Source organism: Centroberyx affinis, unplaced genomic scaffold (genome assembly GCF_046629955.1).
Source record: "Centroberyx affinis isolate AG114_WGS23_722 - 3 ecotype Tasmania unplaced genomic scaffold, CSIRO-AGI_Caff_v1 ptg001072l_1, whole genome shotgun sequence".
NCBI classification, from domain to species: Eukaryota; Metazoa; Chordata; class Actinopteri; order Beryciformes; family Berycidae; genus Centroberyx; species Centroberyx affinis.
In genome coordinates this window covers 1-60,000 of record NW_027279620.1, presented here as the reverse complement: position 1 = coordinate 60,000, position 60,000 = coordinate 1, and the positions used below count along the sequence as shown (strand labels likewise).

Sequence of the window (60,000 nt, the reverse complement as noted above, 5' to 3'; positions counted from 1 at the left end):
GCAATAGTGCTTATGTGTTTATGTGCTTATGTGCTCTTGTATGTTTTCTTTTAATGTTCTTTATATACCATCAACCTGCCAGGGACTGCTGTCATAATCTGGAGTAGGGGTTATGTCATTGTCTTGCTATTTGTCTGTGCTTATGTGCTTTTGTCTGTGCTTATGTGTTTATGTGCCTATGTGTTCCTGTATGTTTTCTCTTAATGTTTTTTATATGCCATCAACCTGCCAGGGACTGCAGATGAAAACTAGCCTATACGGCTAAATCTGGCACTTTACATGATGGACCTAAGTGTTCACGTTAATTAATGTGTATTGTCCCTTCTTAAATAAATAAACTCACTCAAACTCACTCAATGAATGAATGAAACATGCAATATATACATTTCTACAGAAAAGGCATCAGTTGTTTATGTGTCAGTTTTCAACATGGAGGACAGGAACATCTATGAGCGATGGCAAAAAATCTGCTACAGGAAAGACTCTTTAAACTCATTTGAATGGTTGCAAAAGTTGTGTGACCGGTACAGAGAGAAAGAGAGAGAGAGAGAGAGAGAGAGAGAGAGAGAGAGAGAGAGAGAGAGAAAGCAAGAGTGTAAATGTTTGCTTAAACTAAACAGTAATGTTTGTGCAGTTCTGTTGAAATATTCTAAAGAGCTGCTGCTGATGTATCCACCCAGATAAATCATCTTTTTGAAAGTTTTATAGCTTCAGCAATTTAAGGTGCTCACCACCTGTAAGCTTTTGCTCATAATGGACTGCTAAAAAGTTTATGATGAGGCACGATAAAAAGTCATGATAAAAAACTATTACTGACTGAATAAGAGAATGGCATCAGCTTTTATCAATTGCCCAATAAGAAGCATATTGGTCAGACTGTTCCTCCCAACATGTGGCAGGCTAGCAAGTGCCATGCCAATCAAGTGACAATTAGTTGGACTTTCAGTTGTCAGTCAGTAACTAATCTCACATCGTCTGCCTTTACATTTCTCCTGTGGCTTCTTATGACACATTCAACACACAACCTGAGCAAAAGGCAAGTGAGTGTTGCTGCCTGCAGCTGTTTGCTCATGCAGACGACTCTGCAGAGCCAAGAAGCGGGTGCTGCTGCAGCACCGTGAGGAGCTGCATGCAGCGTTTGACCAGTAAACCTCCAGGCTAACATGTAATCTGACACCTCCCTAAACTGAACAAAGTTAATCAGATGACACACCTATACTCTTCATCTACTGGCCAAGTATCTTCTTTTGGCCTTGGGCTTTTAACCACTGCCGCTGTTTTTTCCCCCCTCCATTACACATGCTGATAAATTGGTGTTCTTATGCTCCTATTTAGCCAAAGGCAGTACATTTACCTTTATTTAAAAAGGGATTTAAAGGGGAATCATGTTTTTCATACCATTTTTTTTTTACTTTTCATACATTTATATTTCTTTGCTGACCAAGTACAAGGATTTAATTTTGTGTGCTCGCTGATACCAAGAACAAATGTACTTTTATTGATTTTGACCATTTTGGCCTTCATTCTAATTCACCAATACACAGGATCTGACGTAATTATCCCTGGTGCTACTTTGAGTGGGCATCTATGTATAAACCTGAGGAAAGAGGGGATGGGTAATAGTATGTCATTGGGTTCATCAAGTGCATACCCATCAAAGTATTCTATAAAAAAATCTTTAATTAGTTTTATTGTAGTTCTATTCTGAAGATTTTGTGTTAATCAAAAAGGGAGTATTAAATCCAATTTTTAAAGTATCTGATTATTATTTTAACATCAAATCAAATTGCACTGTACCAGGACTCGGTTCTTGGTATATATGGACTTGACTTACACCATGTTTTAGTAGCCTGATATATTGTACTGATATCAGCGCATATGGATCACTATCAGCCACTTCTATGATACACTGATTTTCATATTCCATTATGCTTAAACAACTAATCAAACCTCTTTTTAGGGCATTCAAAAATTACTGCAAAGAACATTTGTCAGCAATGCTAGTGCAAGTCAATGACTATGAATCGATTTCAGTTCAAAGTCACATACACAACACTGCATTTACTTCCATAGGTGTAGAAATAAGACATTTGTGTTATTTTGTGTGTAATATCATACCCCATTGAAATGCACTAGCATTGCTGTCAAATAACATAACTGCTGCCAATTTCTCAGATTAAAAAATACCAGCATGAAAACCTTTTAATGTGTTCAGGTGAGGCTACAGGATGAACTAGTAACTGGCTATGTGAATACAATGTCAGGTTCATCAGTCAGAATACATGTTGAAGTAATATGAAAAGCTGATATTAGGAGAAAGTTTAAATCTGTGTAAGATCATGACATGACAAACATGGTAGAAAACACAAGCCATTTGTTTTCAGTGATAATTTAATCATACAAACGTTCATCAAACATACAGAAAAAAAGCTTTCATCTGTTTGCTCTTCCTTACTCATAAATGTGCTGTTGTATGAGTTTAGTGCCAACTGATTCATTCTGCAGTCTGACCTATGGAAACATCAGAGACATTACACAAACATACAAAAAAAAGAAAGAAAAAGAAGCACACTTCACTCGATATAAGACATCATGGACATTGTATACCTTTCATTGCAGGGAGAAACTTTTATCATTGACATTTGGGACAGAAAACGCACAACTGTTCTGTGACACGGCAAGAAGCCCGGAGATCCTAAGCATCTGTTGATCACGAAGAGTTGTAGTATTGGCTGGTGGTGTAATGTTGTCAAAGCTCAGTATCCCAGGGGCCAACTGTTGGTGCCCCACTGAAATGAGGGTTCACCTGACAAGATGGTCGAAGTCAAGCGGTTGTGAATAACAGATAAAATCACAGTCTATAAAGCCTTAAGGACTTAAGTGTACTGGAACTACAAATGAACGTAATGAGGAGGAGAAACTACTGAACAGGCGTATTTGGCATGGAGGCCGCATTACTCAGTGCATAGATCAGCCAGTTAGTGCAAGTTGAGCATTCAGTAACAATTCTTAAGGAAAAATCAACTGTAAATGTCATTTGATCCTTATACTACTGGTTTGTTTGGTTAAGTTTGCATCTTGAATGAGCAAATGAGATTACAATTTAAGATCTGTTTAATTTGAGATGCTCATTGATGATCAACATAAACACTCTGATAGTCAGATGTGGAATGCCCTTAGCATAATTTTAACAAGGGACAGGAAAATCCAGACAAAATTAAACGGTGTCAGTTCAAGGCAAATACACAATGTAGAATCTTTGGGTAAATGAAAACGCTTTCCAAAAATGTTATGCCTATTATTCTACATTCATCAAATACATTCAACTCAAGATGATAAAAGCAAGAGGCTTCACAAGACTGCTTTAAAATGACAATTCACCAAGTTATACAATGCCACAGAACACATTTATGTCTGAAAAAATGATTTAAATTCTTCAATGCCATGCATTTGACTTGAATTCAATAGAATTTGTGTTACTGTAGTCATGTACCCCAAAAGGTACGTCTTACAAAAATGAAAAAACACCCTAAATCAGATGTTCCATACATTAATCCTATTATCAGGGGCAGTTTAATTTGCAAACATGCAAAACTCTACTAAAGCTTAGATCCAGAGAATGACTGGTAACACTTTACTAACTGGGTAGACTTGATTATTGATAGGTTATGACGTTTTATAATAGTATGTGGCCAATTAGGAACCCTTACAGGCTGATAACATGTCTCTTCATGAAACAAACTATGGCTGTAATTTAATTTGGTTATAGGACACTTACAGCTCTTATTGTGTGCAACCTTCATTGGCTCTGTTTTGAGTTTTTATACCAAGTAAGTTTCAATTTCCCAATGTTTGATTCCTACCACTGAAGTAGCTACACAAAGATCTGCTTTACAAAAAAACACATGATATACTGGCTCTAATTCCTAGCTTTAGAACATAATTATCCATGCACACTAATCTAGGCAAAACTGTCCAAAATCATAGGAGCCATATATGTGTATTCTGTTTTGTAGTGGGGATTTTATCTTCAACTGAAAATGTTAATGAATGACTCTCTCTAGTGGAGGAATATTATACTGCATCTCAACTTGTAGGTACTATGATAGCATAGAAATTATTGACCAGGATGCATGGGTCATGTTGAGAAAAACGAGTAAAACTTGATTGGCCTTTAAATGAACATTCCTTAGAAATTACCCATATTACACACAACATTAGATATATTCCTGGAGGTTGTCTCTATTCTCCATGTCTTAAAAAAGTGTACATTAAAAAATTAAGATAAAAAGTAAACAGTGAAGTCCTATGGTTGGTTTCAGAAACACCCATGTTATTAGATGGAGATAGGCCGAATCAGTCAAGAAAACCAACCAATTTAAAGTCAGAGCAGAAACCGGAGAATCAGTTGGCAAAATAAATGGCTTTTCCTCCCAAGTCTCTCTTTCAGGTTGCACAATGCACCACACACACGTACACAAATTCACACATACACACTCCTGTCATCATTGTTTCATCTGCACTCTGACAACTAAAAAAAAAAACCCCAAATAAAAGTTCAGAAAAAAGTTATCTCTCAAAAAAGACTCATAGCACTCATTTTTTTTAACTTAGCATTCACACATGCATACAGTGGATATGGGATGTTGGTTGAGCTGTATGTCAAGAGCATTGGCCTCTGGTTGCTTAAAGTGTAGCTGAAGTGGAGACGGGCTTTGCATAAAGTGTTTGTATGAATCTCCAGACTCTCCACCAGCTACCGGTAAAGCCTCTTCTTTCTCGTATCGGTGTGACGGATTCCAGAGGTGCAGCGCTGCTTGACAATCCCCATGTTTTAAGAGTGCCCGAATGGATAGGGCCCGTGTATACCCTGCAGGGGAGGGAAATTATTAAACACAAAAAAAGTAATGCAGGAAATGCAATATAGCAATATTGACCTCAGGGTTGAAATGGATTTACTTTCAATTCACGCAGTTTCAAATGTAAATCCAAACTGCACTTTCCATAAGAATGACAGACCCGTCATTCTCAACAATTTCTTTACAGATTAGATGCAAATAGCAAAAGATTTCCAGTTTTGGAAATTATTCTTGTGATTATTATGGAAGGAATGAGGAATTCACCCCAACCCTGGTTCACTTGGTAGTGTGTCATGCTAGCAGTGATGTGGGGAATCTCCTTGCCCTTACCTGGTTATAAGTCACTACTGATAGATTGCTTTGTAGACTGTTTGCTGCTATATTCACTGAATTGTGTGAAAGTCCATTCTGATCTTGTTGCAGCTGGTTAGGGGCGCCCTGCCAATGTTCCTCAGCGTCCTTATGACTGCTGTCATCGTGGAGACTGTTGTCGTTGGGGTGTTTACTCTTCTGCGGCGAGGCAAAGGGGTTGTAGTCTCCCTCCAGGCTGCGGTGAGGCTGGGTGTTGAACTCGGCCTGGAAAGAAGAAAGCTGCTGCGTGACGCCAAGCAGGCCTCCGACCTCCACGCTCAGGATCACCCAGATCACATCTGACGAGAGAAACAAACAGCACTTCACCATGTAGAAAGCAACTAACACTGCAAGAAAATAAGGTACAGAGTTGTACCTTATGTCACTGGGGCAAAAGGTTCAACTCTGTACCATATTTTCTGAGATCAGCATCTTGAACAAGCCACACAACACATCTAGACGCTATGGGTTTTTAAACCAATACAGATATTTCTGGATTAAAGCATGACCATTTTCATGCCAAAACTCCCCCAAAATTAAGCTAAACATTAAAAATTCCAACAAGTATTCAGGGTTTTCCTTGGCAAGGTGGAAAAACCTCTGAAACTACATTTAGAACTCTGCATTGAAACCCAGGATATTAATAATGATATTCAATAATGAATAATGAATATACTAAATAAACAAATATAATCAATAATGGATAATGATAATAATAACATATTGATGCACATGTGTGGAATCCCAGCAAAATGTCACAGAAACCATTCAGGTTAAGGGTTTCCCATAGACAACCAGGGTAGTATTGATCAGTTATATAATAAATCAAATGAAATATGTATAAATATATAAAACACAATTAAATATACTTTTTTTGATACCTTTCCTCCACAAATCCTCATTCTCTATGCCTGGCTTTAAGCAAAATCTAAGATGAATTTGAAGTGCCCCATGACAGCAGTTTTTCATTATTGCTCTCAGATTAGTGATCTTACTTTTCCAAAATTCAAGGCATCTGACAGTGTAAGGTGAGGATTCATCACTGTGAAAGCCTAAATTAAATATTCAGGCCTAGCATTCATTTTAATTGGGTATCCTTAAATTGATTAATATAGGCTTAAGTGGGCAAGTCTTGGAGGATTTCCTGTCAGCATCCATCATACACTTTGAAATTGCAAGACGACATAAATCAATGAGATGAACGACTCTTACTTTAAGTAGGTTGTGCTAATTTAATTCGCAACTGATGGCCCATCCAATCTTTTAATAGTTTTTTCAGCACTGAATGCATGCAGGAATCATCTGACAGTTAACTTTCTGTCCTGCCTGTTGTCTACCGCTGCTAATTGCATCACATCCTCCATGTCAGTAGCCCAGTTCATTGGCAATAGTAGACATGTACTTCTCGAAACTGTCATCCAATGGGATGGCTTTAGTCGTGTAGATAATTAGTCTATTTGAAAATGGCAGTACATTATTTCAGGTTCAGTGCAGAGCAAATCTTTACAATTATGACATGCAAGCAAGATAGAGAAAATAAATCCAGTATTTCATTGAAAGGATGGCAGCTTCATAGGTGGGATGACAACTTCGGTTGGGGCTACCCAATGGTACTGAACACATCAGGGGCAAAGCAGCAATTCAAATTTCTTTGTGGTGTGAAGTTTGCTGTCCTCACCTCCATAGAAGAGTCCAGTAGCTGTGCACATCCTCCACTGGCCCTGGTACATTCCAGGAGACACGGGGCTCTGCATCTGCACACTAACATCAGCCATTTCCTGTGGGTCTAGAGACCGCACCATCACCATGTTTACATGACCAAACTGATCCCCTCCAACGTACTTCAGAGAAACCCCAGGAGGCCACGACTCTGCACCTGTAAGACAAACAGATAGTTGTACTGAACTCAGCATGACAAATCATGACAACTCATGACTTAGTACTAGTCCAGGAAGTGGCTTTATCTTTAGGTTTCATTTACTATAGGTCCGGTGTTAGCTCTATACTGTAACAAATTTAAACATAGCCATTTTTCCAGAAATAGGCACTGTGTCCGTTCCAGCAGACCTACCTGTGTTCTGTACTCTCCAGGTCTTTGTGAAAGGTGTATCAGGTGGAACTGACTCGCCCTCCCCAATCGTCACATCCTCCACAAAGGACATGCATGGTGCATTGATGTTGGGGCTCTCAAAGTCATAGTAGGCTCCAATGGCTGCTTGTAAATTCCTAGGGCAGAAGGAGTAAGAAATCTAAGTGATGTGTACAGACACAGGGAGGATTTGTGAAGAGGAAATCCTTAATGATGTTTGCACAGCCATGAAGACTACATAGGGGATCTGTGGGATATTGCCTATCATTTTCAGCATTTCCTTAACATTCATGCAACATCAACTGCAGTGAATTAAATCTTTCATAGCATCGCATTCAAGTGTCATTTCCAATGACACATCTAAAAGTGAAAAGAAATGTAAACAACATCTCAGTCTAATTCAAATCCATAAATTGTGGCCACCAACTGAGATGTCTGCAAACCAAGTGAGTTTCAGAATGGCTGCTCCCTGAGACATGCTTGTCATACATAAACCAGCAGTTTTATTTTTAGAAGGCCCGTTCCAGGGAAGCTATTACACGACATCACGTGACAGCTCCTCACACTACAGCCAGGACTGCTTGTGTCATCCTGCATACTAGGCCTACATGGGTATCATATATGCTCTGGAAAAGATCGTTTGAAAAAAAACGGTAGGTAACAACAAAGATTCACGAATTAAATATTCCTTTCACATCGGGACTTTGCATTACCCACATAACGTTGCAACATGTTAGGCTAATTTGTCACCGGAATTCCCATTTCTCAAGTCCTAAAACAAGTCTGCTTCAAGCACTTTGGTCCCCATCGATGCTAGCTAGTTAACTCATTTCAATTCGTGATCGAGATTACTTTGTACAGGCACAGTGAGGTAAATATTCACCAGGCTTGCAACACTGTTGTACGAGCTTTGAGCTACAGCTAGAGAACTGCAGGCGGCGTGTCGTTAGGTTACGTAATATAGCTGCAGCTAGCAACGCTGCTGCTGTGGCAGACACGTAATGTACAGGTTTTCTTGGATGGCTGGTGAAATATAACATGCCACCGTTAAATAATGGACGCGTAGCACGTTGCTTACAAACAGAATGAACAACAAATAAAAGATTGGGAGAAAACATTAATGACCTTTTGATAACACCTACTACCAAAAATAGTACACGAGACCGCCAGCAGTGATACGATTGTCGTAAATTAAAGGTGGGTGAACTATGACCTCCACAGTCAGTACTCATGAGGCAGACAACCAAGAATATTACCAAAATTAAATGACTCTTTCAGAAACCCCCACCCCCACTGATTTATGCCTGTTTTGCCCCTATCTTGGTGAAAGTTTCGGTTTGATACTTGCTAATGATACATACTACGAATTTATTTCATAAGAGTGTATCTCAACCTAGAAAGAAGGTAAACTCCATTTCGCAAATAAAAAAGAAGGTAAGCTAAACAATTTAAATTGTTGTACCCTCCACTGAATCCCTGACAGGCAATCAAAAGTCAGAGACACTGGCTGAGCTAAGTTAGCATTCAGCGTTACGTTAGCTAACGCTAGCTGTCAGTGTACCCACTCTTAGCTACATAACCTAACGCCAACCTATCACTTACTGTATTAGCAGTCGTCTGAAAACGATAAAGTTTCCTATGATTTAATCCATTTCCCCGGAAGGTACGGGCTTTGTATCGTAAGAACCTTTATAGATAGCTAGTTAACGTTAAGTGACCACACACACAGCAGGCCAAGCAAGTCCCCGAGCTCACCAGTTGGTCATGTCCAGGAAGAAGGCGCATCCAGCTGGGTTCAGTTGAAACCCAAGGAGTCTCTGAAACTCCGATATAAGGATATCTTTATCTGTCGTGCCCATGCAGCTGAATTTCTGCATGAGCTCTGGGTCCAGGTCCAGATCCATGCCCTCCATCGCGGATTTCCCTGGACAGAGACAGGGGCTTCTCTCCTAATTTAGTCCGAGGCCTCGGTTTGTCATAACAAAACTCAATAACAACGCCAAGTGCGCATGTCACATGATGACAGTTGTAGTACCTGAGTACTACAGGCCCAGATAAGAAAAGGCTGACCTCTGCTTGGAAGAAAAAAAACAAAAAAAACCCTTACAAACTGTACTGAATCAAATACAGTCTTCTTTATTGTTTTTAATTACTTTTAATTACTTTTGCGGCTGCGAAATTGTGCTATTCACAACCCTTTATTATCATAAACTTTGTGGTAGGCTGTAGTTTAGCTTAATTTATTCAAACCCCTCTGTCCTAGCAAAGCTCATGCTATTCATGAGAACTGTTATTTTTGTCTACGGGAAGGTGAAAAATGTGAATATTTTTGCTTGTTTTCTGTTGAAATGTATGGTCGTCTGCATTATGAATATAATAATAAGAAAGCAATTAAACCATAAGTCTAGTTTAAGAAAATGCGATTAATTTAATTGATCATTTGTTATTTTACCCAAACTTTCTTTGTTTTATTTCATTTTTTTCTGTGTCTGTTTATTTAAATGTTAAATGTTCTTTATAAACGTTTATTTAAATCGTAACTTTGATCTCAGTGCTTTGTTTTTTTTTATGTTACGAAGACAATTGTGATATTAACAAGTTATGCGAAATGAATGGTTGATATCTGTATTATATTTCAATTCAATAAAGAGCAATGGGGGGGAAAGAGCAATGGGGATTTTTGTAATGACTACATGCAGCCAGCAGGGGTTGCTAGTTGACACTTTCCCTCCCGTCGCTTCTTATCAAGAGGGTTACGCAAGTTACGTAGCTGGAAAAGATTCTGTGCATTTTACGTGAGATTTACGCAAGGAGGGGGCTACATACTACAGCTAAGCGGGTTTAGTACGAGGACAGCACTATGCAACAACCAATGTATAACATTTTCTCTCCATACTTGTTGTCATCAAGCAACGGTGTTTATATTTGTCTTATTTCTGTTTTCATTGAAATATTTTGGCGTGCTTCGTGGGATTTTCTTAACCACCTCCCACTGGATGCTCCCCCGAAAATCCAGCAGATGGCATCGTGTATGTGATTTATGCCTGTGTTGGTGGAGTCTGGGGACAGTTGACTGTCCGGCCGGCGGTGGAAGGAGCCTGTCTGACGTTGCCCAGGCAGCTAGGCTGTAACGTTACCATAGGGCTGTACCAGCAGAGGCTAGCAAGATGCGACGTGGAGTGCGGTGCACATTATTGAGATACCCGCAAGATAGTATATGTGTATTTAAGTAAAAAGCAGCTGATATTCTTCGACACGAACACAGACAGAAATGGCCGGGATTATTAAAAAGCAAATTCTGAAACATTTGTCCAGGTAAGTGTCATCTTTGGCTGTACGTGTTAGCTAGCTAGCCCAGCTGGCTCATGTTTATGTTCGTTGTATTGAAAACAGCACAGCTAACGTTAGTTAGCTAACATTATCTACTCAGATGTTCACAGTCACTACCAGATAGCTTAACGCTACACATTATAGCAGACCAAAGAGAGTAAAGAGTCTCAGTGAAGACAGTGAACGCAGCAAACCACCTTGACCTGAATCATGATTTTTGATTTATCAGTTTTCTAAGTTTATATAGGCTATGTGTGTTGAGTAGTGATAAAATAGGCTTATTTGCTATCTTATTTGCTTTGGCAAGCTGATACAGAGTCTGGGCCCTAATATCCCCCATCACCCCCATCTTTTCTAACATTCAGTAGTCAATATTTCGGAATGGAAATGTAAAGAAAGTGAAATAGGATATCTGCTCTCATTTATAGATGAAAAACTTTCACTACTGCATTCTGAACTAGTGTTAGACTTAAAGGGATGTATGGTTGAGTAGCTGGAATTCACCTATTTTTAGAATTAGATATCTATCTATCTATCTATCTATCTATCTATCTATCTATCTATCTGAAAGGACAAATCAGGATGAAATTTTGGAGGCTCTGCAGATAACTCCTGCCACCAAAAAGGGTATATAACTACCCAGGGTAAAAGTAAAAGTAGAGGTTTATCATTGTATTGTTTTTTTTAAGTATCATTCCTATTTTGGGTATATGAATGATACGATTTTAAAGCAATCAAATCTCTTTAAGCACAGGGATAATTTGGATTAAACAATAACTTGTGAGATTGTGACAATTATGGAGGCAGTGTTTGTTATGGAGGCAGTCTTTTACAGATGTATGCTTTTTGTGCCCCGAATACAAGTGTGTGAAAAGCCTTAACCATTCAAATCAGCAGTGTATATTGAATGTGTGTGTATTTACTGAGCCCTGACCTTGGAAAAGGTTGTGCTTGTTCAGTTGTGTTGGGGCCTAGGCAGAGAGATCCAAAAACACATCCTCAGCTGAAATTAACTGAGATTTCTCAAAATTGCCAAAATATTTGTGACAGTGACATTTATAGAAAGTCTGCTTAACATTAAGTCACATGAAAGAATTAGGCCTACATCTGTCCTAAATTCATAGGGAGTGTTATATTGTTCACTTACAAAAATATAACAGAAACACAGCTATACCAAGTTTTCAGACACCCTGATACCGATACTTGTAGTTTAAAAGTAGACATGCTTGTAACTTCAGCTGTGGGTGCTATTCCAAGCTTGTTCTTAATCACTAGACAGACGTTTTGTTTAGTAACCTACTTAGTCTTACCTTGAATTAGCCACATTGTGTATAAAAACACACAGACGGGCAGCTCTAAATGAGTTTAGAGGAACACTGAACAAGAAGACCTGTGTTGACCTCTGTTAACTGTGTGGCCTGTCATCTGACATGGTATGTTAAAAAGAAAAAACTGGGTAACTGCCCTCTGCAAAGATGAAGACTGACTCTCTACTGCATGATGACTTGAATGAGCAAAGTGACTTGAGGGCTGTGGATGATGCGGTGATTGAGTCAGCACTGCTGCTATGGTCAGATGTGAAAAAGTTTTAGTAGAAGACAGTCTATGCCTAGAGATTAGCCAGCAGCTTGTGGCAGTCTTACTCCTGCGGCATGTAGTCAGATATTATATTGCAGTCATCTTCAGCATCATGACCAGCGTTGACTGCAGCCTTTTCTCTACACCTGGTTTCACTTCCTTTAAGTGCTGTGCCACTGCCCAGGAGACATGCAGCCTGCTGCTGTGTGATGCACAGTCTCCCTTTTGTAAGTTGTATTGCTGCAATCCTTGTTGCGTTTGCTGTTGCTTCATGTTTGGCAGTGCTGACAGTTGGTAAGATATTTATTTTGGTGGGAAAGACAATGTTGAAATGTGTTTTAAAGGTCTTTATTACCCCAGACAAATGGGGTAAAGGCCAAACTTGATCACTAGCCTGGACAGGAGATGTTTAATAAAACAGGGGTTTCTCATAGACTGATGCTTATTCGCCTTGTGTTTCCTGTATTGGTTGCTGAATAATTAAAATAATTATTTGCTCCAGATAGACACACAGTGGACACAAAGGTACATATACAAGCAAATACATTTTTTGGACCGTAGCTTGTTTTTTTGATAGGATTTAGTCCAAGCATTTTAATATGCCCTTTTCAACAATCCTGCATCCTGCTGTTAGAAATTATCTCTGTTGGACATTTTCAGTCTATTTTCTCATTCCATAATGTTCTTGATATTTATTTATTAGCTGCCGAATCAGTGACTTCCTTCACCTCTCTTTGGGCATCTGTTTGGTATACTCCTTTCCTCAGGCAGGATGATGACAAAATCAAATCAGCAGTCTTAACCAAGCATACAATGCATTCCTGCTAGTCACAAGAATCTGTACGATATGGATGACAAGAAAGTGTCCAGCTACTATAATTTCTTTGCTCCAAACACACAAACGTAGCCTAAACCTTTCATAGCACTTCTTTATCCACTGGTTGTAAATTAACTATTTGGAGTGTGACCCTTTTGTGCTAATCTTTGAAACACATTTTTTCATATTGTTTAGTATTAAAACCAAGATATTGTGCTCCAAGCCAAGTTTGTACAATGACTTCTTTTTTGCTGCCTTTGACAAGCTCTGGAATTTCTCTACTGCTTAAACCACGCTAATCTTTACAGTTAGCTTACTGTTGCCTAGTTTGATCAATAATAGCGCGACTATAGCCTTTGCTCTAATGTAGGTCTATATTATATCCTAAACCATCTTCGATCTTATCTGCTCATCCAAAACAGAATCATATTACAATGCCATGTGTTGTACAGACTAGCCCAAGCTATTTTCTGACATGGCAACTATAACTTTAAGTTTTTCTACATCTCACGATCGAACCGTTAAATGGGCTTGAAGAGTGTGTGAGTAATATGAAACGTTCAAATGGGGAAAGTAATGGCCCAGTCTTTGTCCATTATAGAAGATCCGCTTGAACATTATCACAACAGGCCGGCCATTGTATTTGAAATTAATTGGGGAGGAGGGTAGAGAAGTGGTGTTGGTGCTATTGTTCACTGTATAGGGCAGTGAACAACTAGCATGTGTAAGCTTTGACTGGCTTATCTGGTGCAACAAGGCATTAGATCTAATAACATTAAACTTTTGGGCTTAAGTATCTTTGACAACTTGGATCACATTCACATATCATCTTATTACATTCATCATTAACCTACTAAACTATGAGACATACTCTGTAGCCCTTTTGTTTGGCAAATAAGCTAGTGGTTTTTCAGCAGCTTTTTGGGTTGGCCTCTGACACATTTTAAATGAAGTACTCCATATTCTACCACATTACGTGGACATTTTTTGATGTAGACGTGGCAGAACAGTGTCCAGTCATGGTGTATGTGAAATTATATACTTAACAAGTTAGTTTGCTCCAACTGCTGCTATCTTCACTACTCTGTGTTGGGTTGTAGTCTATTCCTGGCTGTCAGTGTTGTATTTTAGCACCTGTGGAGAGGTTAAGCCAGATGGAGGGTACTGCTGTGAGAATCTAGCCAAGAGGCTGCTCCAGCTGCCCAGGATGACTCATTCAGTTGCAACACTTTTCAATTAGAGTACAACTCTCTGGCTCAGCTCGGCGTAACCCAGCTTCAGTTTTCACTTTTGTATCGTTCTATCTCCAGGGATCAAGTGAAGTATACCGTCTATAATGTCAGGTGTTTCCCTGATAAAGCCTATTTGAAACGACCTATTCCAGATATAGGATGTTTTTCGCCCCTTAACCTCCCCCTGCCCGAATAACATTTGATCTCATTCCTTTCCCTAGGTTCACCAAGAATCTGTCCCCAGACAAGATCAACCTGAGTACTTTGAAGGGGGAGGGGCAGCTTTCCAACCTGGAGTTAGATGAAGAGGTTCTGCAGAACATGCTTGACCTGCCTACCTGGCTGGCTGTCACTCGGGTCTACTGCAACAAAGCTGCCATCAGGGTATGTCACTGACTAGTCAAACCAGATTGGATAGCTGGTCTGACAGCTGAGGCTGTCTCCCTTTCTAAAGAGTAATCCTACAGGTCAAAGCTGGTACAGAAAAATATACATAATCCATGTCATTTTGGTAATTGTCTCATGTTTCATTTTCAGACAGAAAATGAGTATTCTATCTTTTAATGTTGAAGAGCTTGCTTTTGAATTTCAGGGTAGGTTTAGTCCTCAGACCCATTAGAGCCATAGAGGAAATGAGCAGTGGCAGCACTACAGATAAGCATTTCCTAGACACACCGCTGAGGTCAGTGTGATTCTCCAGACCACCACTGGCTGTAGATAACAGAGGCGAGCTGTGATGCAGAGAGACACAAAAGGCCAGAGGCTAAAGAGATTGTGAGAGATTCAGGCAGGTGTACACTGAACTAGCTGGATGGCTTGGTTTGTGTTGCCCAAATGTTCCCATTAATGTCATATCTGTAAGACAGCTTGTTTGAAACAAGATTTGATCATAGTATGGCAGTAATGCAGTTACTGTTGTCGCCCTTGTGGTGATGTTTCATGGTAGTTTGATGCTTACTGTGCCGTGTACACAGTGAATGATAAACGTTGCGTCAGAGTGCTGTGGCAAGTGTTTATGATTGACTCAGTTGTCCCCTGCTGTCTTGTCTTTTTCAGATACAATGGACAAAGTTGAAAACAAGCCCCATCTGCTTGGTAAGAATGTTAATTATATTTATCTCTTTCTCCAGTTTCTCCCTCTGCCTTGTTATACAACAATAACCTGCCTTAGGCATCGCTCTGTCTCCATTGTTGTTTCACTTTTTGTCATACAGCTCTTTAACAAAAGATATAACAGGGTGTGCTCTTTGCTCTGACATCATTTGCAATGGTTAGGCTGTCTATTTCTCTATTCATACTTACTGAATTGTATGCTGAGTATTATACTTTTCTCCTGTGTGCAGTTCTTGGATAAGGTAGAGGTGGAGATGAGGACATGTGAAGAGCCACGTCCACCTAATGGCCCCTCCCCTATAGCTATCACAGCGGGCCAGAGGTAAGCCTGCATAAACCTGGCAGTTTGTCTTAAAACCTGTTGTTTAGCCAAGGACATATCTGATGCTGAATACATTGTGTGTCCTATACACGGTCAGCCCATCACCTTTGCTCATGTTCATATTGCGTGTTACTTACAGCGAGTACGGCTTCGCTGAGAAGGTGGTGGAGGGCATGTCTGTGATCATCAACTCCATTACCATCAAGGTGCACGCCCGTGCCTTCCACGCCTCCTTTGAGCTCTGGCAGCTACAAGGCAACAGCCTCAACCCCAAATGGCAGCGCAGTGACCTCCGCTACACCCGCATCACCGACCCAAAGAGAGGAGAGGTACCGCACAGCGCACAGTTTTATTTTTATTTTCTCACCACCAGCTTAACCACTGTTCTGCCTGGATCTATGTAATGCCTGGACGTATTCAGTGTTCCTGCCACAGAAGCAGTGTGTGTCTACCAGGCCTGCAGTAAATCATTTAATCAGGCCAATTGTTTTGGTCTTTATCAGCCGCAGTGACTCCAGGTTGAGATGTCTGACTTCTCTAAATGAGATCTCGTAATCCACTTAAAAAGAAATTCATGTTTGCCTGTGAGATGATGTTTTATTTGTGCTCTCTGCTTGTCTCAGAGAAAAACATTTGCCTTGACTCAACAGTACCAGTCATGGCATTCAAGTGTAGGAACATGGTGTGTATGTTTTTCTGTGTCTTCCTGTCTCTCTGTGTATGACCTCAGATAGAGGCGGGTGGTTTGATACACGTATTCTCTCACTCAGGTGTTGACTTTCAAGGAAATTAACTGGCAGAGTCTGCGAATCGAGGCTGATGCCATAGAGAGTGAGGACCAGGACCTAGGTAGCACCCCGTTACGCCTCATCACCAACCAGGGACGCATTCGCATCGCTCTCAAACGCAGAGTAAGATTGTGTCACATTACTGTCGAGTTTCTACCATTCATTTGAGTCTAATAAAAATTCACAATATTTGTTATCATAAAAAGATGAGGCACAACTAGATCTGCCAGAATTGCTGAAAATCATGAACTTGATCTAAATCACAAATTATTTGTTAAAAACCCTTTTATTCTCCTTCATGGCTCTGTCAAGGTCAAGGACTGTAATGTGCTGGCATCCAAGTTGCTTTTCATCCTGGACGACCTGTTGTGGGTACTGACGGACTCTCAGCTCAAAGCTATCATCCATTATGCCAAATCTCTCAGCGAGGCCATGGAGAAGTCTGCGCAGCAGAGGAAGAGCATGACTGCTGAATCCCTGCAGGTCCTGCCCCCTTCCTGCGTTCCTTATTGATGTTTTCAGAATAAACTGAAAAGCTTCATTTAATCATTTATTGAAGACTACTTGCTTTAAATGCTTTAACTACATATTTTGTTCCTACCTTGGGTATACTTTATAAAAAAAAAAGTATGTAACTCGAGTACATAAAACAACGTAACTTGAAAACTATACTCCCTCACTAGTATCCCTCCTGAGTCTTCATTTTATTTATTTCTACATAATTTAATTGATGTGTAATACAACACTTATTCTATACCCTCTCATGACAACACTTAAAGACAAATTCAAACCCATTAACTCGTAATAACTCTTGTACAAATTAAATTTGTGCAAGACTGTTTCTATAATGTGTTGTATACATTACGTAAGGTTTGTTTTTGTGCCACTTTAAGATTTGTGTTGCAAGACATTTCTTGTAAATGTAAATTTTGTTAAATCTGCTATTCCGCTTGGTAATGTAGATCTTCTACCTCTTCTATGTTGCAGACCGCTCCTCCATCTCCTGGCATCCACACCCTGTGGTCAGAGCCCCCACCTCCTCCTGCTGGTGCCCCCAGCAACCTCAGTCAGTACTTTGAGCTCTATGATGTCAAAGAGTCTTCTTATCACACCTTCATATCCCGCTTGGACTTACACATATGCAACGACAGTTCTTCAATGGACCCCGGTTAGTTGGATAACTCATTTTCTGCTTCAGCTAGTTATAAGTGTGCTTGTGTGCTCAAAGTAATCCATGAAATACACTGAATTGTTAAGCATTTGAACCATAATTATCTTTTAAAGCTGACTTTTAACCCCTGTCATGTGATGTTCCATAGATGAGCCTCCTGCACCGGGCTCGCAGGGCGCCATGCAGCTGACTTTTAGGAAGCTGGGTTTTGACTACTATCCTATCCACAGACCTGGTGAGTCTGATGACTGGTCCTTTCAGCCTCTCTGCTCGTAATTTAACTGCTGTCTTCCCTGGGGCTCTTTTGGGCTCCCACTGAATCCACAGCATTCACCCAGGACTAAGTGTAAGAAGGATTACTGTTCAAGCAGACTAATGGCTTGGGAGAGCGTGCCTAGTGCCATTATTCTCAGTGGAATTCCTGAAGTGTAGAATGTAGAGCAGCAGAATCGCCTCTGGAGCTCACCGTCCCATCAGCACCGCAAACTAACTCCCTGCAGCACACTTTCACCCACGTGACAAAAACTGGTGAACAGAGCAACTGACCGACAATGCGATCCATAGAGCCCCTGCTGTTGAATGAGAATAGAGTCAAACAATGTAATGGTAAAAGAAAATAGGATAAACAATGCCACATAAAAGCAAGTCTATAAAAATATGTTTTAAGTAGTCAATTTAAATGACAACACATACAGCATAAGCGCCTCAGACAGGGTTAGGGTTTAGGGTTAGTAAAAGCCTCCCTTTCTCTTAAGTGTAGAATACTGTATTATAGAATACTGCTAGACTATAACTTAACTCATATTAAGGTCAGAAAGAGCCAGGGTCTGATAATATCTGTGTTTGAGTACTTAAAACCTGTGCAGAGCTCTGTGGTATCTTCTATTTTATCGACATACTGTCTCTTCAGTTGCAGAGCGTGTCAAATATTTGGAAACACTCCACTGTTGTTTCCTCTAGCAAAGTGTGAAACCCCAAAAGTGCTTAATGACTTCAGACCCGTCACTCTTAGTTCCCTAGTCATGATAAACATTTGAAAACATAAAGGAAGTGTTAACCCAGGTAGAGAAGTTGCTGGATCCTCTTCAGTTTGTGTATGGATGGAGGACAAGGACCCTAAGATCATGCCAGGCTTTTATTCATAGATTTTCCCTCAGCTTTTAATACTATCCAGTCACACCTGCTTCCAGAGAAACCTATCGCTCATTTTAAGCTTGATTTTAACACTACTGGATGGATATTTGACTTTTTAAATAACAGGTCCCAGTGTGTGAGAGTAAATGACTGTGATCAAAAGCAGTGTTATTGAGTGGGTGGACAACTATAAATACCTGGATACCATTCTTGACAACAAATTGCGTTTTGAGCCTAATAGAGATGTCATCGGTAAAAAAAAGAGTCTCAACAGCGTCTCTCCTTTCTGAGAAAATTCTGAGAAAACTCTTTTAACGTTTCCATCGTAATTATGACACTTTTACAGAAGTTCTATTGAATCTGTTTTAACCTTTTGCATAGTGGCTTGGTTTGAAAACCTTAACCTGTCCTCTAAGAAAGTAAAGGTGGCAAGCAAGATCATTGGGGTGATTCAGGCCCAGCTCTTAGACATCTTTAAGAAGCAGGTCCTGAGGAAGGCCAGTGTTGGAGCTCTCACCTATTTGCACTTTTGTAACCCCAATCTGTAGCAATCGCATTGTTTGATGTATTGTAATTGTCTTTATTGTGTTATTTGAAATCCAAATTTCCCCTTGAGGGACAATAAAGGTTAAAGTTAATAACTGCCTTTTTGATACTGCTCTACTCCAGCTGATGGATGTCGACACTGGGAGCGCCACAGTGGAGCCATGGAGGCGCAGGCCCAGTGGGCTGGGAAACTGCTGCAGGACTTCCAGAGGAGAGCAGAGGCTTCTGGGTTTCCTGGGCCACACGCTGAGGGGCTCCACCCAGCCAGGGACTCCCCTGCAAAGAATGCTCAAGGTATGGATATTAACATAAGTTGCCAGATTTACCTTGGTATGGGAATTATATTTCTTTCACACCTACCAAACGTAGTTACATAGATATAGATATAGATACATATTCACTCTCTCCCTCCCTGACAGAAATTCAGTTTTCACAGTAGCAAAACAGTTGAGACACAGTAACCAACATCAAAATTTTCATGATTAAAAAAAACGTATTTACCTCCCTGTACAATCACTCGACTTGTTAACATATCAAAATATTACACAGTAATCAAAATAAAAGCTGTGTCCCCACCCCCATATAAATCAACATATAACACAGAAAAAAACAATAGAAAGTTTTATACAGCATACATTATATACAGCGTAAGAAAGTGCACAAATAAAAGAAATATATATATATGGAGAACATTGTCTATGATCTAGTCAGGAAACTGAATTGTTTCACATGGTTTGGGTCACTTATATTGTCATAAAATTGTTTCTGTCATATATACATACTGTAGATGGACAGTCTAGTCCCAAGTGCCCCCCTGACAAAGAGCAGGCATACAGCAGGAACTCCGTCACAGCACCTCCAGGTACGCCACTGAAGAGGCTGCGCTCCAGCTGTGTGGTGGTCAGGATGGATGACCTGGACATTCACCAGGCAGGTTTTCAACATCAACTCATTTGATTTACCTCCTGTCCCTAACAGCAATCATATTCTTATTCTACGATTGTTATGCTCACTGGGAACTGTGACAAAAGAGGATACAGAGTTATGTCTCGCTCTGTAGAAAAGACTGCTGTAATAATTCATCACGTTTTTTATTCTAATGTGTCGCTTAAATACCCCAGCAAGAATAGAAGAATCCTTAATGCATCGCGACACTTAGCTGCTCCATTGCTTTTCAGCTCAGATGGAGAAAACCCCTGCCATTTCAAATTCCACTCCTGCTGCTTCTGCGGTTTCACTTTTTGCACACACACACATTTTCACACTTTCCATCATGAGACAGTGTGACATTACCATGGTTATTTTAAGTTTAAGATGCTTGTAGTTCCCCATTTGTTAGAAGTAGAGAAACCCTGGGGAGATTATTTACATTTCTGACTCTCCAATTTCATAATGTGTGTTACGTCCCCGAAATTACCCAGGGGATGAAGGGAGTAACATATGAAATTAACCGGGGGACAAAGAAGCTGAGAGAACGGAAATATATAAACAAACCACAGATTTATTAGCATTACCAAATACCCAAACACACACCCCCACACTACTGCCATAACAATGTGACAGGAAGTAGTTGACGTTTTGATCCAGGCGTTTTAGTGCCTTTTGAGCAACACATTGAATACTTCACTTAAGTACTTGAGTACTTCACTATTCTACACTATTCTTACTATTGTAACCTCTTCACCTCTATATCCAGGTGTCTACAGGGGGCCGCCACAATAAGAAGACCCAGTCTTTAATATCCTGTAACCGCAAAGCACTGCGCTTGCCAGACAATGTGCCAGCAATCCATCTGCAGTTCACTGAATACTACTTTCCTGACAACCCCACTTTTTCAGGTATGGTCTTATCTCCTATATTTAACCCTTTTGTGTTTATTATGCAAAGAAACATCTTGGGACGATACAGGGCTCTCATTTTTGTAGCATATCCACCTAAAAAGTCATGCTACCTTGCTAACGGCCCCTGTCTAATGGGAATCTCATAATGCCAGGTTCTCCCTTTTGTTCCCTCCTTCCAGTGCCCACCTCCAACCTGTATGCCCAGCTGAACAGCCTCCAGCTGTGTGTGGACCCAGTCAGTGTGCTGTGGATCAATCTGTTCTCCAGGGGTCTGCTGCGCACCTTGGATCAGGTCAAAGCTTTCTACCATTTGCAAGACAGCAGCAAGGCTGAGGAGCATGTGGACATTCGCATGGATGCAGCTCAGCTCAAGGTGACTCAAATGACAGACAACTGTTTTCACATAGTAAAGTGGTTCTTTTTGATTTGGGGATTTAGTATAGTATAGTTTAAGAATACTCATGGAGCCCCTTCTTGCTGTCATTGGAGCCATTACATTTCATATAAATGTCTCTGGATGTTATTAGTTGGTTCGTTGCAGACATTTAAGTTTTCTTGTTTTTTTTTCTATAGCTGATAATTCCCTTGGATTCTTCCATCTTGGACCATCCAGAGCGTCCCCAGTCCCTCTGTATTATTGTACCCCAGATGGTTCTCAGCAACACCCGACATTGCCCCCATGGCACCAAAGCTGACCTCAACAGCACCTATGGCAGCTTCGCCACCTGCCCCTTCTTCCAGCCCACGCCTGCCTGCCCCTTTCCCAGGGACAAGAGTGCCTTCCACCCCCTTCCCTCCACCTTCCTCCAGCACTCTCAAGAGATGGAGCCCCAGTCTCTGTTGAACGGGAAGCAGCTTCGGTCCCAGGACATCTGGTCTCTCAGTCTATCCCGTGTGACCCTGGGCTTTGATGGAGCTCGGCGATGCCCCAAAGGCAGAACCCAGCCCTTCGTTGAGCCCTTTGCCATGTCTGTGTGGATGTGCCAGCCCTCTGCCTTTAATCGTGGTTTAACGTCTTCCCCCACCAGTCCCAGCACGGCCCACCCGCCCTCTTCAGAGCAGGGGGCTCAGCAGGAGGAGGCTTCGCTGGCCTCTTTCCACTTTCTGGCCCACGCCATCACTCCAATAAAGATGTGGCTCAACCACTACCAGTATGTGGCCCTGCTGAGGATGAAGGATGCCATGGCCCGCTTGGGGGCAGAGTTGGGCCGGGACACGCGGGACGCTAAGCAGGCCCATGGCCAGCAGACAAAATCTGCCACAGTGTGTCTTGGCCTCCTTGTGGACTCGGTGGAACTTGGGCTCCTGTTGCCACCAGCCTCCACTGAGCCAGAGGAGGAGGTCCCCCATACCCCAGAGACAGACAGCCCCAGCATAACAGACTCTGACATCTCCCCCACTCATCACTCTACTGATCCAGGAGTCCTGGAAGACAGCGGGATAGGAAATGGCATGACCTCCATCAATGCAGCCACTGTCACTGTGTTTGATCAGGATGAACAAGACGGGGTTGTGGAGGAGGCCTGTGAGGCTGTGGAGGAGGGGCCAGAAGGGCAGGGGATGGTAACACAGGAGGATGCCACTCTCCTCTCACCTCCCCTTTCTCCTGGACATCCCCCTGGCCTGTCCCGGGACCCATCCACCTTCAGCCTGGAGGGAGAGCTGTCCAGCGCCATTAACGCCACCAAGGATGTGACCAAAGATGCCATCAGTGCCTCTCTGGACCTGACCAAAGGGGCTTTCTCTATTACAAAAGACGCCTTCAGCATGCTGAGTCGTGGCTCAGGGATGAGCAAACTGTTCACTCCACAGGCAAAGTAAGTCTCAGTGTTCTCCTGCTGGGCTGTTGGCAACACAATGGTCTGCGTTAGTCTGGAACCCATACTGAGCACCACATGCTTTTACTGGCTGTCCCTTACCACTCTCTCTGTGTGTGTGTGTGTGTGTGTGTGTGTGTGTGTGTGTGTGTTGTGTGCGTGTGTGTGTGCCACGTGTGTAGGGAACTGGTCCAGCGCTCAGAGGAGTCATCCCCCTCCTTGGCTGCCAGCCTACGCCTCCAATCTATGAAGCAGTCGCCTTCCCAGCATTCCTTTGACAGTGCGATCTTGGACGGCAGCCTGCCTGATGAAAACCTCTCTGTGGATAGCGATGCCAGTGACAACTTTGTTGTCCTCGTGGACTCAGGTGCTTAAAACACAATCTCTTGTAGTTTCCAAATAAATTTTTCGGAATTATCCATGTTACACGCACATTTGTTTTGTGTTTCCAGAGTCAGGTGTGGAGTCCATGCGTCCCAACAACACTCCAGTCCCTGTGGCCAGCCATGGCAGCCCTGCCCCCGGGACAGAGGGAGGCTCATCAGTTGACCTCAGCAGCTCCCTGTCCCAAAGCACTGAGGACATGGCTCAGGATATGGTGAGTTATTGTGCCCATGTGAATTGGACAGATGGATGGAGCAATGTTATTTTTGAAATAATGATAATCGTAAACAAATAAAATTTGCCTATGGAGTGAGATTATTTTCTTTAAGAACGTGACACATTGAAAGCAATAGAAAGATCTGCCTTATGGTATCTTGTTTCAAGAAAAAAAATATTTTTGTTGTCCAAATTTGTAATAATTCACTAATATTTCAGCAATATTTCAGCAAAAACGAAACATTTCAGACCTAAATCTAATTTAGATGTGATCTTATTGTGGTGTGCTCTCATTGCAGTCTTCAGTGTTGTTGCTGGTCGTGAGTGGGATAGCCTGTATCGTAGAAGTGAAGGGAGAAGACCAGGTGGTGGCCGTAGAGGCCCAGAATTTCAACCCCATGCAGATCGGTAACGTCAGAGTATCGGACCTGCTGGCTGGTCTCATACAAGGTAACCTGGGCTACCGTTGCCATGCTGAACCTTTCCAAACCACACTCTCTTGGAAAATTGTTTCAGGCCTCTTCTTCTTCATTTGACTCCGGTCACTTCATTCTCTGTCTTCATATTGTTCCTTTTATCATCATACTTAACCTCATTTTGTTAACCAAGGATGGGTGTTTTATGGTGGTGGAGGCCAAACAATGTATGTAGTCACACTAGTGGAGTTATAAGGTACACTACTCTGAAGCTAAAGCACTCTATGCATCATCTTTTATGTTGCATAAAATGTCTGCAAAAAAGAATATAGCTACTGTTGTGTTGAAACAAAATGCGTAAATATGCTACGAAAACATTCACAATAAAATTTCTGTTAATCATAAAAATATTGTCCGTGTGACAGACTGAGATTGACTAGTTGTACCTAGTACTATCGTAAAATAAGATTTGGGAAAAATTTGCACACAAACTTTACAGAACCTATTTCATTGCTACTACTGTATATGTGAGCAGTAGCTGCTACATTATGTAGTATAAAGTTACACATTGTAATGTAGATGTACACTGTAGCTGGAACTTATGTACATTGTATACAGTACAGTACAGTGCATATGTAGCCAAAAAAAAATTACATGTGCTTAATTAATTTGCTGATTGTTTAAATGTTATTATCTTGAAATTATCAGGGCTTCACAGCCCTGAAACGCCTCCCTAACATAGTTTATAGTTTATAGTTTATTAAGATCCCCATTAGCTACAGCATTGCAGCAGCTATTCTTCCTGGGGTCCACAAAACAGACTTTACATAGTGACAATGCAACCATCACACTTACATCATAACACATAACATTACAAAATAAACTGGACAAAGACTAGAACACACACACAGACAAGACAAGCTCCTGACAATTCAATAATCAGAAATATACCGTTTCACTCTAGTGTCCCAACACATTTCAAATCATAATACGGTCCATTTCATGCTAGTATTCAATACAGTAATCAAAGATACATGAAATTATTCCGTTTTACTCCAGTTTCCCGGTCCACAACTCAGACCCTCCACGGCCACAAGACACATCAACCCAATCAAACTCATATTTGTATTTTATTTATACTTAGCCAAACCAGTCCTACATCTTTTCAACGTCTCTAGTCAAAAGATACTGTTTAACTAAAATTTTAAACATACATAGAAGCACATGGCACATTCTTTTACCTGCCTTGAAGTGATAGGATACTGTAAGTTTCCAACAGTTGTATTTACTTCTGTCTGTGACATTCATAGAGGTCACACTAAACCCAAAAGGAACATAACATTTAGGTAATAATAGCTGGGTTGCCAGGAGAAATGTATTTTCCAAGAGCTCCAGTGGTCTCTATTCATTCACAGAAATGTAACTTGGGAATGCAAAGTTTATATTTACAAAAGTACCAAATACATGCATATTGAAGTTACATAATGGTCCTGAGGTATGGGATAAGATTCTGGAACTTACTAGTGCGCATGAAAACAAGAAACTTGTCTAGTCACAGCACAAACGGTGTGCAGGGACTGGATGCAGTGTTAAACACACATTTTCATTGCATTTTTACTTATACAAAGTCTATCATCCATTTATGTGGCTATCGGTGCTCAGCCTCCTCTTACTACATGCCCAAATGGCTGACAGAGGTTTTCTCTCCTTTATTTCTCCAGCTCCCGGTGGAGCGGCCCAGGGGCAGGACAGGCAGGGCGTCAGAGCCTCTCCAGTGATGTGCATGAGGGCAGAAATGGGTCCATCTGCAGGACGCCACTGCGCTCTGGCTGAGTCTGTGGGCTTTCTGGAGCTGGGAGTGCAAGGCTGCCAGGCAGAGCTGCTGGCCTCCACCATGACCAACCTGGGGCCTTTTCTTGAAGACGAACTCAGTGCTGATGGCCAGCCGATGAGGATCCACTTGAGCAACATCACCGTCACCCTAAAGGTGGGTCGACGATACTGTGAGAACAAAAGAAAGTATTAGTCTACGGTTGGGGTGAATTCACTTGCAATTCACTCAATATAAAATGTAAATTGAAACTGCAATTCACATGATTCACATAATTTCTTCATAGGTTTGAAATGAGTGATCTTTTTCTTTATACAAAAGAGTTTTTCAGTTTTAAAGAAAATCCACTTCCCAAATTGAATTGAAAGAGTTGACCTCAACCCTTGGCTAGGTTTTGGTCCTTTTCGGGTTTGAGGAATGAACCAATAATGGTGCTGAAGTTATGTGGTTAGCTATAAGGATTCCCCTTGTTTCTAGGATGATGGCCCTAGAATCTACCCTACAGCCCCACAACCTATCCCAGCTACATTCATTGTGGACCAGGTACTGCTAGAGCGCACCGATGATGGCATCTTCAGGCTCAAAGGTGAGCAAGAAATAGAAAGTTTCTGTGGCATTTTATGTGGTTACTGTGACATATTTAACAACAACCAAATATCAGCAGATTTTTAAATACGGTTGATTAACTGTAGAACCACAAATGCTCAAGCTTACGGCATCAGTTGTCAGAAGTTTGAAAAACATGAACAGAAACTGATCTTGATGCACTTTTGATTGCAGCTTGTGACGGTAAAGGCCCTAAAGCCGCAACAGGTGTTCCTGTGGCTGGCCTGGAGAACCCAAACAGTTCCTGCTCTGTTCTCCAACAACAGAGCAAGGTAAGGGAGAGACCCGGAGGCCACACTCTTTCATGCTCCATCCAATCACATGTATGCTTCAGCTTAGTGTATCTGCAGCACAGCCACATCTCAGGCAACAACAGACAAAAGGATATCTGTGCTAAGTATCAATAATTATCTTGCACAAGCATATGAAATGTCAAGTGTAGCATAAATAAAGCGTTAAATCAAGATAACACTTAAAAAGATCACATTGTGTTCACAGTAATTTGTCAGTTATCAAACCGGTTACTATGAGTAACAAAGCTGTTTATACATATTAAGATACATTCACAGGGCTTAAAGTATTTTTCTGTTAAAATATTGGTCAAGTGAAGACATTCAAACCTCACTACTATTTCATCTGAGCTGGATACACATCCTCTTCTCATGTTCTAACTGCAGAGATCTGTTGCCTTAAATACAGCTGTACTACTGCTGTTCCTGTCTGTGTCTCTTGTCGGCTGTAATAGAGACAAAGCAGAGATGTGTCTAAGTACGTGGGGTTGTGTAATGGTATTGTAATTACACCTGTTGCCACACGTCAGAATCCGATCACTTGCCGTAGCACCTTATCTAAGCTTGCCTTAGCTTTGGTTGAAACTAACCAAGCCAATAAACCTGCTGTTACAGAGTCAGCCCGTGGAGTCCCAGCTGTCTGATGCCCAGGCCGCTCTCTCCCAAGCCCTCAGCGACAGAGAGCGCCTCCTTCTGGAGGTCAGGAAGTATGATCCCACGTTTACTCTCTGAGCTGCTTTGTCTTTGACCGCTGAACCCATTACTGCTCCTGCCGGGGAAAGGTGACGGGACGCATCGGGTTGAATGTCAGGAACCAGCAAGACTCGTGGACATGTCTGGACAGTAGACATGTTTGAAAAGAAGATGGATCAAACTTGGATCACCTTATGCTTGCTATATCACACTGTTCCCCAGATTACAACGGAGCCCCTATAACTAAGTATTATTAACAGGGGAACCTATTGAACTAGCTCATAGGTACATTACTGGTACTACTGACATCTGGCAGTCTAGATATTTCTCACTACTATACTAAACACAAATTGTTATGACGTATGGTTAGTTCTCATCCAAATCAGTGTAGACAGTCAAGTTAACTCATTCATGTGGGTTCAGTGTTTGTCATAGAGCATGCAAGGGTAAATAGCGTCAAGCTTTATTTCCCCATCTGTAATTGTTTGTGTTAGAGAAACGTTTGAAGAACACATGCCAAAACCTCTTTTTTTACATGCACTAAGACACTGCCAGAGAGCTGTCAGTCCACCAGTCTTTCCTTGTACAAACCATAACCTAGTGTCAGGCATGCTTTGTTAACACCACTAATTTTATAGCATCATGTCAGCAAGTTTACAAATAGACACTCATGAAGCTAAAATAGACTTATTTAATAGTGTAGAATAGATCCATAGGTGTAAAATACTGTAGATCTGTGTTTCTTTTTTATTTGAAAAGTGCTGTAAAATGATCATTATTAAGCTGCTTTAAGTTAATCACAGACACTTGTTGCAGATGTGTTGTGGAGTAGAGAAAGCAATGCACTTTGTTTCAAAACAGAACTACACTTACATGGAGAGACGGATCTCAATGTCCACCTTATTTGGTTGCTGCACCACCTGGGTGGAATTGTTACACCCTCTTATCAAGTTCTCACCGTTTTCACAGAACGAGTTGAATCATTCCCCAGTGTTATTTTTTTTCTTTGCGTTGTGAAATGCTCATGATTGTTTTGTACTGTGAAACGATGTGCTCTTTGATTTGAATGTCCACTCGAGACACGCCTTTCTGTGGAGAACTGGTTACGCAGTAGCTACAGTATTGTAACTGGGTTAGTCTTTCACTCCAAGCTGGAGCTCTTTGGTCTAAAGAGGAAGTATCCCAGCTACCAGAGATATAATACTTGATCTCCTTAAAACCTTTTTGTAGCTTACCAGGAAACACCCAGAGTGCTAGTTTTATTTCCTCTGCACACAGAAGTTCTTCCTGGATGTGGGTTTAGTTGTAGTTTACTTATTTTCATTTGTCACTACTTTTTTGTTACATTATTATTATTTTTTTTGTATTTGACCAGATTTACCAGGCAGTGTATTTTAGCCATATCAATCAAAAACTAAAGAAATGAGATCAAAAATTTTACGGTGCTGATAATTGCACACAGTGTGTCAAGTAAATTACCAAATTCACTACAAAAACATGGCATGTACATTCTTTTCAGTTTGTGTCAGCTGTAGATTTTATTTATTAAGCCATTTGCCATTTGTTTTGTAGTTGTCACCTTCACTTTTCTACATTAATCCTTGAACTCTTTGTTTTATGGATGGATTCAGACAATGATGGATTGGTTTATCAAAATGCAAATCACCACATTTGTATATAACATATTTTTTTATTCAACATTCAACAGTGATTTGTTTTGGTTTGCTCATATGAAGGTGTCTTCAAAGCCCTTTCTCAATCAGTTCCTACTTCCAAAGGTTATATTGTCAAAGCAGTAGTGTAGCATTTTGCCCCTGGAAGTACAGTTACCCATTGTGATCGGTGCAAAGCTGTTACAGCTCCAGAGATCTACTAACCTTTTAGCTAGCATTCATTATTGTCCCAGCGTACATGGGAGACCTCTGGTGGCTATGACCTGCCACAGTATCCCACCCATTAACAGTATTTGTTTTGTTTCCTTTGGTTGCCTTCCAAGTTATGAATGACAGCTTTGCATTCTCATGGTGGAATGTAAAATATTTCAAGCAATAGAAAGACTCTCTCTGGTTTACACAAAACCTGAGAAAGAACAATAATGCCAGACATTTCTGATGACAGAATTATGAAATCCCAAGGGTGACTGATATAACAAAGAAAAATGATCTACCTATGTGTCGGTTTTTTAATGTTTTCTCCTTAACTGCATGTGTGTTCACATCCTCACGGTCTGTCAGTGTCACAAAGCAGTGATACTGCCCTTTAACCTCAATATCACTCAAAATGGGCATCCTTTTCGTTGCTTTTGGTGTTTATGTTCTGCATGGCCTTAGTAGACAAAGATACTGTGGTACGAAATTGAACGTCCCATTTTAGAAGAAACGTGTACCTGTAAAGATTCCAAAGTGTCCAAATTCCCTCTCCTCAAACTCCACCCAATCGGGCCTCAGTGCCAAGTAGGGTGCCCACTCTGCTGACAAACTGGTGCTCTAAGCTCCGTCTGCTCATCACCTGTCATGTTACACTTCCTTTGCACTCTAGAGCAGGTCAGGGTTACCACGACAACATAACCCTCACCCAGTGTGCCATGCAAAAAGAAGGGGGTAGAGGGAGAGTGACGCAACACTCACTTAAAGCGGTACGTCTTGTTCTGTCACTATTCATACGAATGACTTGGCAAAATTCTTGTGATTGGTGAGCAGATGCATGTACTAAGATGATTGTCTTGTGGTTTCTGCCTTGTGGATTATTTGCACTTGTGTGGTACGTCACTGGACATTGCACTTGTTTTAATGTGAATCACTTCAAAGGATTGCAGATGAATCCTTTTGAAAACTTCCTTGATGCAAATGTTGGAGGCCCTCTAGACAGTATTTCTTTTTTTTGGCGGATTTAGAATTCCTTACATTGAATTTTGTATTGTTATCATCACTTAATTGAATCTAATCTAAACTTGGTTCTGTGAACCAAAAGTAGTATGTTGGAAATATTTTAAACAGTGGATAAAAAATAAATTGCTGAACATAATTATGTTGTGACTTTATTTGATAACTGGTGGATCGTGAATGCATGTTTGTGAATTATGTTTTTGAAAAAAAATTTGTTGCACCTACAGTATCATAAATTATTCATAACCTTTTTAGTTGCATTAGTCAGACCACGAGTCTTCCATATTCATGAGATCCTCAGTTTAGATGTGTAGATCAGTTCAACCCAAATAAAAGGCCTTATACATTTCAAAATTAAATTTGACAATCAGTTCTAGGCTCATGAGCCACATGAAATGTCTTTGAACCAATTTTAGAAGATAAATGAGTCATCTTGCATCATAGCTGAGATTTCTTTACCTTGAAAACTGTTTCTTCTATAATTTGTGTTTGGATTCAAACATTTTAGAAATCTCAATTTAGAATCATAACTAGAATGTCCTAGGGGTGGTTATACAGCAATAAAAAAAATAAATAGTATAAAGTACACATTTGTAATTCAAACCATGTCAACTTGAACAATAAGCAGACAGTGTGCCCAAAAATACAAAAACTTTTACCAAAGGTCCCTGGTTCTACAAAATACCTTTTATTGAGGCACAAAATCAACTTTCACTACAGGCACAAGAACAAAATAAAACATCATCCAGCTTTTCAAGTCACAGAATAAAAATATATATTTACAACCCATAATACATTAATATACAGAATCATTTGAAACCATCTGAAATGTAGACTGTATCAAGCATTTATCTTAACAGTAACAAAAGTTGAATTCTGCAGTGCTGCAATGGAAGGTGGAATTTATTTCTCTGTGGTCTTCATGCCAAAAACCTCTTCATCACGTCTACGATCACTGATCATGATTTAGGTAAGTTAGTAGAGAATACAGTCTGTGCCTAGTTGGCTGCAGCACAAGGTTATAGTGGCTTCACGATAAGTTGTCCACATCTTGTGTCACCACTATTTGGCGCAGGCAGTCTGTCCATCCACATGTAATCGAAGAGGCACGTGACTCAATGAAAGAGGATGTTCTTGTACTTGGTGTTAGGAATCTGTTCTCGGCTCTTCAACCGCCTCACTGCTTCTCTCATATGTTTGGGCTGAAGCGGTGGCGTGTCTCCCCACTTCTCACAAACATCCAGTGCTGTAAAGGCAAAAACAAACACAATTGAACTACATGATACCATGATTGTGAGGAAAATAAGTCAACCGAATAATGTAGATATGATTTAGTCTGGAAGCCATCAGTTTTGAAAATCTTTGCCACTCACCTTCCTCAACAATTTCCCCAGCAAAAACCTTGGAAATACCCGACATGGCAATCACCACATTCTGGGACACCGATGATCCTGTTATGGACTGGATCAGCTAGAAGTAAAAAAAAAAAATCCAAAATCCAAAATCAATCCAATAAACAATGACATGAATTAGAAACACATCTTTCATAAAGATGTTACCCTCTTAATAGCAGCCTTGGGGAAGGCAGCGCGTCTGTACATCTCATAGCGATTCAGCTGCTCTTCAGAGAAGGAGGACACCAAAACCCTGGAAAACATAGGAAGGACAAGGGATGTTGGCGGTGTTTAGTGGGTTGAGACTTCAGTAGGTGGTTTTACATATCAAACTGATCATCTCTTTGCTTAGGTATCGCAATCTTACTGCATCTTTTGTATTTCATCCTCATCAACCTTGTGGCGCTTCTCCTTTTTCTTCTCTGGTTCTACCTTCAGCTTTTTGTTAGGACTTTGGCCCGAGGTTCCTTCCTCCTCGTCTTCTCCAGCCACTGATTCCTGCAGAGGGGGAACAAGATGAGGCAAACATGAGATATCCTTTGTAAAACCACTCAGACACATATGAATGTTGCAAAGGCATTGTTCGCTTGACTTGGACTCAAGTTCCAATTTGATGACTTGGGGGGGGGAGAAAATAACTTGCATTACTATGACTTGAGACTTGACTTTGACTTAAATTTTCTATGTTTCTGGACTATTTTGTACTCATAATGTAGATTGTATATACATTTTCACAATACTGCACTGTAATGCAGTACTGAATTACTCAATTTTTCAGTTGACATGCTTGTTGTTGAAACTCAAACTGATGTACCCAATGGAACTTGTTCTACCTAACTTGAAACACAGCTTCAACTTCAGACCCAATCAATGGTTTCCTCAACCCTGCTCCCACCTCTGTTAAAGAAATGATGCTGCAGCACAACTCACAGTTTTAGCCTCCGGTTTGGGCTGAGCTTGGGAGGATGATTCTTTGGATTCGTCGCTAACATGCACTGTGGCAGGAACATCTTCAGTGTCGTCTGATTTAGGATGTTCCTCGTCAGTTGAAGATGTCCTCTCAGGTGTGGCCTCAGTCTTGATCCGTGCAGGGTCTGCCATTATCAGTCAATCTACCAGCTTCTGGATCTGCAGAGGTCAACGATGTATTAAACCAAGCGTCTAGTCAGCTCGAGACCAGTACACCATCTGCCATCTAGCAACACTTTAGTTAGGTAGCTACGACAAAGCGACAGCATAGGTATTCATGTAAATGGTAAAATATGCGTATAAAATATACCGTTTGGCTGGCTACTACCGTTAGTTGTTCCACTAATAAGCACGTATCTCCGTTGTATAAACACAAGTAAACAAGGTAGCAGCAGCTAACAAGCTAACAACTTCCCACCCACCGGTGGATGTAAGCTAACGTTAAGCAGTCAAAACATGGCATACCAGTAATATGTACAGTCAGTTTCAGCATACATCCACAAATTATGCGATTGAAGTAATTATTGTTATTTAAATAGTTAACGCTAACCATACGCTAACTACGTGAAGCTAACTCGGTAGCGTTAGCGCCGGCGGTCCATGCAGAACTTCCGTTTCCTGTTTTGTAAGAACTTTATTGATAAGGCAGGTGAGAGAGTAACAATTGTATATTACTATGAATACAGCTCGTAAATATTAATCAATTTAAGTTTATTATGTTTTTACAATTGCAACAATATTTCAAAGAGATGCTTTTGCTTCAGTTTAAGCAAAACCAAACAGACATTTAGATTATACAGTTTTGACAATTATTCACACAGTCATAACATAATGGACTTGTCATTTGATGAGATGTTATGAGAAATGCCTGTCCACACTAACCGAGGGAATTTTACACTGTAAAATTGCCATGTTTTAATTTTATTCACGTTAAATGCCATTGGTCATGGTGCAGAGTTGACTCTAATTCTGTCTGTAATTCTGTGGAGTGAATATAAGTCTTTATTGTTCTGTATTGATAACAATATACAGGAGTGGCCACTGCCGCCAAATTTTAAGCTTTGGTTCAGAAAGTAGCTCTGGACACTAGATGTGACTGTAGCTCAAAATCTGAAAGCTTCGGATAGATATAAAGTCTACCTCTCCCTTCCCTCTGCCCTGTCTTATATAGAGGATGGACTGGGCACCATCTTGCTTATGCCCATCCACGTCTTCTCGCAAGCAGCTAGGGCGTGGGTGCTAGGGGTTGCGTTTGTGTGTAGGGCTTCGGATTGGAAATGCAGAAAGGGTAGTTTCGAGGAAGTGACGGACGAGGCTCGGAGGACTGGTCAAAGGAAGTTTGCCTGGTGGTGCCGCTGAACGAAACTTTTCCCCTTGAGCGCCAGCACCGTGGATCGGGAAATCCTGGAGAATAGCGCAGCTGCTGGACGGACGGATCCAGCGGCGAAGGGACCTTTTGTTTCCTTGCCACACCGCGAGCGGGGAATACGCCTCAAGACTGGAAGAAGGGGATCGCGAAGGAATTTCGCTCCCGTGTCCAAACCCCCCTTTCCTCTTCCCCGCTCCTGCGATTCCCCTCTTTTTTGGGATCCGTGATGGGGAAGGAGCAGGAACTCCTTGAGGCGGCGCGCACGGGAAATCTGGCCGCCGTGGAGAAGCTTTTATCCGGGAAACGACAGTCTGCTGGGACCGGCAGCGGATCATCTGGGATCGGTGGAAGTGGCAACAGCGGCGGCCACGGCGCCTCCTCTCACCCGCTCTCCAGTCTGCTCAGGTAGGGGAGAAGAGGCGGGTTGAATGGGGGACAAACCCGGGCCAGCCAGCACTGCCTTGGCCGTATCTAATTTCGTCTCATCGTTTGCTGTTATAGCTCATGATTCTGGTTATTTAATCGTGTAGACATGACTTTGCCAGCCTATGTTTGCAGCCATACAATTGACTATTGAGTATTTTCTTTGCCTCGCTAAACACAGCCTAACCAGTGCAACGCACAAGCAATGGCACGCTTCTTTGTTAGCTCCCACCTCTCTACCTCTGCCAGTTGTACTGTAATGTACATAAACCGCCTGAGAGGTAGCCATGCAGCTAATCAATGCAACAAATAAATGTAGAAATTTGCAGCAAACCAGCCCATGGTTAGGTTAAAAATGGTTAAAAAGCACTGTTGCCTCTTTTTTTATTGTTATTGTTTACTTACAATGTGGACCAGATCACACTCACTGTATAATGGTCTGTATTGGTGAACATGTCTCACTGTCTCAGTCTCAAGCTGGAGTGAAAAGCAAGTTGTCAGACTCAGTATTTGGGTTATGACGCTCATTTTTAAGCAGCATCATCCCATGGTGTTTGGGAATCTATTTAATAAAGCCCTAGGTCTTATACGCTTTTGCACTCTACTTCAGCTGCACCATGGGAAGCTGTAAGCCTGGCAGAGTCCGTCCTTGTCACTATGGCACAAACAGTATGTGAGGATAGTGTTTTGTCAGAGGGGGGAAGTCCTTGGTGAAGTTAGGTGCTCGGTGTGGTTTTACACATCAATAAAGCACTCACCGTGCAAGGTTAGGAGGGTTTAGCTGCTCTGTCGAGGTTTTTACCAATGTCACCGATGTCTTTCATCACTGTGCAATATTCTTTCTCAATTCTCCTTCAGTCCTGAAGTCTGATTTGGGGATAAGAAAACAAACTACAGTCAACAGACCTGTCACCTTCATGCCCACATGCTATCTGTGCATCTCTGCCTGGGGATGGTCAGATCAATAAGTCTAAAACCGGTATTTTCCCAAAGATGACGACATCGGTAGACAATAAAGGCCTTGATAATTCCCCTTAACTCCTTGGTGAGTGTTTTTAACGGTGTAGAACTGTACCAAATTCCTCACCCCCTTATGAAGAGGCAGCTGAGTGGGCCTTGTCCTCATGTACCATCCCAGTAACTTTGCTGCCGGGTCATATTAAATGCGCGGATGTACGATCTGATATAGGGTGAAACATAAAATAGGGAATGATCTGGTAAGTTACCTGAGTTTTTCCCATTTCCCTCAGTGATAACCTTTCATCTTTTCATGCAAAGGTTGTCTGAATTATAGTGTTGGCACCCTGGCTTACCACCACAGGATTGTTCCATTTCCCCTGGGCTGAAAGTTATCGCTTTGGGTTCGTGTGATGCATTTTAATAATGTGCTCACAGTTAAGACAGCCATTGTGCTTTATGTCATGTTAACGCTAGGACCTTACTTGGCAAGAAAGAAAAGGACAGCCTGCTGTTGAGAAGAGCCTACTCCTTTAGGCTACGTAGGCTAAAATAGGTCTGCCTATAGAAGAAATAAAATATAGTTGGTAATTTGTTAGGTTAGAAGTTATGGCCAGGCTAAGTGCTGCGTGTCAAAGGCCTACAAATTCTCTGCATCCTTATTGTAATGCTTGTCACATACAGGTGGAATGTGTGTCAATCAAAACACGCTGATGCTCCTCTGGGAGTCCAGTGCCTGCCTCCTTCATCTGTGAGACAAGTGTTACTGTTAAGCTCTAGGTGATGCATGGCTGTGTTACTCAGTGCAGACTGCACAGTGTGCTCGAGGTAATTACATTAAACCCTTCTAATCGGAAATCCAATTCAGGGATGTCATGCAGTCAAGGCTGGCTCCATCTCTCCCTCGCAGATCTGTGGGCGGACTGAGGGGTCCATTGTGTCATCCGCTCTGACTTGGGCAATCAATGTTTGGCAACAGTGGCCATGGAAAATGATTGGCTAGGCTTTGTAGGAAATGAATTAACTGGTGGTGTATAGACTTTGAAAAGCCTGTTGCCTGTGGACACCTGAGCTTACAGGACAGGCTCTTAGAATATGCCAAGTTGCAATATTATTGACCGCAGAGCAGCCTGGGGGGATTGTTGCTATTGTGTGTGACATTTGATTTAGCACGTGTAATCAAAATGCCAATATGTTTAAGGGCATTGATGTGAATCATCATAGTGGCTCAGGCAATGAGTCAGTGAGTTTTTTTTTTAAATTCTTAACCAGTGTTGATCTGTAACTTGTTCAACACACATGGTTAGAAAGTACAAGCTTCCTCATATCAGAGGAGATTTGATCAGAAAGATTGTTTCATTTAGCAGCTTTTAGCTCCTGTCGGTTCTCATATTTGGGAGCATGTGGAATGTAATGCATCTGATTTATACTCCTGCTAGACTGCAGGTTATTACAAGTATGTAAACTTACACTTGTGTAAAGCATATCTACAATGTAAGTTGGTTTGTAGCCTAAACAGTCATTTAGGCGTGTGTATGTTGCCTATTACTAATGTTGTTATGACAATAGGCCTAGGGTACAGTGTAAGGCCCACTGCACACAACATAGTCAATAGTAAATACTTGTTTACAATATAAACCAAAACACAGGCTATACAGTTGTTAAGAGTAGTGATCTAATCTGATCGCCATTATTATTCTATGAAGGTGTGTTGTGTGTGTTTCCACTAGATTTTTGGCGTTCTTGCTCTGGAATGGGCTGCATGTCAAGACTTGTGGTGTTTTTGTAACCAGGAGTCGTGCAGCTCTGCTCTGCGGAATGTCTGCTTTCCCAGGAGGCTGCATCATGCTGGTTGCCATGGGACAGACACTGACCCCAGCATGTTTAGCACCGCTGCCCCCAACATTTGTTCTGTGGTGCTCTATTAACGCCAAATGAGCTGGGCTGGGCCGCCTTTAGAAGTAAGGTCACAGTGTAACCTTCATAGTTCCACCACCCTAAGCAATTTGGTTGACGCAGAATTGGGTTTGATAAGTTAATTCCTTTTACCATTTATATGAGCGTCACATTGTTGCTTCACAGTGAATTTAGTCCAGATTGTGGCGGAAGTAAGGCCACATATTTGCTGTCTTCTACATATTTTTTGCTGGGGCCCCAAGGACTTGTTTGGATCCTGGAGGTCCACAGGAAGAGCTCCTCACTTGCACTTCCTGGCCCAGGTTGTCCAAACACAGCCAGCTGCTGTGGCTAGACCGGAGGTAAGACGGGTCCATGGCAGGGAAAGCGCCTGCCCACTGAGGGGAAATTAACAGAGGAATGCGTGGAGTTCTGGACGGACGCTCTGAGAGCTTAGCCAGATGAGGGCTTGTCTCCCAGATTCACAGCCGTGTCCTTTGTCCCACTGACAAAGCGTAGAACGGATGGCTTTTCATATTCATATCGGTCCCCAAAGACTGTTCTGGGGGTTTTCTATACTTTTTAGTTTTAAAAAGAAAATTGAGCTGTCATTGGTTTAGAATAGGACCACCTATTTGAGTACCCTACCGATTTATTCTAATGCTCTTGAATCAAGAGGAGCTTTGTTTTGCACCATTTGGTGATAGAGATCAGTTTAAGATATTCTGAAAGGCCTTCTGAAATGTATTTTCTCTTAAATATGTTTTTTTCATTCATAGTTGCTAGCTAGCTAGGATCGCATTTCTATGAACTTGGTAACCATTTTTGGAGGCTTGGGCACAATTCCAGATCTCTGCATCCGATTCCATCCACAACTCCATGCTCATCCCAAGCAGACCCATCCAGTCGGACTGCAGATGTAGCTACGCTTCTGCCTGCCACTGTCAAGTGCTGGTGGTATAGAAAATATCTGTGTACTGTGCTGCATGTGGGACGAAGTAGCAAACAAAGCAAAACAAAATGTCATTGTCGCTTCTCTGTTATTAGGCTATGCTAAACTATTTTATCCTTTGTTCAAGCATGACTGGTTTGTCCACTTTGGGAAATTTGATGTTCATTTGTGTGTATGTGTGAGCCACTGAGTGCGAAGGCGTGCTGTGTAATCACTCAAGTCACTTAGATATTTCAGGGGATGGTGATGGTGCAGATGACAGGACTCTGAGCAGGAAGCTGTCACCCTCAGTTAGTTGAGTTTCTTAGTACCTGTCAATAGTTTGAAGCAAGTTGACTCAATACCTGCTGTGTGTACAGGTAGACTTCGCATTAACAAGGCAGTTTCAACCACTTTGACAGCACTGGCAAGAGCCTCAGACCATTCCTAGGTGAAGTAAGAGCTTGGCAAACAGCAGGCTTGGCAGTATCACATCTCATCAATGTTTGACCTCTGAACTGAGTTCAGAAACTGTAGCTGTTCCACCCAGGAGGGAGCAGTGGTAGCTGGGAAATCTAACACCACTGTGTTAGCATTCCTGAAGCATCTGAGTTTGGGATGCTCTGCTGTGAACGTTAAGCCGTGTTATGTTTACGACCCACGTTTGTGTAGTCAGAGAAAGCAAAGGACCAAGGACTCCTCAGCTCACCAGCAGTGCCTTTAAACTCATGATGAATTCCACATATGTGTGTGGGGGGAAAAGCAGAAACTGACAAACATACTATCCACCACTCGAGCGAACAACATCTTCAGTGCAGTATCGCCCCATCTTTATTTTAGCTCATAGTGTTTGGCTAAAAATAGATTTCATCCAAGTGGGTCAGGGGTTTCTCTGTAGTTTCCAAAGGAAAAACACACCTTTTCACAAAATATTTAGTTTATTGTTTTCCAAATGAATTATTTTGTTCTATCCAGAAGAAGGCTGAAATAGAAACTAATCTTGTCAGGAAACCTACAACACATTAGTTGCAGATAAGACTGGGTTCTGAGAAAAAAAAAACATAGTTATTTATAGTGTCCATCCCTCTGCAGTTACTGTGTTAAAACAAACAGAAAATGCTGCCTTTCTGTGAGCAGCTTAGTAGCAGACAAACACCTCTAGTGAACCTTAGGTACGTTTGTTTGTGTGACCTCTGTTTCACCTCAGTCAGCGAAAAGCTTTTCATAACAGAGGACAAATGGGACAGATAAGGTTGGTGAGGCTGGTCCTCTTGTGTGGCGCACACTGTCTGTGTGGTGCATGTCTGTTTGTGAACCCATTTATAGGAGGTGTGGTGCTGAGGCCGGAGACGCCGGGCCCACAATCCAGACCCATGTAGGCCTACACATGCTGGCTGATGCAGCAGCCCTCTGACCCAGACATTTTGGGCCGTCTGGCCTGGTGGCTGGCGTCTTCCTCCCTCTCCCACTCTGCTGCTCTCAGCACTCTGCTTGCCCACCTGCTGGGCCCATGCCAGCCCCCACTCAAACCCCCAGACTTCAAACATGTTGTATTTTGAGCCAGAGCAGAGGAATTGGCCTCAATGTGTATGCACAGGATACAAATTAAGCTTAGATCTTTTTTAAAATGTGTAATTCACTTTGGCTTTGCTATTTCTGCAAACTGTGTGAAGGAAACGTAATGCAAGAGAAGCAAAATGGCTAAAGTTAATCTTTACTGTGCATTTCCTGCATAAGGTACTCTACTGGATTAGCCTTAGGATGACTAAGTATGCTGGCAGCAGGCCAGGTTGTGAAGCCCACCTCCTTTCAGATCTTCACATACAGCATATCCTGAATGAGGTGTGCCTGTGTTCTACATAGGAGTTTGGAGAAAGCCAGATTTGGGGTTACAAACACTTAAGTTAACAACACCCTTGAAAGCTGCTGTGGCCAAGCTAAAGAATTCCATTGCTGATGACTTGTTCAGCTGTGTTTTCAGATTTTGCAACATTTTCTGAAGTTTGGGAAATTCCTGAACACCACAACATCAGTTGAAAAAAAAATCTTCAACTACCCAAACTAGATCAGACAGAAGTTCTGTGCTATTTCCAGAACTGGGTTGTCAGCATGACTGAAAATAACTGCCCATCCATCCGGCAAGATTTTTAGTTGAAACTAAACAGCAGCTTGCTATTTCAATTCAAACAAAATACGGGCGGTGGTGTGGACGGTGAGATTTGTGGGTGTGTGCAGCGGCATCTGCTGTGAAATCAGTGTGGGAAACGGCAGCTTGTTGGACAGACATGCTGAAAGGCTGTGATTGAATTTGTTTTTCGTCTTTTCTCACCCCATCTGATTTTCCCCCTATCTCTTTTTTTCTTTTATTCTGTATTCCTCCCAATTCCTCGGCCTGGCACCGGTGTTTTTCATGCCCATCATTTTGATTGTGCTGGGCCCCATTAGACTGCTCTGCTATAAGAGCATGTGGCATAAGCAGTTTATTCTCACCTCCTGCTGCAGCACAGTTGCTCTGTGAAATGCTCACTATGGTGTGTTTATGTGCCATGAAGGCTCAATCATGCTCTGTCGCATGGGCACCACCATGGAAGATCCTATGTTAATGCTGTGCACTATAATTGAACAGTGAGCCGTCTATGTCTTCATATCAAGACCTTCACCTCCATTTATCTGTAGCTTCTTGCTGCAACATTAGAGCATGATTAATATGTTTCAGTTGCCTGGTTAAAATGTTTATTAGCAACCACTGTTTTGCTTTTATAAGGGTTTATGAAATGGTAAAGGCTGGCCTTGATAAATTCTCAAGCTTGCTGTCTTGTGGCTGCCTGTGAAAGCAAAATTCAGTAAAATCTTACTTGCACTCTTTTTTTTTGCTGTGTGTGTAACATTGTGGCAAGATAATGCAATGTGTGCTTCTCAGGAGTTCCTCAAAATCAAGGCTTAGCCTTAAATGGTCAGACGTGTAAACCATGTGATTAAGCAAATCTCTTCTGAAGTAGCTTTAAGAAATCTTAGTCATAGACTAGCTGTGACATGACATGACAGGAATCGACTAGTTTCAGTTTCTGTCGCCTGTTCTATGGCCTAATTTGATTCTCTGTGCTGCTCACCTTGTAATACTAATTCATAATAGCAAAAATATGGGTTGGCCTATATTCTAATCTGTAACAACCTTCATGATGAGTGTCCACCACCTTAATATATAGTAATAGTAGCAGTCCTTTAGTCCTCAGATGGTGTCTGAACAGTGATTTCAGTGTGTTGCTGTGTGCTCTATGCTTAGCTCATTAAGTCACTGTGGTTGAGTTGTAATCCCCAGCAGGCCTGCAGGACCCTGGCAGGTAGCTGTAGCACTGCCAGTCTCTGTGATGGGGAGAGATGCACAGGTTGGGCACTGAGAGGCCTGCTGGGCTGCTGTTTGGCAGCGGGGCGTCTGGTTTCAGCACCCGCCAGCAGTATGCATAATTAAGCCCAATTTCCCTGACCGTGGCCGACATGCGCCAGTCACTGCTGGGCAGAGCGCCCTGGGCTAGACTAATCCCTGGCAGTGTGGTCACACGGCTAATAGGCTGGAGAACAAATCTGTTTATTTGACACCGGGCTCACGCTCACCTGGGTTCTCATTTGCTTAAACCCACGACTGAATTTAGCCTTGCCTTTTCTCTAGGGCTCCATAATTAAACATGTATAATCATGGTTGTAGTTCCCACAAATTCCAATGCCTGCTGTAGTTGAAAGTAAAGATGTTGATATAAGATATAAGAAATAATATGATATAAAATAATTTTGTTACTAAAACCAATGAGACTAATAATTGTGATTAATAATCATGATCATAATATTGAGCAAAATAATCTGGATTATCATTTTAGCCATATCGTGCATTATACATCCCCGCTTTTTCCCCTGCTTATCTGTCTGATAGAGACTAGTGAATTGTGAATTTGGGTCAATTTATCAATGTAAATTTGACTTAATCTAAAGGACTGACTACCTACACTCAGAACTCCAATATGGTGTTTAATACATAATGAAAACTGGTTTTTGATTCAAGGTACAATGTTTTCTGTTGTTCATTTAATAACTGAGTCTTATGACAGTTGGACTGCAGAAGAAAACAGGCTGGGTTTCTGCTTGAGCCTAAATATTTTTTAACATGCCTTCAGTATGAGACTAACGTCAACAGTCTAATGCAGAGAATGCATAAAAGAAGAAATGTTATTATCCTTCCTCCTCTCTTACTGGCCAGGCTTTGTACAACACAGAATTACAGCCCCCCAGAATCTCTTTCAAACTCCAGCTTCATCTCGCTGATATTCCCTCAGGGAAATTAAGGATTAGCTCAGCCTTTCAAACAGGAATTCCTCAGTCAGTTCCCATGAATGTCCCCCTCCCCAACCAAATCAACTCTATTTTGCCCATTGCCCTGCAACGGGCCTAAGCTCCGTCCCTCAGTTAGGTTGGTTGTGAACCGTAGTAAGAGGATGAAGTGGATTGTCGAGCACCACTCTGACTCATGCCCTTGAGTGCCACACTGCCAAAATGCTCAGAGGACATGAGACTTGGGCTACGCTTAAAGCTACTAGTACTGGCAACTCTGCTATATTGCAAATTTAAGTACTATGATTTTGGCTACCAAAAAAAAATGTAGTAATCAAATATCCTCAAACACCTCTCTCTGCATGGAGATGATATTGATTTTGACAAGCCTAATTAAAACCCATTTTCCTAATCAGGACTGTCAAAAACCATAGAAACTGGAAAGTGACATAATAGTGTGGTTTGCAGGAATATTTCGGTTTTGTGGGGTGGGGTGGGGTGGGGTGGGGTGGGGTGGGGGGGGGGGAGGTGGGGGGCATCCATTATTCCCCTGTCGGGTTGTCTTTTGTCATGTGGCTGATGTAACATGATGTTTTGTGCTTCTGGGTGGTAAATCAGGAACATTTTAGAACGACTGGCAATATATATTATGACAAATTATAGTCATAACAGCAGAGAATCTGGACCAATCTGCAGAGACAACATAAAATTTAGCCTATAATCTAGATTTTCTTTAAAATTGTTGATTTTGCAGGCCAAGTAAAAGGGAAAACGGTCTCAGGATATGACTGTTCAAAGAAAGTTAAAAAAAATCTTTCATGTTCCATAGTCCAACTAAAAAAGTTAAAAACTGTAATTGTTTTTTAAGGTTCTTGTCATTTGTGGAGTCTGTGTGGGTCTGCATATTGACAGTATAGCCTAATATTACTATTGCAGTTTCTTTACACCATAAAATCATCCCAGACAACGTCCACTTGCGTGACACAGGAGCAGCATAAGGTCATAAAGAAGGAAGTCATGTCAGTTATGTGCCCAATCCCACTGCATGCCTCCTTGTGCTGCAATATTTTGGTAATTGTTACAACCCTACACCTGACTTTGTTAAATTCTCCGGTCCTCGTGGCTGCTCTGGTCATGTTTATGTTCATTTGTTTATGGGGTTTTTTGCTGTAAGCTGTTGCATAACTCTTTTATCTAGGACAGCAACTAGAGATCTGTTTCTGTCTCGGTTTTTGCTTGTGATGTGTTCAGTGGCCATGGACAAGGCTACTGGTTCTGTTGGAGGAATGGATAGGATGTATATGTATGATGCTGGCTTAATCCTAGCCCACATATTTTTTTCCCCCCCTCTAACACAAATCTATCTGTCCCCAGTATTTCCTCCCGACGCATTATCCTACTCAAGCATTTCCTTTTAGCACGCCCTGCTTCTGAAGTCCCGTGTCTTTATGGCTGCCTGACTTGCTAAGATGAGACCCAGAAGGCCCGCTGCAAGAAATAAATGGCTTAGGCTATGACTAGTAGAGTGGTGCATCCCTGTGTGTCTGTGCTCTGTCAGGCCTATTGTTCTGCAGGCTAGAGCACTCTGTAAGACACTTATTTAATGAGACGGCTCTGACTGTGTAATTGCAGGCTGCTCCGAGAGCTATTATGGGAGATGTATTTTAGGGGGGCAGAAACGGCCATTACTGCGACAAAAACGAGCCACATGTATATGCTCGTCGGAGCAAAGTTGTACAGTACCACTCTGCCGTGAGGAGAGCATCCTTCTCCCCCTGCTCCACCTGCCCACTGCCCCACCTTGCACACTCGCCACACTGATTATACCGCTGGATCGATTCATAATGTGTCTGTGAGTGTTATAGCATGTCTGATCAGCTCTTAGGGCTGCTCAAGGCTCTCTCTGTGTGGAATAGATGTGCAAGTAGCCATTGTTGCTGTCTCTTCACCTGGTAGAATCCTCTCCAGGGGCTTCGTTTATAGGAGTTACTTGCTTACATCCAAGCCAAAGTCGTAATGTATGAAAAGTCTAAAAATAGTCAATCCCACAAGGGTGTCAGTGTTATGGATTTATTGTTTGTTATCTATCATATTCTTTGATCGTGTGTGAGGCCCCATGTTCAACTCTCTCTGTGCGGCAAATGATTCTGGTCTGAGATGTTTGGTTCACTGGAGCTGGGATTTCCTCGCCACATGATTTATTTAGGATGTGTTCGAGTCGTTCAGAGTGCCCTGTATCCCAGTCCTGGCATTCCGGCTTAGGCAGACGTTCTTTAGCTTCTTTAATTACTCCCTCCATCCCTCTTTCCTCCCCTCCCACTCCCTCCCTCGTTGTTCTCTCTCTCCTCCTCACCCTGTCCCTCTTTGCAAATTAAAAGAAACAAACCATCTGAGCTGACAGCTGAGTTCAGCTGAAGTGAATGAGAATGCTAGCGTGGGCCTACCTTACACTAATATATCCTCCTCTCCCTTCAATATTGTTTGGCTCCATATGGTTGATAGCTAATTGTATTATCTAAATAACTGTTTGGTAGTGTCACTGATACACAACCGAATTATTTAGGCCCTGCAGAACAAAAGCCTAGGTCTACTTTACGATCCAGCCTAGAATGAACAGGCTTAGGTTTTATGGAGTTGCATGTAAACTAGACATAGCTAGCTCAGTGGTGATACTGTTTTTTTTCTTCCCCTCCTGATTTCCTAGTTTCTGTGCTACTGGCCCATGCTTCCTCATTCCTGTCCTCTCACTCGTTTCTCTAGACAGTTCAGGAAGGAACGCCCCCACCTGTGTGTAGGTGGGGTTGGGCTGAGATGTGAACCATGGTTCTTGTGTGTTACGGGGCAGAGAGCCAACTGCTGTGAGAGACTGGGACACGAGATAGCAATCAGCATGGAATCAGCCACACCCACAGTTTAAAGCCTTTACAGAGGGGGACACTGTGTGTGTGTGTGTGTGTGTGTGTGTGTGTGTGTGTGTGTGTGTGTGTGTGTGTGTGTGTGTGTGTGTGTGTGTGTGTGTGTGTGTGTGTGTGTGTGTGTGTGTGTGTGTGTGTGTGTGTGTGTGTGTGTGTGTGTGTGTGTGTGTGTGTGTGTGAATCTAATTGTGATTATTCATTCAGATTACCAGCAGCACTAAAATACCTTGTTTATTAGTCCATTTTGGACGCCCCTCTCTTAAGCAAGATTGGAAATTGCAGACGTTCATATTCTATATATATATATATCATCTTATTAATTGTTCAGCTTTAGTGTGTGTGCATGTATTGTTTGTGCCTGTGTTATAGAGGTCTAACTGTCCTCTCTACTCCTTTAACAGTATCTGGAGAGGCCCCAATGTGAATTGTGTGGACAGCACTGGATACACCCCTCTCCACCATGCCGCCCTAAACGGACACAGGTAGATCAGACTCACATGGCTCTGGGATGGGGCCTGTTGTAGCCTTTATTAGTTGCTCTGTTTATGCTCTGCTTTAAATGAAGTCCGGCCTCACAGTGAATTGTCCCACTGGGATGATAAAGCTATTGATTGGCTGACTGCTAGGCCACTGTGTATTTATTAGTGCGGTTTGTATTCTTGGCATTGTCTGACCTGTCCTGTCCCTTCACCTGTTGCTGCGTATCTGTCTGCAGCGAGGTGGTGGAGGCGCTGCTACGTAACGAGGCCTTGACCAACATCGCTGACAACAAGGGCTGCTACCCCCTCCATCTGGCCGCATGGAAGGGAGACCAACGCATCGTCAGACTGCTCATTCACCAAGGACCCTCACACCCCAAGCTCAACGAGCAGGTCTGACAAAGCATTTTCTCTCCCGTGTGTGCGTATGTGTGTGTGTTTTCTCTCTCTCTCGGTTCCCTTTTCAAACACATCCACGAGTTCAACAGATTATATTTTATGACAAGGCACTAGTGAGGTTAGTAACGCTGCCAAATTCAGTGTCTACAGTAGACCTATTTGTTCTGGTCAAATGTTAAGATGACTGTAGAAGAAACAGCCCAGCAATGGTTTCTCATCCCTATATTTATGTGATGAACACACATTTTAAGGCTTCAATAATCCATGAATGCTTCCCTTTTCAGCACTGTTGGTGAGCTCTAGTGGTATCACAGTCATGGTTTAATCATGGTTTAGTTAGTAACCATAAAGATGCCAAATTCTAGTGTAGCATGGCATGTCTGTTTTTTTGCTCTACGTTATTTTTAAAGTGAACATGACTGTCAAACAGGATGTGAGTGCATTAACCGCAGTGCATCATGAGTCTGACTTTACTGATATTTGTTATGAAGTGACATGACGCCATGCTAATGTGAGAAGTGCTTGTTTCCCTAACCATTTTAACTGTTTAACTCATAATGTTTGATTATTGTTTGACTGCACAGCCACCAGACCAGCACCGTCTCTGACCTGTCCTGTCTGGGATGGGTAGAAATGACCCATCGTGAGCCTCACAAATTTAGTCAAAACTATTTCACAAAACAGTAGGCCCTCTACGGATATAATTATAACAAGTCAGCCAAATTAAGAAGCATTATAATCGGAGTTACCCATGCCTCAGTTCTCCCAGCTGGAGTCCTGAAGGCCTGCAGACCAAAGTCTCTGATCATTTTGTGTCATTTCTCCCAGACTGTTCATGGCATCTTTTTGTTCATTAACTCAATCTGATTTTTTCTCCTTCTGTTCATTCAGTTTGACTCATTCGTGACCATCATTCATTCATTGCTTGTCTTGACTGTGTGAAAACCCATCGGCTTATCTTCTCTTCCTCCCTCCCAGAGCTCTGTAGACCATAAAGAGTTCAAACGCTGTGGGCCCTTTGACCCCTATATTAACGCCAAGGTGTGTACACAGTGCTGCCAAAAGAACATTTCCTTTTTAAGTGCTTCTTTGCTTTTCTGCTGGCCCAGCGAATCCCTATCCCGCCCCTGTCTTGGTGCTGGCTTGCCATGTTGGGTTTGGATTGTTGCTGCTGCTGCTGCTTGCGCTGCCACTCTGCTGCAGAGATATGGGAAGCTTGGGGAAAATCATTTTCACTCTCTGTGGGTAGATACCTATCTTGTGGATTTCTCTCTATGTTGACTTGTCACACGCATTTCTACTGAGATGTTATGATGTTTTTCTGAAGTTGTTGAGGAATTTTGCATCACACACCATGCACACCATTTCCTCCACCTCACAAGTAAATTTCCCTACTTCCATCACTGCATCTTACACTACCTCACTGTTAGGAATCATATACAGCAGGCCCTCATTTAATTTACGCCTCTACTGGGGATAAAGGGAAATCCCCTTGGTGACAGACCGCAAACGTTGCTAGGTTATGGACGCATGTTTTTCTCGTCATCTATTTGTGCGTGTGCATTTACGTGGAGTGGGCTACATGTTTGATCAGGCTTCTTTACATTTCAGCAGGAGTGTCATTAACACCTAGTTAATCCGGCCACCCTACGGTGCTCTGATCACAGCCTGTCTACCCCAGGAGGACGCCAACTCTAGCAGATACCGCGGCGGTGACAGTGTCACTAACAGTGTCACCTCCACAGTTACAGCACAGTGCTAACGTGTTGATAGTTCCACGATTGCATTTTTGAAAAACCCATCCAGGCCCATAGATAAGGCTGAACACTATTTTTGAACACTGTCACTGTCATTTCCTCTGGACTAAGCTTCTTAGTGTTTTGATGGGGAGGCAGGCTTTCTTTAAAGTGCCAGGCAGCAGTATATTACAGCGAATGTTCCTGCAGTATTGGAATTTAGCTGCCTTTTGTCTTTTCTTCTTTCTTTTTTCCATTTAGTGTATTTGACAGATTTAGCGGTGAGCCTGTCAACTTGAGACAGCCTTGAGATTTCTGTCTATTGAGATTTCGGTCCAAGTCTTAATGTAAATGCTTACGGATAGTTTTGGGGCCACTACCTGGTCATGAGTCTGAATAATTGATACCTTGTTATGAATAAATCAGAAACAGGGATGCAGTGTGGATGCTCTGGCACTGGCTGCGGTCATGGTGATGGCATCATGTGACTGAGTGGGCGGGGTGGATCCTGCCTCCCCTCTCATCACAGTATAGGACCAGAGAGCCGTCTCATGAGAAGGAGGACGGGAGCTTTTCTGTGTACCAGTCTCCTCGCATCAACATCAAAAAGAGCATTCCATGCCATGCTCGTCTGTGTGAGTGTGTAAATGTGTGTTTGCGCCCCCCCCCCCCTCCTTCCCCGTTTGTGCTTGTGAGCCTGCGTTGCTGAGGAGAGAAAGAGGTGGGACGTTGTCATAGTAACAGTGTCACGGCTGATTGGTCGTGCAGAGGTGGTGAGTGACCCAGTGGAGAGACGGCGTGTTTGTGGGGAGGGAGTGTCAGGGAGTTAGCTCGCCAGACATGAAAGGTGGGTAGTGGGGGGGGGGGCAGTGAAGGATGGACCAGGATTCATGGAGGATCGGGGCTTAAGTGGATGGAGTCCCCTTCAGGGACGCACCAGCCCTCAGCCTGGACCGGGTTCAAATCTCTCTCTCTGTAGTCCCGGTCCAGCCAGCCACACTAATGTTTATTCATTCTATCTGCTGCTCTCTACCACTGATAGTGTCTGCAGTGGGTAGGACACTTTGATGCTGCTCCAAATGTCTCACTAGGGCAACACGATTCATCACGGTGGTTTGATTGTACCTTCAGGGATCCCACCCGGACTGACCCAGTTATCTGAGTATTGAGGGTTACACAGGGTTCCTGCATACATTTGCATGAAAAAGTATGAAAGTAAGTAGTAGGGAAGAAATATTATCACAATTAGTCCTGATATATACATACAATAACATCTTTTCTGTGGTTTTAGACCTCCTGTTGTGTCAGATATTATGATATTGGTCATTGTGAAGAATAAACTTCATCTATAGAGTGATATGGCCTAATTAATAGGGGCTGGGCGATTTAAGTAACAGCATAAATCATATGGAACATCAACTAAAATTCAAATCGAGTGAAGAAATTGGAATTGGAATCAAAACCCTGATTACAGAAAATTCTGACCATTTTTATGACGGTCTTCAATTATCTCTTTTTTTTAATCAATATAATCAAAATGCTTGTTTTCACTCTTTCTTTCCCCTGTCATTTTTTTGACTGGTATGTATGAGATTACTCTGTTGGAAAATGATAAACTATGAAGTCTAGTCTGCCTAGACTCTTATAGAAACCCATCAGTGCTACCTTTCTCCCAGACCTCATCCCCTAATATAGGTCACCTGTCTATTACATTATACGTATGTGTACATCATTTCCTCTGACCCAGGCTCAGATGTCCGGGTGCTGTGCCGAAAATGTGAACACAGACACTGTTGTGCGTCCTGCTTTACAGTAGAAAAACTTGAATAAATAGCACTTGACAAAAATAAGACCACAACATATTGGCTTTTTGCCAGATATAAGCTCATAACATATTCAGGTTGGACATGGATCATAAGCCTTTCTGTCAGGCGGGCTGTACTGTATCTCAGAGGCCTGACTTGGGGTAAGCGAGGATGTTGATGGCAGCAACATCAGTAATTTCTTCAGACTTGGTCACCTCATTATCTGTGGAGCAGAGCTTGTTTCTCTCCTTCCCCCAGGCACAACGCCCACAGTCTGCCAGCACGCTCATTTATCCCCTCTGTCGCCTCAGCGTCCATCGCCGTCCTCCACAGCGCATCACATCTCCCCCACTCACCTCACCTTCTGCTCCGTCCTCGTCCTCCACCGCTCGCTCGCGTCTCTGTCATGCTGAGAAATGTTGGCACCACATTTGAAGATGTGGTGCCCCTCAAGGCCAAGAGGCCTTGAGGGGGACATCTTATTATTTAATTGAAGGGTCTCCCTTTCTCTGTTGTCATGTCATTTACATTTGCATATTTGTGGGCGTGTGCTCGGTATCTGTCAGAACCAGCTGTTACTGGAGGAGCATTTCAGAGCAGAGATGGTATCTAAGAAGGCTTTTTAAGTTGGTTTTGTTTGGAGTGTGTGTCTCATTCAATGAAATGTGATACAAGGGGAGAACTGTATCCTTCCTCTACAAGACAGAGAGTAAGGGTCCACTGTACACAATTTATAGTCTATGGTGGGTAGACAGTTACACGTCCATCTTGTTATATGATTGTGAAGCCTGTTTCCTATGGAATGCATGACAAGTGAACAAATAAAAATTCAGATTATTTCTATGCAGGCTGAGAAAGAAAAGTTTGGAGATTCAATTTGACCATTTCTAGGTTTCTAAAATGAAAAAATACAAAAACAGATACAGTACTGAAAAAGTCTGTGAAGATCATGCAATTCACAGTGGGGTGGTGAATTTCCAGAGACTGTACATCACTCTCTATATATAAAATTATAAGCCTATAGTCAAAGGTGTAAAACAATGAGCAATAAATCTGCAATGTCTGAAAACTGTGGTAGGAAATTTTAAAATCGAGAATGGTGAGGAACCCTGCTGTGTGTGTGTGTGTGTGTGTGTGTGAGAGAGAGAGAGGGGGAGAGATGCGTGTTTTGTATGTGTGCACAAAAACTAGGGGGATTTAAGACTGTGGCTGTGAATGTTGGCATGCAGCAAGCCTGGCAGCCCCGTGGCACACTAGCTGCAACAGCTGCTCGGCCCACCCCTCCCCCACCACCCTCCACTACTACTACCACTACCAGGGGGCATAGCAGGCTGACGTAACCGCTGCCAGCCCGCGCGTCACGTGACAGAGGTCGCTAGTCAAACCGTGTTACCATCTCCCAGCCCCAGGTTGCAAGAATCATAACATCCCCCCTTCTCTCTCTGTATATCCATCTTTCTCTTCTTCCCTCTCAGAATATTCCGCAGTGTGTATAGCGTCAAATCACTATGGAGTGTAATCTCCAGATGTTTCTAGTTAGCGTGGGGTTTATCAATGAGCGGAGACCTTAATCTGGTCGTGTTTGACAGGCACTGAGGTCTAAATCAGGATGAGGTTTTTCGCTGTCAGTGTTGCCACAGTAAAATCTGGATTTTCCATAAAAGAGCACATACTGTCCAGGAAGTCTTGGCTATGCCTTATGAATGCTAATCTCTTCCATCTCCCGGCTAAACTGCTAGTCGTTGGTGCCGTTTTGCGTAATAGCCTTCAGAGCTCTTGTCTTGTTAGCACATGATTGTTTGTTTGACTGCTCACGTGGCCTGTGGTAGTATGGTGGCTCATCCCAGTGTTTTTGGAGTGAGATTTGATGTTGGAGTTCACCCAGTCCTCAGCATTATCAACCCACAAAACATCATAGAATAGATTTAATGCTCTAATATACTGTGTGTAATAATAAAGAATATAACAGTGATCGACTAAAAATCACAAACTGATGTAGTATAACACTGTTTTGAAATGGGAAATCTTAAAATGCAGGGTTATTAGTTCTCTAAAATTAGTTTTAAACCAGGCTACTCATTTTTAGTTCCCCATATGTCAGTTTTTTGCTCCCTTTCAACTGCTTTTAATGAGAGAATATTTGTACCCAATAGTATTGCCTGTGAAATTATTTAATCAATATAGTCCAGTTATGCTTGCAGTAGCCATAGAGTTCATTGATATTTCATTAGTTGTTTTTCAAGTAATGGTTTATATTGATGAGTGTGGCCATGCTGTGGCTCATTGTGAACTCAGTGAATCAGAATTTTGATATCCGTCGAATGCAACGGGAAGGAATTTGACCTGGTTAATTGGTGCTGGCATATTACAAGGAAGTTACATATTACGTGATTCACCATTCATTCATACATCACATGACATGCATTACATGATTAGCACACAGTAGGCGCAGTACACAGCAGGACATCACATAATAGTGCAGACAAGACATACCCTGTGACTGTAGACTAAACTAACACAAATACGCAGATATTACAGTACATAAATACAGTATATTGTACAACAGCCTTAATATATATATATATATTTATTTTTTATTTTTATTTTTTTTTTGGCACTTCCTACCAAAAACATGCTGTATTTTATGCGCTTCCACTGAAATTATACTGAATCTGAATTTAATCTACTAATCTACTTGGTAAATTTAGCAAATATTTAGAGAGCCAGGTTTTTATCTGACACACTATGAGGCTAAATCAAAACATGTCAGACCTCAAAATGGTGAGAAGAAGCAACATGGTGTGTGTGTGTGTGTGTTTGTGTGTGTGTGTGTCTGGTAGTGGGGGGTGTCCCCCGGAGGGACAGTGCAGGCGGGCCCCTATGTGGAGAGCATGCTTAGCATAGCTTAGCATCAAGAGAGGCAGGGTGAGGGTCCGTGTCACGCTGCTGCTCGCTCTCTATCTATATTGCTCGCCTGAGTCAAGCGGCTGGTCAGCCATGGTTAATACGATCAGATGCTGGCTGACACACAGCTATGGAGAGATGGCACCGACCGAAGCACTGGCAACAGAGAGGAGCCAGGGGCCTGAACTAAGATACTGGTCCTATGCGGTGACCTCAGTTCATGGAAACTCCCTTGTGTATCTTTTGTTGCAGTCCTGTATTATACTGTGAGAAAAGGCTGCATGTCTCACACTCAAATGGACTTATCCCTACAGTAGAAATATTCTGTAGTCCTGTTTTAGAGACAGTGATTTCGGGTGCTTTCCTTGAATCATTTTATGGGAGATTTATTTGGATTATTATGGAGGCAGCAGACCTACGTATCTGAGGCAGTGAATCACACTGATGTAATCTCAGCATGTAGGTTTGCCTGCTGAAGTCATCTGAATAGTCAGAGTAAATCTCTCTAAAAAGCTGTCTAGGATGATGACAAAATGCTTGATGGTGCGTCACTGATGGAAGACGGCATGCTCTTTTATGTGCCGTTCCTCTTTAGCAGGGAGACTGTGTGTGTGTGTGTGTGTGCGTGCATGTATGTGCACACACTCAAAAATGTGTGTTTTTTACATGAGAGAGAGATTTGGTTTTGTTTTGAGACAAAGACAATATTGGAGAAAGAGTAATCAAATCCCAAATCCAACTGATAAAATCACCTTGGCAATGAAAAGCTAGGTCAGCTTCTCATTGAAAGGTTGTTTTGAAGCATTTTTTTCTCTTTCTTTATTTGTTTAGTGCAGCTCACCCAAGGCAGGAGATTGTTTTCAGCCTGCCTCGCTCCTCTTTAGATAGGCAGGTGTCGTTTTGTTTTCTCTTAGCTCCTCCTCCTTTCTCTCGGCTCAAGCTGTGACCTGCTCTGCCAGTGTAGTACAATACTCTCTCTCTCTCTCTCTCTCGTTCTCTCACTCTCTCTCTCATTCTCTCTCTCCCACTAACAATGAAGGAGAGTTACCTGCTGATCCCATCTGGCGCCAGGTCTTTGTGAAAGTCTAAGTGAAGGGGCTACTGACACCTGTCTCACACTGCCCCGTCGTCCCCTCCACAGGACGTCCTGTCTTCAGAGTGGCACAGCTGGCATTTCCCTTAGGGAGCCACCCAACCTGGCACCGTCCGTGTCCATGTGGGCCTTCTCATGCCAGCTGTCAGCCCTTTGTAGGTGGCTCCGTGTGTTTGGAATGACTGACTCTCAGAGCATGTGGTTCCACCAAAGCTGGCACTGTCTGCCACACCCTGACACACAATGTTGACTAACACAAAGGAGTGGTATGCTTGTATAGACTGTATTTGCACATGCCCCCATTCCCATGTTTACAGTTCTCTCACACCTTAAGGGATTGAGAGCAATGATCATAGTGTTTTCATGCCCTGATTGCCACTCTCATGCTCTCTTTCCTATTGTAGGTAGGATTAGGCATGGGACGATATGAAAATTTCATGTCACGATTATCCTGGCCAAAATAATTACGATTCATGATATTATCCCGATAATCATCAAAATATGCTTAAAACTCTTAAAATGGCACTAAAACATATCACTTTACCTTACATTTTGTTAAGAAACAAATATTTTTATTGCATCATAGGACACATATCTTTTTTTTTGTGAACATCCTCTTTAGTGAAAAACAAACAAGGACAGATTCAGACTCTTGCCAACACCCAGCAGGTAATCACAATGAGAGAAAAAAATGCATTCATGAAAAGAATCTACCTATCAACCTGATATCCAAGCATTCACAGGAGGACTGTATGTTAGTGAGCTAGACAGCTTTTTCAAGTCACTTGTGAGGATATTCACGCTCATATGAGGATATTCACGATTATCACGATAATGGAATTTCGTTTTGTTTTTATCGCGATAAAAGATAAAATATATCCTCCCATCCCTAGGTAGGATTGTGTCTTTAAAGACCGTACTGCTGTTCCCAGCCTTCCTCTCCAGAGATTTAAACCTTAAGTCTTAATTATGACTATGCATGTTGTCATTGTGTGCCTGTTGTTTTGTGTGTAGAGTGTGGTATTGGTCAGTATATAGACTATTCCCATGCTATCATCTCAGCTGAGCTCATGGATTGCAGGGTTTTCCCCCTGCTGGCTATTCATGGTAGGGATCAACATGAGAACTGGGGATTCTCATGTCTGTTTTGCTTTCTGCTGCATGTGTGTCATTAGATAATAATTAAGCCTACCACTTTTTGTGTTTGTGGTGTAATTGCTGCCTACAGCTGCTGTTAAGTTTGTATGTCTGTTAGCTTGTTTTTCTACAATACTGACTTTGTTCTTGTCCGGGAAGTGTGTTGTTACACTGTAAAGTCAAATCATCTTAAAACTTGTGGTTTTTAGACTACATGTGGCCTAGACCTATGATGAAAATATGAGGTCGTCCCACAATATAGGATGTACCTTTCTTTTCTCCATAACCTAACCATAACATGGAATATTGTTGGCTAAGTGAGCAAATAAGGATGACACTCATCCTTTACTGGCTGTTGACAGGATATTTATAGAATCCTCTCCCCACTCTTTTCTCTCACTGTACATTATGAAATACACAAGACCAGTAGAGTTTATATTCCTGTCAGCCAGTTCTGCATCTTCTGCAGAACTTCTCCTAATTCTTGGCCATTTGGTAGCAAATCAACTCGGTCTGATTGCAAGAAGATACAATATCTCAGTCTGAGGGAAAGATGTCCCAGATGGCTCCCTAAACAAAGTATTGTCTTTAGAATAGTTTTTATTGGTGAAAAGCATAAGCAAACAACAGACACAATGCCAGGTTTACAGGTCACCATTTTTCACATTATTACCCCACCCACCCTACCATTCCGCCCAACCCCTGCACAACAACAACAACAACACAGACGGTGATAACAGTTGAAAACCAATACGATAATACTAACAATGGAGTGAATAAGTAGATGGCCAAGAAAAAAGTGGAGGAGAAAAATAAATAAAATATATATTTAAAAAAAAAAAAAAACAACCTCTGTTTCAACTTGTCTATATTCGGCCATGGAGGTAAGGAGTACATTGATCAGGGGTCAGCTACAAGCGGATAACATGTAGAAACACAGGCAATCAGTCAGGAGGAAAAGCGGATAAGCCTTTAAAATAGGAGACAAAGGGTTGCCACTTTTTTAGAAAGCGCTCACTAGACCCTCTAAGTGTAAACTTTATCTTTTCTAGATGCAAAAACGACATCACATCTTTCAGCCAGGCGGAGAATGGGGGGAGTGTAGGCGATTTCCAAGCTAAGAGTATTCTTCGCCTGGCTAGAAGTGTTGCAAAAGCAATCATGTCAACCTCATTAGAATTGCAAGGGAGGGGCTCCGCTGGCACCCCGAAAATGGCCAGTAACGGGCAAGGCTGCAAGCTTTTATTCAACAACTCTAAACAAAGTATTGTAATTATTAGTATTGTAATTGTATATCATAATGACAATATTCAGCATAAATAATGTTATTGCCTTTCATCACTATCATGCAGCCACTCTAGAAACATAACGGTTGCTGTCATCACACGTGTCTATGTATAGGCCTACATGTGTCTCACTCACTCAGGCTACAAACACTTGGTTACAGTATGTGTCAACACAGCACTCACCTCTTGAAAAAGCTGAAAAACTGCTTTATAGTCACAGAATTCTGTGGTATTCTACTATTTACATTGATGTCGGCCATCTTGTAAATGGCTGCTGCCGTTGTGGGGTCTGCTGAGGCTACAGTGATCGTGCCTCCAGAGGTGTGACAATGCCTCTTGAGGGGAAAAGACTAATGAGCCAGGCTTCACTCTTTGTGACCATGCAATGCCAATACCCCTCTGACCCTCTGTCCCAGTGACCCACGTCTCTGCTTCCCATCTGCCCGGGTGCCTCTGCCTCTCACCCAGCCGCTGTGCTACTGCCCCGCTGCCTCTGGCATGTAGTGCCATCCAAGGGCGGCTCCCAACCACCTGGCCTCATTAGTCCCGGTACCACGCACGTCTGCCAGTCCTCTACACAGGCCCACCCTCTCCCCACGCTGCCAGACATTCCCCTGGGCCTCATTATATGCTTCGACATGATTGGTGCTTTTTCATGACCTTTAAATCTGCTAATTTGGTGAGCTCTTGGCATTGATTGGCTTAACCTCGCTGTGACTCCGCTGAGTCACCTATTCCATACTTATTAACGACCATGATTCACCCCCAAGTCCAGTCACTCCTAATCTCCTCTATCTCTTTTTCACTTCCTCTTCTTTGTATGTCACTTGTGCTGTTTTTCTGTGCTGCTTCTCACATCTTGCCTCGCCTCCCCCTTTTTCCTTCTTTGCCCCTCCAACAGAACAATGACAACGAGACGCCGCTGCACTGTGCCGCCCAGTATGGCCACTCCGAGGTGGTGCGGCTTCTGCTGGAGGAGCTGACCGACCCCACCATGAGGAACAATAAGTTTGAGACGCCGCTGGACCTGGCTGCGCTCTACGGGCGCCTGGAGGTCGTTAAGCTGCTGCTCAGCGCCCACCCCAACCTGCTCAGCTGTAACACCAAGAAACACACGCCGCTGCATCTGGCCTCGCGCAACGGACACCTGTCTGTGGTGGAGGTGCTGCTGGATGCTGGCATGGACATCAACTACGAGGTGTGTGTGTGTGGCTGTGTGTATATATGGGTGTGAACTTGAAAGCTTCATGTATAGAACTGTGCAGGACGCAATGTGGACACAAATGTGTCCCTTATGTCAAGTCTGCATATGCTGTCATGGCCCAAATCATGTTGGGTAACTTAATCTGTCCTTGCAGCACTTCCTCTCGCTCCTTCCTACTAAAGCTATGAGATTAAATGTCAAACTCTTAAGCTCTTGGTCTGTAAAAGAAATGCTGTGTTATCGCAGCAGAACTGGCCTTGCTCCCCCTGGTGGGCCCCATGGCTCCGACTCTCTACCAAACTGTGCCATCCATCTGTCTAGAGCTACATTTCCATCCACTCTGTCCTCCTTTCCTCTGTCTCAAGAATGAGGTGTCTATTCAGTGTCCTTCAGGCCCTGCTTCCTGCAGGTTTCAATTAGCATGGCCCTGTGAGCTGGAAAATGATCTGCTTTGATTCCTCAACCAAATAATTGTCCATAGCGAAGTGGGCAGGAGTGCTGGGGCATAAATAGCTGCCCTGCCATCTATTTCACGGTAAAAATGTGTGTGCTGGAAAAGGATTCCTGCAGGTTTAACTAAGCCCTAACAAACTAGCAGTAAGAGGGAGTCAAAGTGGTGTGGCTGTCTAGATAAGACCTCCATTGCTGTGTTTTCTCTCAGAGGAGAGGATGGATCAAACACAAATGTCTCTAGATGTCATGCCATGTGTAGTACTTGCACAGAACATTACTTTTCTTACTACTCACTATCACATGGGTGTTTTTCCTCTCTCTGCCTCACTCTCTGCCTATGCCTCTGTCTCTTTCTCGTCTCTGTTTCTCTCTCTGTCCAGACGGAGAAAGGCAGCGCCCTCCATGAAGCCGCTCTGTTTGGGAAGACTGATGTGGTGCAGAAACTTCTCAGTGCAGGTCAGACTTTCACGCCACACAACCGACATTCGAAGCACTCACTACTCTTAACAAATGTCACAACAGCACTCAAAACACCAATTAATGAAATTAAATCTGTCCCTGCTGTCCTTGGCCAGGTGTTGACGTGAACATGGTCGACTACAAGGGCCTGAAGGCGCTGGACACTGTCAGGGAAATGCCCTCCCAGAAGAGCAGGCAGATAGCTGCTCTCATCCAAGGTAAAGACCCCATGCGCAAACGGAGAGCGGCGGTGGGAATCATCCTCTCGATTTCACGTTTACCAGTTGTGATACGATCTCCTGTTTGTCTATTTGCAGGCCACATGACTGGCAAACCCCCCGATATAGACCTTCCCCCTCCGCCAATCCCTCCACCTCAGGAGAGTCCCAGCCCACGGAAAAAATGTAAGATTTACCAAATCTCACAGGGTCGAGTTTGTACTGTAGCAGCAGCAGTTCAGTCAGCAGTTTAAACATGAGACATTGACAAATGTAATATTAAGGTTTCTGCTTATTTTTGCAGCTATAAATACCTGTGTGTATCTGCATGGATGTGCGTTTCTGTCCGTGTTTTCAGGTGATCTGGAGAAGGTGAGTGAGTTGATCTCTGGGCTGGCCCCGGGGCCCGAGGAGGAGAGCCCATACGAGGCTCTGTTTGAAGCCACATCTTGCCACTCTCTGGACAGCCTGACCAGCGGCAAATCCTCCGACAGAGACTCTGGTCGACCGGATAGCGAAGCTGGCAAGGTTAGTAGTGGTTTAACTGAAAGCCACCCACACACACAAACATGCACACATAGTATGCTTGTCAGATGGTCTTATAGTGGAGGAAATCTGTAAGAACTCCCACTAGAGGGTGATAGCGGTCTCTGTTAGTATGCCTCTCTCCACTGGACTGGGTCACAAAACCCCTCCAGCGTTACACTTCTTGTGGTACACAGTGATTGCGTATTGCATTTCTGATCTTTAATTTATCTTGGCTAAATAAAATACAATATAAACTAATAATAAAACAGTTATTAATTATATATTCTTGTTCTGCGTCATTTACAGAAAGACCGTCTGGTTCACCCTTCACATCCCGGCCCCGGTCATGAAGAAGAGGTGAGCTCGGAGGTGAGGAGTTAAGGCGATAGAGCTGGATGGAGAACGGTTTCTTAAATGCCCTTCGCTCACCCACTGCAGCAGATCCTCAAATGTAGCCTTTAGAGCCATGCTTTAATAGCCGTGCTTTAATGATCACGCCAATACGACTTTGACACCCGCAGCGCTGGGCCACCGCTGCAATTTAGTTTGTAAAGTCATGTCAGGACGATGGCACTGTTGGATGGATGTTTATCTGCCACTTAGAATGTCAGCGCTTTCACTGCCACCACCCCTTTCAGGACTATTCTCTTCACGCCCGCTGCTCAAATCAAACGACTCCTTAATAAATATTCATCTGAGTGCGGCATGGGACACAGGGAGCGAGGGCGTAAAAGGCAGAGAAGTGAAGTGGAAAGGGAGCGAGGAGCCAATCAAAGGACACGCTTGGTCTAAGCTTTGGCTGACCATGGAAGTGAA

General features: G+C 42.5%; 4 protein-coding genes across 5 annotated transcripts; 2 read left to right on the top strand and 2 right to left on the bottom strand.

Moving 5' to 3' along the window:
• Positions 1-2,386: 2,386 nt before the first annotated feature.
• On the bottom strand, positions 2,387-9,270 carry LOC139647309 (protein ILRUN-like). 2 transcript variants are annotated; one of them, XM_071523192.1, is made up of 5 exons: positions 9,055-9,270; positions 7,282-7,436; positions 6,889-7,086; positions 5,190-5,509; positions 2,387-4,870 (listed from the first exon to the last, which is right to left on the bottom strand). In XM_071523192.1, exons 1-5 carry the CDS (start codon positions 9,210-9,212, stop codon positions 4,835-4,837), a joined length of 867 nt encoding a protein of 288 aa, XP_071379293.1. In that variant the 5' UTR covers positions 9,213-9,270; the 3' UTR covers positions 2,387-4,834. The 2 variants fall into 2 exon arrangements, with proteins under 2 accessions (XP_071379293.1, XP_071379294.1); XM_071523193.1 differs by lacking the exon at positions 6,889-7,086.
• A 1,295-nt stretch (positions 9,271-10,565) lies between these two features.
• Positions 10,566-30,399, top strand: LOC139647308 (bridge-like lipid transfer protein family member 3A). The gene is made up of 21 exons (XM_071523191.1): positions 10,566-10,614; positions 14,478-14,640; positions 15,313-15,351; positions 15,600-15,691; positions 15,831-16,020; positions 16,462-16,602; positions 16,792-16,962; positions 17,467-17,647; positions 17,799-17,885; positions 19,454-19,624; positions 20,118-20,260; positions 21,027-21,168; positions 21,351-21,544; positions 21,745-22,988; positions 23,171-23,355; positions 23,441-23,586; positions 23,888-24,056; positions 25,726-25,991; positions 26,313-26,421; positions 26,616-26,713; positions 27,347-30,399. Exons 1-21 carry the CDS (start codon positions 10,571-10,573, stop codon positions 27,461-27,463), a joined length of 4,092 nt encoding a protein of 1,363 aa, XP_071379292.1. The 5' UTR covers positions 10,566-10,570; the 3' UTR covers positions 27,464-30,399.
• A 206-nt stretch (positions 30,400-30,605) lies between these two features.
• On the bottom strand, positions 30,606-33,275 carry LOC139647315 (transcription initiation factor TFIID subunit 11-like). Its single transcript, XM_071523201.1, has 6 exons — positions 33,138-33,275; positions 32,634-32,831; positions 32,071-32,201; positions 31,869-31,956; positions 31,683-31,779; positions 30,606-31,555 (listed from the first exon to the last, which is right to left on the bottom strand). Exons 2-6 carry the CDS (start codon positions 32,802-32,804, stop codon positions 31,425-31,427), a joined length of 618 nt encoding a protein of 205 aa, XP_071379302.1. The 5' UTR covers positions 32,805-32,831; positions 33,138-33,275; the 3' UTR covers positions 30,606-31,424.
• A 638-nt stretch (positions 33,276-33,913) lies between these two features.
• LOC139647303 (ankyrin repeat and SAM domain-containing protein 1A-like) lies at positions 33,914-59,553 on the top strand (the record flags this gene model as incomplete). Its single annotated transcript, XM_071523184.1, has 10 exons — positions 33,914-34,446; positions 45,885-45,965; positions 46,199-46,355; positions 47,340-47,402; positions 57,224-57,520; positions 58,360-58,435; positions 58,555-58,656; positions 58,756-58,842; positions 59,015-59,184; positions 59,491-59,553. Coding segments are annotated over exons 1-10 (1,275 nt in total), but the record flags the coding sequence as incomplete, so codon positions are not given.
• Between the last annotated feature and the right edge of the window lie 447 nt (positions 59,554-60,000).

Bases quoted from the DNA above. Each gene is read 5' to 3' on its own strand.
- LOC139647309 (XM_071523192.1), bottom strand. From the start codon at position 9,212: ATGGAGGGCATGGATCTGGACCTGGACCCAGAGCTCATGCAGAAATTC. The intron at 5,510-6,888 runs GTGAGGACAGCA...TTCTCTCGTCAG, and splicing joins TACTGGACTCTTCTATGGAG to ATGTGATCTGGGTGATCCTG. The intron at 4,871-5,189 runs GTAAGGGCAAGG...CCTCCCCTGCAG, and splicing joins CAGTAGTGACTTATAACCAG to GGTATACACGGGCCCTATCC.
- LOC139647308 (XM_071523191.1), top strand. From the start codon at position 10,571: ATGGCCGGGATTATTAAAAAGCAAATTCTGAAACATTTGTCCAG. The intron at 25,992-26,312 runs GTGGGTCGACGA...CCTTGTTTCTAG, and splicing joins ACATCACCGTCACCCTAAAG to GATGATGGCCCTAGAATCTA. The intron at 26,422-26,615 runs GTGAGCAAGAAA...TTTTGATTGCAG, and splicing joins TGGCATCTTCAGGCTCAAAG to CTTGTGACGGTAAAGGCCCT.
- LOC139647315 (XM_071523201.1), bottom strand. From the start codon at position 32,804: ATGGCAGACCCTGCACGGATCAAGACTGAGGCCACACCTGAGAGGACA. The intron at 31,780-31,868 runs GTAACATCTTTA...TTTTACTTCTAG, and splicing joins CCAAGGCTGCTATTAAGAGG to CTGATCCAGTCCATAACAGG. The intron at 31,556-31,682 runs GTGAGTGGCAAA...TTGCCTTTACAG, and splicing joins TGGGGAAATTGTTGAGGAAG to CACTGGATGTTTGTGAGAAG.